Source organism: Oncorhynchus gorbuscha, linkage group LG17, assembly GCF_021184085.1.
Source record: "Oncorhynchus gorbuscha isolate QuinsamMale2020 ecotype Even-year linkage group LG17, OgorEven_v1.0, whole genome shotgun sequence".
Taxonomy (NCBI): domain Eukaryota; kingdom Metazoa; phylum Chordata; class Actinopteri; order Salmoniformes; family Salmonidae; genus Oncorhynchus; species Oncorhynchus gorbuscha.
Window position 1 is genome coordinate 43,264,369 of NC_060189.1, and position 72,089 is coordinate 43,336,457.

General features: G+C 42.3%; 2 protein-coding genes across 3 annotated transcripts; both read right to left on the reverse strand.

Moving 5' to 3' along the window:
- Positions 1 to 17,418: 17,418 nt before the first annotated feature.
- On the reverse strand, positions 17,419 to 33,320 carry LOC124002112 (MAP3K12 binding inhibitory protein 1). 2 transcript variants are annotated; one of them, XM_046309392.1, is made up of 9 exons: positions 33,165 to 33,320; positions 32,552 to 32,671; positions 26,667 to 26,888; positions 25,897 to 25,993; positions 25,324 to 25,389; positions 22,267 to 22,440; positions 22,009 to 22,103; positions 19,045 to 19,083; positions 17,419 to 18,842 (listed from the first exon to the last, which is right to left on the reverse strand). In XM_046309392.1, the coding sequence occupies exons 1-9, from the start codon at positions 33,312 to 33,314 to the stop codon at positions 18,732 to 18,734; spliced, it is 1,074 nt and encodes a 357-aa protein (XP_046165348.1). In that variant the 5' UTR covers positions 33,315 to 33,320; the 3' UTR covers positions 17,419 to 18,731. The 2 variants fall into 2 exon arrangements, with proteins under 2 accessions (XP_046165348.1, XP_046165350.1); XM_046309394.1 differs by lacking the exons at positions 17,419 to 18,842; positions 19,045 to 19,083 and adding an exon at positions 19,091 to 19,635.
- Positions 33,321 to 56,564: 23,244 nt separating this feature from the next.
- On the reverse strand, positions 56,565 to 59,295 carry nkx2.1 (NK2 homeobox 1). Its single transcript, XM_046309227.1, has 2 exons — positions 58,697 to 59,295; positions 56,565 to 57,876 (listed from the first exon to the last, which is right to left on the reverse strand). Exons 1-2 carry the CDS (start codon positions 59,061 to 59,063, stop codon positions 57,209 to 57,211), a joined length of 1,035 nt encoding a protein of 344 aa, XP_046165183.1. The 5' UTR covers positions 59,064 to 59,295; the 3' UTR covers positions 56,565 to 57,208.
- Between the last annotated feature and the right edge of the window lie 12,794 nt (positions 59,296 to 72,089).

A 72,089-nucleotide genomic window follows, 5' to 3' on the forward strand; every position in this document is an offset into this window, starting at 1 on the left:
AGGGTGGGAAAAGTATGTGAACCCTTGGATTTAATAACTAGCTGAACCTTATTTGGCAGCAATAACCTCAACCAAACATTTTCTGTGGTTGCGGATTAGACCTGCATAACGGTCAGGAGAAATTTTGGACCATTCCTCTTTACAAAACTTTTTCAGTTCAGCAATATTCTTGGGATGTCTGGTGTAAACCACTCTCTTGAGGTCATGCCTCAGCATCTCAATCGGGTTGAGGTCAAGACTCTGACTGGACCACTCCAGAAGACGTATTTTATTCTGTTAAAGTCATTCTGTTGTTGATTGACTTATTTGTTTTGGGTCGTTGTCCTGTTGCATCACCCAACTTCCGTTGAGCTTCAATTGGCAGACAGTTAGCCTTACATTCTCCAGCATAATGTCTTGATAAAGTTGGGAATTCATTTTTCCGTCGATGACAGCAAGCTGTCCGGGCCCTGAGGCAGCAAAGCAGCCCCAAACCATGATGCTCCCACCACCATACTTTACAGTTGGGACGATGTTTTGATGTTGGTGTGCTGTGCTTTTTTTTCTCCACACATAGCATTGCGTGTTCCTTCCAAACAAGTCAACTGTAGTTTCATCTGTCCACAGAATATTTTGCCAGTTCCGCTGTGGAACATCCAGATGCTCTTTTGCGAACTTCAGACGCGCAATGGCTTCTTCCATGGTGCCCTTCCATGAACAACAATTCTTAATTTTGGGTCTTCTGAGATCTCTTTTGTTTGAGGCACGGCTCACATCAGGCAATGCCTCTTGTGAATAGTAAACTCCAATTTTGTGAGTGTTTTTTTTACAGGGCAGGGCAGCTCTTACCAACTTCTCCAATCTCGTCTAATTGATTGGGCTCCAGGTTAGCTGACTCCTGACTCCAATTAGCTTGTGGAGAAGCCATTAGCCTAGGGGTTCACATACTTTTTCCAACCTACACTGTGAATGTTTAAATGATGTATTCAATATAGACAAGAAAAATACAATAATTTGCGTGTTATTAGTTTAAGCACACTGAGTTTGTGGCGAAATCTGCTCGGAGCCTTCACCGTGCGCTGCCACTTTAAGAGCGCATGAGCAGCAAGGAAGGAGGAAATAAAGAGAGCTCGTTCAGCTCTTTGGGGAGGAGCTCTTGGGTGGCGCGACAGTTTGATTGTGTGTGATGCAGAAGTTTTGTTTGTTTTCAGCGTTTGTAGTTTATAAAGTATTTAACTCAATCATCGGTGTGATCGCTTTAGATCGTGGTTGTTTTTGTTAGGGACCGCGCCCGTTATGGATTGCATGGATTAGTAGCAACATTGTTGCGAAGCTTTAACAAACAAACCAACAAACCATCGGACAGTCAGACACCGGCAGGCCTGAAGACCACAGCTAAGATTTATCTTTTTCTCTCTCTTTCTCATTCCAGTGCTTTACCCTGCAACAGACTCTATTTGTTAAATGCACTGCCCATTGAAGTTCATTAGAGCTGGACTATTATTTCCCTGCAAGAAGTATTTGGACGGACATTTTAGTAGGTTACTTGCAAGTTGTATATTATGTGAACTGTATTGAGGTGGGGTATACTAATGACATGTGGCCGAGAAGACTGTGGACATTTTTAAGGCCTTTGTTGTGTCGATGAACACCCCCCACATTCATACCCTCTGCACTCACCCACTAGAAAATAATACAGATGATTGCAAATCCTATGTTGATGACTGGGTTCGTTCTTGTATGAAGTTGCTGTTGAATTGCTCTGCCATTATTAGTATTAGTATTATTGTATGAGGTATTCTTGTTTGGGTTACCCCTGTGCTGTGATGTGGGTTTTATATGGTGTGTATTCTTTTTTCTCTCCACTGGCTATCTGGTAAACAGGCTACACTCTAGGCAGTCTCTTCTGCTGATGTGCGTGGGTCTGGTAGTGGTACTCTCTCTATTCTACTCTTTTCCTTTCGGCAGGGTTAATACCTGCCTGGCGCCCGAACAAAATCTTTCTTTACCCCTCTCTTAATAAATACCGCTACAGAATTGGCGCCCAAACAGGGACTTGAAGAGAAACACCCATGACACCATCCACACAAGGTTGAATCATGTGTGTCAATGTGGACACACCTGACGGTAATCATGTTCGGGATTCTTTCATTGTGGAAGGACTCGATGAACTAATGGAGTTGGATAGCACTGCCCCTAATCCCCAGGCTTCTGGCTCACCTATAACATCTCCACCATTACCCTCCCCTCAAACCCTTCCGGTTACCCTGTCCAGAGAGACTGGGAGAGGTGTCTCTGTGATCACTGGAACATCAATGGACACACACCAATCATAGTTTGACAATGCAGGAGAATACCATTCGCAAACTCAGTGAATGTGTGGAGGCTCATCAGACAGATGTGCAGAGGAGGTTGGATTACCTTCCCTGTCAAATGGAGAAAAACCAACAACAAATTGTTCAGAGACAGAAATATTTGCAAGATTCTCTGAAGCAGGATATTCAAGGAAAACTGCACCGGTTCAAAACACAAATGGAAACTAACCATCATCAAGTCATAATCTTTCTTGAGGAGGAACAAAAACAGAGGGCAGAGGAGTCTGCCTCTGTTGTGAAGGGAGTGTGTTCTTATCTGAAGGAAGTTCTGGAGGACATGAAGAACTCTCTCACAGGGGAACTACGATGTTTGATTGAACAGACTCAAAAGGACCCCGTTAATGAGATGGAAAAAGCACAGAAGGCCACAGACCTTCAACTGGAAGGGCTGCACCAGGAGGTAATACAGTGCTTTTCCCTTCTGGACAAATCTTCTGCACCTCCCTCAGGTTTTACCTCTGCCACTGGCTTGGCCAGTAAGGGAATAGGAACAGGTAGCACTACAAAACCCCCTCTGAAGATATTGTTAAACAACAGAACTGCCACTGTCATGCCTCCTATAGAGCGCTCCCTCCCTATAAAACTAATTTTCCCCACTTTTGGAAGTCCAGAAGATGATGTTGATCCACTGTTTTTCTTATCTAAGTGTAATGATTTTCTTTCTATCCGGCCCCTTACTGACTTGGAGGTTCTTGCCACCCTCCGCAGTGTTCTCCATGGTACAGCAAGAGACTGGTGGGAGATAGCCCGTGAACATGTGTCAACCTGGGAGGAGTTTCAAAAAATATTCCTCTTAGCCTTCCTTTCAGAGGACTATGGGGATGAACTGGCGGAACGTGTTCGTAACAGAGTCCAGGGTGAAGCAGAGCCAATACGTGACTTTGCCTTCTCCTATCGAGTTCTATGTAGGAGATGGAAGGCTGACATTACTGAGCAGGAGATGGTCAAACTCCTTCTTAAGAACATGGTTCCCCGCCTTGCTAGTCAACTTCGAGAACGTGTGCAAAATGTGGATGATCTGGTGCGTCTAGGAACTCAGTTTGAGAAGGACTGGAAGCACCACCTCCAAACTAAAAACACTGTTCCCTCATCCCAGTATACCCATAACTCTCCTGGGGCTAAACCGTCTCAGATATTTGTACCCAAGGTCCAGGACAAAAGTCCGGTTATGTGTTGGAGGTGTAAAGTCCAACATCCTCCAGATTCTTCCCCGCTCTATGTCCAGCGTCAGGATTCAGGAAAAGGTCAGAAAGGACAGACTGAAAGTCTACACAGGCGTGGTGGCTTGCATACAATTGGGTCAGCCTTAATGCCCACCATGAAGCCTTTAGACAGCACAGCTAGCGGTCTTATTCCTATTCCGCAACAACTACTGGTTCCTCTGACTGTTAGGAACTGGAGAGGGAAGGCCATAATCGACACAGGGGCATCTTACACCCTGATGCAAGAGGCCCTGTGGCAGAACATGGCATTACCTCATGAGGAGCTACGAACATGGGAGGAGGGACCATTGTCCTTGGCCAATGGAGAACCTACCACCCCCTTGGGCTGGATTAGTATAATAATAAAACTGCATGGTGAGACTTAACCTTCCTGTGGCAATACTTGCAGATTCAAGCCTTGCATTTGCTGTAGTCCTTGGCCTAGACTTCCTGTTCTTCAGTGGACTGACCATCTCTATGTCCGAACCCTCCTATCGGCTACACTCTGACTATTCCCAGCCTCATCCATTTCAACCTGGTAATGCACTGATTTCAGGTTGGAGCCTGCTACATTATACAGAGTCCGGACAAGGTCAAGTCAGAGACAGAGAAAATATAAAAAGACAAAGACAAAAACATGTTCCACCAGTGAAGTCTGAGAACCCAACTATTACCCTGATTACCGCCGTACCCCCCCTTCTATCTGAGAGCAAAAACAAACCTGATGCGGATTTCTACATCAAACAAGCAGTGGAACAGGCATATCTGTCGGATGATGAAAGGTGGCAGCTCTCCCAGATGTTGGACGTGAACAGTGAGGTCTGTACTCTTACACTTGGCCGTACAACCGTCTTCAAACACAAAATCTATACCCGGCATGAGGTCCCCATTAAGCAGCGTCCCTACAGGCTGTCCCCCGCCAAACTGGAAATTCTCAATGAACAGCTCAAAAGCATGTTGGAGAATGGAATTGTGGAACCTTCTTTTTCCGGATGGGCTTCTCCGGTTGTCCTGATTCCTAAGAAAGATGGTGGATATCGATTCTGTGTGGACTACAGGAAGCCAAATGCCATAACAGAAAGCGATGCCTACCCTCTACCAAACATAAATGACATACTGGAATCTCTGGCAGGAGCATCCATCTTTAGTAATCTGGATCTGAACAGTGGCTATTGGCAGGTGTCAATGGACCCTGCTAGTCAGGACAAGACTGCCTTTGTCACCCCTGCTGGTTTGTACTCCTTCAAAGTCATGCCTTTTGGTTTGAAGAATGCTCCAGCAACCTTCCAACGGTTGATGGAGACTGTCTTGGGAGATCTGAGGGGTAGAAATTGTCTTGTGTATCTGGATGACATCATAATCTACTCCTCCTCTGTTGCGGATCATCTGCAAGACATTCAGTCCGTCTTCGACAGACTAAAGGCTGCAGGTTTGACCTTGAACTTGAAGAAGTGTTGTTTCTGTCTGCCAGAATTCAAGTTCCTTGGTCATGTGGTTAATGCTGAAGGCATCCATGCAGATCCAGCCAAAGTTGCAGCCGTGCAGGAATTCCCCATTCCCACATCCCTCAAGGCTGTTCAGCGGTTTCTGGGTATGGCTGGATGGTACCACAGGTTTGTGCCTGATTTTTCAAAAGTAGCTGAACCTCTCAACCACCTTAAGAAGAAAGGTGTGAAATTCCAATGGACCCCTGCATGCCAAGGTGCATTTGAAGCACTCAAAAACAGTCTAATTACTCCTCCAGTGCTTGGACATCCTAACCTGAATGCTCATTTCATTGTGTACACGGATGCAAGTCAAACAGGACTTGGAGCAGTCTTGGCTCAACAAACAGGACTTGGAACAGAAGAAGTTCTTGCCTATGCAAGTCGCACCCTTAATTCAGCCGAAAGGAATTATTCAACGACTGAAAGGGAGTGCCTCGCTGTGGTCTGGGCTTTGGAGAAATGGAGCTACTACTTGGAGGCAAAGATCTTCACCGTTGTCACAGACCATGCTGCTCTGCAGTGGGTTCTGGCATCAGGCAAGACCAACAGCAGTCTTATTCGCTGGTCTATCAGACTGCAGAAGTTTGACTTCATCATTGAGTATCGCAAAGGAAAACTGAACGTTGTGCCAGATGCCCTTTCTCGGATTACAGAGACTGCCAATGTTTGTCCTCCCTTGTGCAGTACTTATACTACCGCTAAATGTCTGGATAATTCCTTTCCTCTGGATGATGAGAGTGTATGGAGAGCACAGCAGAAGGATGCTGCCATCATGGCGATCCACAAGAGTCTGTCTGAAGAAGACTCCAAGAGTCGCTTCAATGATAAGTATAGCATAATTCAGGATAAAGTGTATCAAAAAAATCCAAGAGGAGATGGAATACACAGCACCCATTATCGCGTCTTCATTCCCTCTACATTGTGTGACCAGATAATCCAAGCTTATCATGACAATCCCATGAGTGGCCATCTTGGAGTTTTTAAGTCTTATCGAAGACTACAAGAGGTGGTTTACTGGCCAGGCATGTGGGTTGATACCCGGAAGTTTGTACAGCAGTGTGAAGTCTGCCAGAAATACAAACCAGACATTGGCAGACCTGCCGGGAAAATGCAGCAGACTGTGGTGAACCATCCAAATAAAATGTTGGGAATTGACCTCATGGGACCTTTTCCTCCCAGCCGGGGACACGGAATTAATTGTTATTGGTGGTAGTGGACTACTACACACACTGGGTGGAGTTGTTTCCCCTCCGCAAAGCTACTGCATCAGCCATTGCTCTAATTTTGCGAAGGGAGGTTTTTACCAGATTTGGAATTCCAGACCAAATCCTCTCTGACCGAGGTCCGCAGTTCATATCAGGAATCTACAAAGAGCTCTGTACCTACTGGGGTGTAATTGCCAAGTTGACCACAGCCTATCATCCTCAGACCAACCTGACAGAGAGAGGGTAAACCGAACCCTGAAGGGGATGATTGCTTCATTCGTGGGGGATCAGCACACAAGGTGGGATCAGCATCTCCCTGAATTTCGCTTTGCACTGAACTCTGCCGTGCAGGAGACTTCTGGGGTCACTCCTGCCGAACTACACCTAGGAAGACCACTAAAAGGTCCGATGGACAGGGTCTTGCAAAGTTTGAATGTTTCACCTGACTGCCCAGCGTTTGATGCCGTACAACACCACCACACCTTGCTAGCCAGAGTGGAGGCCAGCAAAACCAAAGCCAAACAACGACAGCTGAGAAACTATGACAAACATAGACGAGACGTGTGTTTTCCACCCCAGTCGTGTCTGGGTACGTTCACATCATCTGTCAAAGGCGTCTAAGAAGTTCACTGCCAAGCTAGCTTCGAGATGGAAAGGTCCATACCGTGTAGTGCAGCAGTTGGGACCAGTGAACTACTTGGTCTGTTTGGAGGACACTGGGGAAGATGTCAGGACAGTGCATGTTGTTGACCTAAAGCCCTGCTACCCTATGTCTATTGATGTGACTTAGATGAAGATCGGATCTAATTTGATCCAGATGATTCCAAAGGGTTCATATAGTACAATTGTGTGTGTGTGTGTGTGTGTGTGTGTGTGTGTGTGTGTGTGTGTGTGTGTGTGTGTGTGTGTGTGTGTGTGTGTGTGTGTGTGTGTGTGTGTGTGTGTGTGTGTGTGTGTGTGTGTGTGTGTGTGTGTGTGTGTGTGTGTGTGTGTGTGTGTGTGTGTGTGTGTGTGTGTGTGTGTGTGTGTGAAATCAAATTCAAAATAAAAAATGTAATCAAAGTTTATTGGTCGGGTACACAGATGTTAACGCAGGTGCAGTGACATGCTTGTGTTTCCAGCTCCAACAGTGCAGTAATATCTAGCAATACAAAAATACACAAGTTGTCCAGAAAAATAATGAATCCAGCAGTGTTCAATGACTATGTACATAGGGCAGCAGTCTCTAAGGTGCAGGGTTGAGTACCGGGTGGTAGCCGGCTACAACAGTGTCTAAAGTTCAGGGCAGGGTACTGGGCGGAGGCTGGCTGGAGGTGACTGTTTAACAGTCTAATGGCTTGGAGATAGAAGCTGTTTCTCAATCTCTCGGTCCCAGCTTTGACGCACCTGTTCTCTAATAATAGAGAGAGAGACTGATTTCAAGGATTTGAAAGGGATGCATGCGTAGGTGAGTTTGTGTGTGGGTGTCCTGAAGTGTATATGCATGTCTGTACGAGAGGGTTTGAGACGAGGGTTTGCTAATTTGCTATGTGAAACCCCACATGAGCCTCTGCTCTTGCTCTCTTTCAACAAAGTCATATTTTCACTTATTTCAATGCCTTCTCTCTACTGTACTTTATTCTAGAGGGGGAAAGAATGATTTCTGTGACATTTTAATCTCAAATTCTAATCTATCAGAACAATTGTCACTATAAATAACCCAGTTTTGTGTAAAGTGGCCTCTATCTCACCACTCTGTGTAAAAAGCCTTCCATTTGTTATTCACAGTGCAGTGCAGTGCAGTGTGTGTGTGTGTGTGTGTGTGTGTGTGTGTGTTGCTAGTGATAGCGTGGCTCCGGCATGGTTATATACTGTGTGTCAGCGAGTTCACAGTGGTAGTGGCTTGGCTGGGAGATTAACATCTATGTCAGAGATAGCTAGCATGTGCATTTGTTGTGGGGGAGAAAGTGTGCGTGGGGGTAGATGGGGAGAAAAGTAAGAGAGGAGAGTGGAGTTCTCTTCAGGACTGTACTGCCTGCCTGTCTGTTTGTAATCACGGGCCTCCATCTACATGGCGCAAGAGGCAGTGTCAGCTGGGCACCCTATATCCTATATAGTGCACTACTTTTGATCAGGGCCCACAGGGCTCTAATCAAAAGTAGTGGGATACATAGAGAATAGGGGGGGGGGGGGGGTGTGACTCTCCTCAATGCTCAAAGGGTGACCTGTAAACGGTGGCAGTTATTTCCATAAGAGTGTCTATCCCAGATTGCTGACCTAATGGTAGTATTTGTGCCAATGTGTTTTGTATGTCTGTATGCTAAGATTACAGTGGGAGGCATTGTGGTTTTCTGAATGATTTATGAATGATTTCTTTGGGTTGTCAGATAAGTATTAGTTACACCAGAAAGGCTAATTGTGTTATCCATCTTGTGTGTAATGGTTAGTGCCACGGTGGGGAAGCCACATCTTCTCATTCCATAAACAAGGAGACCGTATATTAACTGGAAATTCTTTATAGAAATAAACTGTGTCCACAATATTTTCCAAAATGTGTAGATATTGTGATTTCTCGTCTATTTGTTAAACTGTGAAACCAATAAATAAAATCACTTTGTGTGTGAACAGGTGCATAGCACTAGTGTAGTACATATGGCTGCTGGTTTGTGTTCTGGGGTATGGTATGGTCTGTGTGAACAGGTGCATAGTACTAGTGTAGTACATATGGCTGCTGGTGTGTGTTCTGGGGTATGGTCTGTGTGTGTGTGAACAGGTGCATAGCACTAGTGTAGTACATATGGCTGCTGGTGTGTGTTCTGGGGTATGGTATGGTCTGTGTGTGTGTGAACAGGTGCATAGCACTAGTGTAGTATTATGGCTGCTGGTTTGTGTTCTGGGGTATGGTCTGTGTGTGTGAACAGGTGCATAGCACTAGTGTAGTACATATGGCTGCTGGTTTGTGTTCTGGGGTATGGTCTGTGTGTGTGTGTGAACAGGTGCATAGCACTAGTGTAGTATTATGGCTGCTGGTGTGTGTTCTGGGGTATGGTATGGTATGGTGTGTGTGAACAGGTGCATAGCACTAGTGTAGTACATATGGCTGCTGGTTTGTGTTCTGGGGTATGGTATGGTCTGTGTGTGTGAACAGGTGCATAGCACTAGTGTAGTACATATGGCTGCTGGTTTGTGTTCTGGGGTATGGTATGGTCTGTGTGTGTGTGAACAGGTGCATAGCACTAGTGTAGTACATATGGCTGCTGGTTTGTGTTCTGGGGTATGGTATGGTCTGTGTGTGTGTGAACAGGTGCATAGCACTAGTGTAGTACATATGGCTGCTGGTTTGTGTTCTGGGGTATGGTATGGTCTGTGTGTGTGTGAACAGGTGTATAGCACTAGTGTAGTACATATGGCTGCTGGTGTGTGTTCTGGGGTATGGTATGGTCTGTGTGTGTGTGTGTGAACAGGTACATAGCACTAGTGTAGTACATATGGCTGCTGGTGTGTGTTCTGGGGTATGGTCTGTGTGTGTGAACAGGTGCATAGCACTAGTGTAGTACATATGGCTGCTGGTGTGTGTTCTGGGGTATGGTCTGTGTGTGTGTGAACAGGTGCATAGCACTAGTGTAGTACATATGGCTGCTGGTGTGTGTTCTGGGGTATGGTATGGTCTGTGTGTGTGTGAACAGCTGCATAGCACTAGTGTAGTACATATGGCTGCTGGTTTGTGTTCTGGGGTATGGTCTGTGTGTGTGTGAACAGGTGCATAGCACTAGTGTAGTACATATGGCTGCTGGTTTGTGTTCTGGGGTATGGTCTGTGTGTGTGTGAACAGGTGCATAGCACTAGTGTAGTATTATGGCTGCTGGTGTGTGTGTGTGTGTGTGTGTGTGTGTGTGTGTGTGTGTGTGTGTGTGTGTGTGTGTGTGTGTGTGTGTGTGTGTGTGTGTGTGTGTGTGTGTTTGAACATTGTGTAGGTAGTGGCCCGTCAGTATACATCCCTCTCTAAGGGCCCAGCTGTCAGCCCAGCTCAGCCATACCGCCATAGCAGCAGTCTCGGAGAGTGAGACCTCATTGTGGTGTGATTTCCTCCTTCTCCTAGCAGATGGAGTGTTTTTGTCGCAGTGAGGCGAGGCGAGGCGAAGAGAGCGAGGCCACTGTGATTGCCTCTTGGACAGCGGTGTCAGCCGAGGATAATGCCGCTGCCGCCCTCCCAGGAACAGAACAGGATCAACACAATCCAATTTCTTTTTCTTCAACCAAAATGGAATAATTTTACAGAGAAAACCCTGGTTGTCTGGGCTGGAGGTCGGTATCATACCACAGAGAGAGAGAGAGGGAGAGAGAAAATGAAATATATATATATATATATATATACCAGAGTTAAAAAACAACCATTATGACAAAAATTGGGGAAAAGATATGGGTCATCAGCTTCACCCCGACGCCCAACAAAATACCACCAACTACCACTTATCACAAACAGAAGGAATCTTTAAGCATCAATCATTTGACTCCTCGGCTGGCTGTGGCCTGGCATCTATAGCCTCAGGAAAATAAACCATAGTCAAGAAACAACCATTATGGCAAGACTTGGGAGAGCCAATTGCCGTTCAAATTCACCCTTATGCCCCGCCAAACTAGCAACCACCAGAAACAATACTGGTGTAATCTAAACAGAAATGTTTGGCTACAGAGATGTGTTCAACTTCAGCACCCCAACCGAGATGTGTTCAACTTCAGAACCCCACCAAACTACCACAAACACACAGGAGGACTTCAAATATATGTTGCTGCCACAGGCTCTGAGGGTTCAATGGAATGGGGATAAAGGCTAGCAATCTCCCAAAACAGACAGTCAGTGCACTTCAAAACAACAGATGAAAGATGAGGCTGAAAGATTAGAGATTGAGAGTGTGGGGGGGGGATTTATAGGGACTCCATAAGAACAGCCAGTGGTGGGAGTAGTGTAGCTAGTAGTGGTAACCTGATCTGTAGAATCACAATGACCCTTCAGCAAAGTGTACTGCCTGCCCACCTGAGTGAGGGCGACTATCCGGCTGGCTGTCCTTACCTTTCCAAAGGGTTGAGAGCATCTTGTAGGAAAAAGGGGGGCTAAGAATGATTGGAGAGCTGTGACATCTTGTGACTCCATATTCTTGCATCACGGCCAGGTAGGGGACTCTCCTGGCTGTGACCTGCTTTTCCACTCTCTTCCCCTCTCTTACCACAGATATGTGCTGTACCATGAGCAATTCAGTCAATGTCCAGCACGTGCAGATGTTATGGAAAGTGTGACTTCAAGTATTACAGTGTGAAGAATGAATTGTACATGTAGATGACCACCACGGCCCAGGGCCTATGTATAGTGCAGTATATAGTAGAATGAACAGAGACAGGTGACAGAGAGGATTACGGAGGGGAGTGAATGAGGTGAGGGGAATGGTTGCTGTCAAACGGGGGGTTGGGAGGTTGGGTGATGGAGGTTGGGAGGGGGGTTAAAAACACTCCAGGCCACTCTGGAACATCTACAACGAGATAGAAAGTATGTAGAAATTATAATGGGCCTATACGTTTTCAAATAACTGCCCTTTTTCTTGACCTGCAAATTGCTTTTAATTAACAAATTGACCTGGAAAAAATCTGGACGGCCCTCCGCTGAATTTTGAATTCCCAACGTGGCCCTGGAGCCAAAATGACTGCCCACCCCTGCACTAGGCTGTGTCTGGTACAATGAATTGGGAAGGGGGTTGGTCGGGGCTAAGTCTCTCATCAGCATCCAGCTCAGGTGCTGGGCCCATGCACTAACTATGCCCTGACTTGATTGTAATTGCCTGAATTCGGTTCCTGCTGATCCATCCTGGCAATATCACAGGCACATGTTGACTGGGGGCTGCAGCAGCAGGCAGAGAGGACCACAAGGAGCAGCTGGATGGCTGGCTGGCTGGCTGGCTCTCTCTCCACCCCCACCCCCCCCCCACCACCCCAGTGGGTCAGGTCAGAGGTGTAAGCTCCTCTCAGTATGTGTGATTCAAAACAAAAGATGTACAACAAACTGTACACACATTCACATACAAAGTGATGATGCTGTGTGTATATGTATTTGGTACAGCATCTATAGCAGCATCAGATGTATTTAATACAGATCATCTGAATGGCAAGCATTGCCATGCTATCTGTTTAGAAGTTTAGTTTGTTCAATTCAATCTTCAATGCTCTCGAAGACTATTGGATTGTGAGGCAGTTGAGAGCCATGAACACATTCACAGCAGCAATAAACGGCACGGGAGGTGCTGTCCTTGCTCTGGCAATGGCTTTGACCCATTTTCATTCCCAATGTCCATAAAGAGAAATTCCTATTAAACTCTCTAGGCAGCCTTAACGCTGTGCAATGAACTGTTGGAGCATCAATTATGGTTAACACGTTTTGGAAACTGAAATATAATAATAAAGTAATCATTTTTGCACACTGCAGGCATATAAACCTTTCTACACTTAAAATAAAGATAACTTGTTTTATCACTGAGTGGTTTGAACAATGGTTATTTGGTCATCTTTTGTCTTTATGTGTCATTTGTGAGTGAGTGACAGCTGTGAATGAATACCCCCCCCCCCTCCGATCCACAAAAAGCCCCCACCCCCCAGGACGATGAATCCACACAGTGATGACAGATTGGACATGACATTGGATTTGGTTCTGTAGGTCTCTTTCCCCTTACAGGCATGTAGGTCTCTTTCCCCTTACAGGCATGTAGGTCTCTTTCCCCTTACAGGCATGTAGGTTTCTTTCCCCTTACAGGCATGTAGGTCTCTTTCCCCTTACAGGCATGTAGGTCTCTTTCCCCTTACAGGCATGTAGGTCTCTTTCCCCTTACAGGCATGTAGGTCTCTTTCCCCTTACAGGCATGTAGGTCTCTTTCCCCTTACAGGCATGTAGGTCTCTTTCCCCTTACAGGCATGTAGGTCTCTTTCCACTTACAGGCATGTAGGTCTCTTTCCCCTTACAGGCATGTAGGTCTCTTTCCCCTTACAGGCATGTAGGTCTCTTTCCACTTACAGGCATGTAGGTCTCTTTCCCCTTACAGGCATGTAGGTCTCTTTCCCCTTACAGGCATGTAGGTCTCTTTCCCCTTACAGGCATGTAGGTCTCTTTCCCCTTACAGGCATGGCTGTGGAACGTGGTTCCTTTGAGCCGGGTCCTGATCAACAGGGTTCACTTTTAGAAGTCCCTCGTGCTGCACTCCACACCCTGTGATAATAGTTCCTAGCACGTAATGAAGACCCGGCTGGTAACCAACAGGTGGTCCTTTTAAAGACCCAGATCCTGCAGCACTCAGGACCCCAGGAAAAAAAAAAACCTGCCATGGCAAAATGTGTCAGAATCTAATGTTCTGCAGAATGAAAAGGCTGTTTTCTCCCCTTTGTCCCCGGGCCAGAGATTCAGCCTTGTTCCTCATTGTTCAGGACACAAACGAGCAACAGTCTTTTTTTGACGCGGAGCCGCGGGCTGAATGACGACTGGAGCTGACTAGTCACATGAAAAACCTTTCTCTATGGAGGGTCCGAGCCCATTAAGAGTTGGGGAGTTATGAATGGCTATGAATAACTCCTCCCTGGCCTTGATATCATGTAGGGAGACCTTGACACAAGACAAGCATAAACCTCCCAGGCTTTTAACAAGGTTCCCAGATAGACAATCACAGAACTAGAAATAGTCCGAGAGAGGGAGAGGGAGAGATTGACAGGCAAACGGAGACAGGGAGGGAGCATTGAGTCGGTGTGGAAGTGGCTCTGTAGTCTTCTAGAAGGCCATACTGTGCTCACCCACCCATGGACTAATAGGCTATTTACTGACACTAACCTTGTTGACTTTATTCCTTATTGAACCAAACATGGTGGTACAATTCAAATCCATGTATGTAATTCCGCTGTGGCTCTTGCTCCTAATTGCAGCTCATTGAGTGGCAAAGTAAAATAACGTGTTTGAGCTGTGCATTGTTGTTGAAGGTCACGTCATCACCTGGCGAGAAACCAGGGGGGCGTGAGGGAAGGGAACGAGATCAGTTCAAATATTCTGGAGCCGGACTGGAGCATGGCGGCCGCTAAGATGTTGTGTTGTGTTCATTGTATTCCTTCAAGTAAAGATAACGGGATATTTAGCAATGTAGCAGTGTAGCCCGCCATCACCTCCCCCTTGGTCTGTATGCTCAGTTCAATACCTTCATCATGGGTGGATCCATCCCAGCTCGACAGACAGGCGATGTCCCAAATGGCACCCTATTCCCTGTATAGCGCACTACTTTTGACCAGAGTCCTACGGCCCATATAGGGAATAGGGTGCCATTTGAGACACGAGCCATGCCTTCTGATAATCCCTTTGTCCACGTCCAAAATCCATTTGTTACACTCAGACCAATCATTTGTCATTAACCCTTATAAGGGTTCCGTATCTAAGACAAAGGAACCACAGGGGAACAATGCAGAGACCCCCTGTTCACATTGTGACCGCAATACAGCGACCGCCTGTTCACATTGTCAGTGCTCAAGTGCCTGCCTTAGTGCCGTGTGGGCCTTGTGCCCAGAAAGTTCAGATGAATGAGAAATAAAAGACTGGGGGAGAGACCAGAACAAGTGAGGAACACCTGAAAAGGACTGAGAGGAAAAGGCCCCCCCCCCCCATTTCCACAGTAAGAATATTATGTGACTGAACAAGGCAGAAACAAAAGGACATTTTCCTTTTGTGCTCAGAGACCTCTCCGTCAATCAATGTCGAGACGCCACCGGAGAATTCATAGAACGTTGATGTGCCATTTTACTGCGAGGAAATGTCATAAGATTGAGAAAAGAATGATTACTCTACAATTAGATGATTTAAAGTCTCCAAGAAATGTGGAATGAAATGTGAAAGTTTTTTGATACCCAATCAATTGAAAACCATAGATCCATTTTGTAGATGAAATGACATTCAATAGCAATACTATAAGGTGTTTAAAACGTCTAGTCGTGTGGCTGTGAGCATTAATCTAGCTTTCACACATCAATTTATGCCTACACAGATACACAGAGCAATTTCCTTAACTGCTGTGTGTGTGTGTGTGTGTGTGTGTGTGTGGACTCAGAGCTCGATGCATTGTACGGTGCAGACAGAGATCTAGTAATCAGGTAATTTGTTGTAATGATAGAAATCATGGTGATCATCAACCTCACAGCAAAGCAGACAGCTGAATCATGTGCACTCTGACACACCCCAATTACACACTCACTGAGAAACTCAATACACTTGTACACATACACTCAGGGCCAGTTCCAGGCATAAGTGACATATTCGGTAGCTCAGGGCCCCCGACCACTAGGGGGCCCCCGACCCAGTTCAGTTTAGGATTTCAGTCGGGGTCTCAACTATTGAGAGTAAGAATAGTACAACACAGCAGGTGCAATTTCAAAATGTGATTGTGCATCATCAGAATTGCAGTATATTGCTTAGGGTCCCCAGAAGGCTAGACCCGGCCCTGCATACACATGCATGCAGACACACAACTGAATAGATGTGTACACACACATATGCACAACTTAATACAGTTGTTCACACATACATACATACACTCAGCAACTGCATTGATTTTCAGCAAACTTAACATGTGTAAATATTTGTATGAAGACTCAACAACTGAGACATAAACTGAACAAGTTCCACAGAACAAATTCTCCTCCTCACGGACTGCACCAGATTTGCCAGTTCATGTTGTGAGATGTTACCCCACTCCTCCACCAAGGCACCTGCAAGTTCCCGGACATTTTCCGGGGGGAATGGCCTGAGCACTCACCCTTCGATCCAACAGGTCCCAGACGTGCTCAATGGGATTGAGATCCGGGCTCTTCGCTGGCCATGACAGAACACTGACATTCCTGTCTTGCAGGAAATCACGCACAGAACGAGCAGTATGGCTGGTGGCATTATCATGCTGGAGGGTCATGTCAGGATGAGCCTGCAGGAAGGGTAACACATGAGGGAGGAGGATGTCTTCCCTGCATAATGCACAGCGTTGAGATTGCCTGCAATGACAACAAGCTCAGTCCGATGATGTTGTGACACACCCCGCCCCAGACCATGACAGACCCTCCACCTCCAAATTGATCCCGCTCCAGAGTACAGGCCTCGGTGTAGCGCTCATTCCTTCGACGATAAACGCAAATCCAACCATCACCCCTGGTAAGACAAAACTGAAACTCGTCAGTGAAGAGCACTTTTTGTCAGTCCTGTCTGGTCCAGCGACGGTGGAATTGTGCCCATAGACGACGTTGTTGCCGATGATGTCTGGTGAGGACCTGCCATACAAAACAGGCCTACAAGCTCTCAGTTCAGCCTCTCTCAGCCTATTGCAGACAGCCTGAGCACTGATGGAGGGATTGTGCGTTCCTGGTGTAACTCGGGCAGTTGTTGCCATCCTGTACCTGTCCCGCAGGTGTGATGTTCGGATGTACCGATCCTGTGCAGGTGTTGTTACACGTGGTCTGCTACTGCGAGGACGATCAGCTGTCTGTCCTGTCTCCCTGTCTTAGGCGTCTCACAGTACAGACATTGCAATTCATTGCCCTGGCCGCATCTGCAGTCCTCATGCCTCCTTGCAGCATGCCTAAGGCATGTTCACGCAGATGAGCAGGGACCCTGGGCACCTTTGTTTTGGTGTTTTCAGAGTCAATAGAAAGGCCTCTTTAGTGTCCTAATTTTTCATAACTGTAACCTTAATTGCCTACCGTCTGTAAGCAGTTAGTCTTAACGACCGTTCCACAGGTGCATGTTCATTAATTGTTTATGGTTCACCCTTTTACAATGAAGATCTGTGAAGTGATTTGGATTTTTACAAATTATCTTTGAAAAAGACAGGGTCCTGAAAAGCACTACTCAATTCCTAACTACAAACTACTGTACTTTAAATGTTCTGTTGAAAAGTTCACTGAACAGAGCATGCAGGCTTTAGTGGCCCCCTGCCAAGTCATTTCATGGATTTGCTGATTTCCCACTGTCACCCTTTAATATGAATTACCTCACGTAGTTAAATTTAAACCTCTTCAGTTGTGTACAATTTAGAAAAGGAATTAATTGCGATCTGATTAGCTGTGTGCATGACTAACACTGTTCATGTACAATGTGAGTGTGTGATTAGAACCCTGAGTCAAAGTCTACTTCAACAGGTTCGCCAAATGAAAGAGAATTTATTTACAAAAACATCAACGTTAAAACTTAGCAACACAACAGCAAAAAGGAGGAAGAATCAACGCTGAATCAAGTTAGATCAATGTCTGAAGCAATGTCTGCAACATCACAATGAGCATAGTATTCTCCATAACAGAAAAATCACATAATAGCAGCTTGTAACGTTTCAAAAAAACAACAACGCCGCTCTCTCTCATGTGGCCAAAACACAACAGCATGCGCCACTGGGCAAAATACACAGGTAGGCTATGCTAGTTTGTTTACTCCATCTGCTCTAAAATGAATTCACTGTACATCATTCAAAACAACACTAGACTACTTTGAAAAAAACACACTGTATAACTCAAGATCTAAATGCATATCCCCATTTTTGTCTTACAGTAATGTTATACTACGCTATTATATAAAACTCTATGTCGAATATTATCATTATGCGATCTTGCCGACACGGTTTCAGCTTTGATCCAACTTTATTAAACGAGCACCATTCACCCGAGTAGCCTGTTCTCTGTGCGTAAAGTAGAGAATATATACATGCGCAGAAGCTTCAGGAAGCTCCGGATCTTTGAGTGGGGCAGACTATAGATCCCGAAAAACACTGGAGCCGCAGAGCCACATCATGCTATGATGGGATAAAGGTCAGCCATCTTGGTCAGGGAGTTGGTCAACCACGGTTAGTCAGTACTGTGATTCATAAAATATTAATTCAAATAATTTATTTGCGATGTTGGTCAGCTAGCTAGCCAGACAGTTAAGGGGAATGATTTCATTCATTTTCTAATTAATTAAAAACGGCCAATATCCCAACATTCCATTAGACAATGCAGTCAATCCACAGCCACACACTGGTTGAAATCAGCTGATGATAGGACTTAGACAAGTTGTAAATGCAACAAGTACTGACATTGTATCATATAATAGCACTCGCAGCTTTCCAAGAAAACATCAATTTAGACATTCATGGTATCCTTCAATTGGTATAAAACTGTATTTATACAGTATGACAATATTTTCAGTTGATAATTGTATTAAACAATTTCTGATATCACATGGATTAGTTTTATTTTCCCTGAATAAGTAAAAATCCGTATTGCGCCTCTACTGCCACTCATTCCGATTAGACTGGTTTTGGATTTCTCCCTGACCAATATGGCTGTATGTTACACACAGCGTTCAGCCGGGTGTAAGGGTGGATATCTACACCTCGAGGTTAAAGTCTCTCATCTCTTCCTCTAGTCTGTTGCCCATAATGGTGGGTACGTGTCAAGGTCATAGGTCAAAAAGGTTGGGGGTCAGAGTGGACACTCTGTGTCGTACTCTACCGGCCCAAATTCCCCCATCCTCTTCAGCAAGGCTGCTTTGACAGCACTGATCTTCACATCCAGCTCCGACAGACTGCAGACCTGCCAACACGGGAGATAGGAACAATCACAGTCAACAAAAGCAAGTACAAAGTAGAAGCACATACGCACGCATTAAAATCAGTGTCACCTTAAACTGCTGCTTGTCCACGGACCGGAGGTTGAGAAACACGGCTTTGAACTTGAATGTAATGAAAGGAGGAAAGGTATGAGACAAGTGATAAGGTATGAGAACACATCTCACCTGAGACATTGATGTCTTTGGTCGCTTGTGTAGGTAACTCTGGAAGAACACGGGAGGTGAGAGGTTAGAATGTTTAGGTAACTCGGAGGGAGCGGAGACAAAAAGAGGTTCAGTAACTTTGAGAGAACTCGAAGAGTTCGAGGTTAGCCACTGGCAACATTCCTGCCGTGCACAGGGTCAGACAGACTGAACAAATAGTTCCCATCCATTCAAGATGCACTATGCAGAAATCTCTACGCCATTTCCTGGTTGCTAAAAATTCTAAAAATCGTTCGCATAATTTCAGTTTGTGTGACAAAACAAGCAAGTAGAGAATCATTGTACCATCTAAACAGTTTCCATAACCAAAAATATTATATTTTCAACTGTTTGAAGTTAGTGTACAAAAATGGAAAGCATAGAAATAATAGACTTGCTTTTAATGTGACTGACAGATCTAGAACTCCCATTACTATGTGAATTTGGTCAGGTCGTCCAAAAACGTACATATTGTAGCTTTAAAATTAGCCCCGAGAGCTACTTGTTCTTTTTACGTCAATACACCTACCTCAGAAAATAACTTCTATTTCTGGAAATGGCACCATCTAATAGCTTTCAGAATAAAAAAAATTACTCAAAATCAACCAGCTGTGTCTTCATTTTCTTCATTTTCTGGTGACAAAAATACATTCTGCAAGAAGGCTAATAGTGCAAGTATATTACTCATATGAAGAATCTCCATGAAAAATTCAGTTCTTTAGTCATTTCAGAACTAGCAGACTAAAAAGGGCCAGGAATGAGAGTACAAAAACATGGCCTTCCCACCCTCAACCCAACCATGAAAGTATTTTAATGCACTGCAGCAGTCTGCTATGTAACATACAGTACTGTAAATCTAAAGACTTGGGCAATGACTTAGCTAAACCACTGATAGAAAGCCACTGCATTCCAATTTAAGCGTTTATTAGTGACCAAATCTGGAATTTTCAACCCCTATATGAGTACGAGCAGGGCCTAAAATTAACTTCCTGGTCCACCAACCACAGTGCCAGGTAAAAAAAAAAAAAATCTACCAGCCACTCAGACTTTTTTTTTAACCAGAGAACATTTTTCCACCCCTCGTAAAATTACACCAACAAAACACAAAAAGAGGAGAGCATGCTGCAATGCTTTGTAATGTTTCTAAAACAATACAAATGTATTACTAGTAAGAAATAATGTGGTATATTGTTTAATTTAATATATTTTGTGGCCAGAGTCTTTTACCAAAATATCACAGATGAGACAACAATGTTCACCTGCCCCTTTAAGAGTGGGAGGTTACCGTGGTAACGCTGCTCCAGTCTGCCTTTGAGATTGAGTCTGATTAGTAGTAGCAGTTGAAACTCAAACTGAAAAACAACCTAGCTTGTGAACAAAACAATGTAAATAGACAAGAAACACAATGACAAAGTCTCACTTAAGTAGACTTTCATTTCAAGTAAATCATCTTTCACTCAGCTCTTCATGTGCGCAAAGCCCCAATCTAGGAAGTGTTGCAGCGCGAGATGGTATAGGCTATATAAAATCCGTAGTTCTTTGACTTTGCGATTAATTTACCAGCTATGAAACAAAGCAACAAAGTCAGTTTGTCAAATTTCTGTCCTGCTAGAGCTGCCCCGGTTAACTGTAAGTGCTGTTATTGTAAGGTGGAAACGTCTCGGAACAACAACGGCTCAGCGGCGAAGTGGTAGGCCACACAAGCTCACAGAACCGGACCGCCGAGTGCTGAAGCACATAGCATGTTGAAATTGTGCTATAACAATAACTGTTAGTCAGGAGCTTCATGAAATGGGTTTCCATGGCTGAGCAGCCACACACAAGCCTTAGATCATCATGTTTAATGCCAAGCATTGGCTGGAGTGGTATAAAGTTTGCTGATATAGGACTCTGGAGCAGTGGAAACACGTTCGCTGGAGTGATGAATTACACGTCACCATCTGGCAGTCCAATGGACAAATCTGGTTTGGCGGATGTCAGGAAAAACGCTACCTGCCCCAATGCATAGTACCATCGAAACACCTTAGGGATGAATTGGAACGCCGATTGCGATCCTGGCGAAATCGCCCAACATCAGTGCCGACCTCACTAATGCTCTTGTGGCTGAATGGAAGCAAGTCCCAACATCTAGTGGAAAGCCTTCCCAGAAGAGTGGAGACCGTTTCAGCAGCAAATGTTCAACGGGCAGGTGTCCACATACATTTGTAGTGTACTTTGAAAACAGCTACTGCAGCATTTGTTACTATAAAATGTGATCATAGTTGACCATTTCAATTCACAAATGCGAGCAAAATGTGTGCACTGTGGAGCCCCGACCGACCACCCACCAACTTGGCTGGTGAAATAGACATCTTATACCCACCAATGGAAAAATCTACCCACATTTGGCAGGTGTTAATGTTAGGCCCTGGGTACGAGTGTTAAAGACGAGATTATAGACTCACTCGGCCACTACTGAGGAAACATCTCCCCTCCTCCACCCTCAGAAACCTGCTCAGTGTATACTTCCAAACTATTTGCAGAAATTGCTTAAACAGTGGCACTTGGAATAAAAAAAGATCAGCTCAGTTTATTCAAAAAGACTCTCTCAACCCCCCAGTTCTCTGTGCACACACACACACACACACACCCTAAAGGACATGGAGAGCAGCACGCTCTTAGAACCGTCAAGCCAAGAGAAGGGAGAGATAAGAGTCATGCAGAAACTCGAGCGCTCTTACTCAGCTAACTTTGATAGGCTAAATTCTGACATGGATGATATATTCTGAACTGAAGAGGAAGAAATACCCCACTTCTCATAATCACGGCATAAGGACTCTTTATGAATACTAACATGGAGAAATACTAACGCGCAAGTAGACGCACGCATGTCCGCACGCATGTCCGCACGCACACACAAAAAAAATAAGTGGATGTGTTAAAATCTTTCTACCACACTAAACTCACAGACTGGAAGTACTCCGGGGAAAGTCCCTCCAACTCCAGGATCCGATCTTCAAGCTTCTTCAGCCTCTGGTACACACTTAAAGGCACTGGACCCTCTGGAAAAGAAAGGTTTGTGTGGCTGATAGGAATATTAGAGTATAAGACCAGAATTCCTAAAAGTCAAGTGTCGGAAATGGAAAGGAATACAATTGTTTGGGTAAAGAGAGACATGCAACGACCACAATATGGCCGATGCCACATCTTGTTTAACCTCTTCACCTGTTGGGAGCTTTAGGTGTGTCTCGATGTTGTGCAGGCGTTCCTCTATGGCTGGATTCCCACAGTCTCTAGACACCATGGCCCTCTGCTGCTCCTCAGCCTCCCCCAAGGCACCTCCTCCTAACCCTCCCCCTCTACGAGTCTGAGGCCCGTAGGTGTTCACCACACGAGTCACTGCACAGACAAGGCATACAGACAATAGAAACCCATTAAATGTCACAAGCAAAGTAACATACCAGGGTTGTTTCATCGGAATGAGTCCCTTTCACATCCCTTTGATATTTTAAGTAGAAATTGTGCACCTATATTGGATTTTAAAAGCCTGTTATTTTAAAATGTAGTGGCCTTTAATATAGAGCACATGGAAAATTCAATATATATGAAAAGACTAGCTAATGTGCCCAAAATGTGGCAGTTTTCACAAAGCCCTAGTTCTTTTGTTGCTGTGACAAAGTAATTTCTGAAGATTTTGTTTTATTTTAAATGTGATTAGTGATGCAGGTTTAAAGGTTTAAAAAAGATAAACCTTTTAATATGGTGAAAGTATTCGTTGTTAAAGGGCGACCGCACTTCCTGATTTGGCCTCGTCTTTCATCATTGCTCATTAAGAAATGCTAGCGCCTGTGAATAAAGGCAAACGAGAGCGGTCTTGGGGGTGTGGTTTGATGTGCGTGTTTCTTGGGTTTGTCTTTGTCATTCAGTCACAAAAAAGGACAGTAGCTAACCAGTTCGCGTTTAATTTTCTTTACTGAAAGCAAGCTGGTAACATGCATCAAACATGTTGTCAGCTTTGCTTAGTTATGAGCTAGCTAGCCTAGTACAGGGGTAGGCAACCCTGGCCCAGGACCACATGTTTTTGATTTAATCGACCTGGAAGACCAGGTGTGTTGAAAGAATCATCTAGAATGTCATTGTATGCTGTAGGGTTAAATATTCCCTTCACTGGAATTAAGGGATCCTAGCCTGAACCATGAAAAACAGCCACAGACCATTATTCCTCCTCCAACAAACTTTACAGTTGGCACTACGCATTGGGACTGGTAGCGTTCTCCTGGCATCTGCCAAACCCAGAGTCGTCCGTCGGACTGCCAGATGGTGAAGCGTGATTCATCACTCCAGAGAACGAGTCCACTGCTCCAGAGTCCAATGGCGGCAAGCTTTATATCACTCCAGCAGAGACTTGGCATTGCGGCTGCTCGGCCATGGAAACCATTTCATGAAGCTCCCAACAAACAGTTATTGTGCTGACGTTGCTTCCAGAGGCAGTTTGGAACGCTGTAGTGAGTCTTGTAACAGAGGACAGACAATTTTAACATGCAATGCTGTGTGCTTGATTTTATACACCTGTCAGCAACAGGAGTGGCTGTAGATTGTCCAGTCGTGTGGTCCAGTGCTGCTAAGAAAGACCTAGTTAAGCTGCAGCTGGCCCAGAACAGAACAGAGCACATTTCTCAAATAAATAGCAAACCTTGTTTCAAGGTAAAGCAACACCTCACCTCTCCCCTAGATAGTGTGTTTGTATTGATATGTAGGCTACATGTGCCTTTTTTTAATGAATGTAGTTCTGTCTGAGCGGTTCTTGTCCAATGATGTTCTGCATTATGTCATTCTGTATGATGTTTCATGTTTTGTGTGGACCCCAGGAAGAGTAGCTGCTGTGTTTGCAACAGCTAAATGGGGACCCTAAAAAAATACCAAAATACCCAAATCCACTAACTAGAAGGGGTGTCCACATACTTCTGCATATATAGTGTATATATGAAGTGGGTAAAAAAAACAGTATGTAAACATAATTAAAGTGACCCGTGGTCCATGTTCAGGTTGAGGGTCATGGCTCCTAACAAACCCCCCTGGCCAGAAGATACTATCGTCAATAGGCGCTAAAGGTAGTTAGCGTCTATGAATGGGGTAGGTCATGTACTACCCACGTCTTGTCTAGGGAAGAGGTTCCAGTGGGCGAGTTTGTTTTGCCTCGGTTAGGCGGGGTCTGCTCACTACCTTAAGAGGACCAATGGAATGGTCCTCTCAAGGCAGTGTTTCCCAACCCTGGTCCTCCAGTACCCCCAACAGTACACCGTTTCGTTGTAGCCCTGGACTAACACACCTCATTCAACTCATTGAGGGCTTGATGATTAGTTGACAAGTTGGATCAGGTGTGCTTGTCCTCCAGGGTTACAAAGAAAATGTGAACTTTGGGGGTACTCGGGGGACCAGGGTTGAGAAAAACTGTGCTAAGGAGAGGTCTCCTACGTCTGCCGAGGGGCACTGGGCCATGCAAAGCGAACTCACCTAGTCTTTTCCCAGAAAACAGTGCCATTACGCGTTAATAGGCTAAATGGGGCATGAATTGTTGACATAACTGTAATCCAAACCATCGAGTCATAACGCAGTCACTTACCAAACTCCATTTTGGACGAGACTGACTTTAGAAACCAAAATGATCCTATTTACACTTTGTAGTCAATTCTAATACTAGAATGAATGTTTCTGACTCATATCAATGTCTCATAGGCCCTTTAAAACCAGAGAAGATGGTTCCAAGGGGCAGTTGGTCATTAAATAGTTTTTTCTAAAGAAACATTGAACATCTAATTGTCAAATCAGAGTGTAAAAGCAAGTGAGCTGGGTCTACTCTTTCTGGCCATTGTCTGGTGTATCGTGGTGGAAAACAGTGGGTCAAACATAACATACCCTTCGATAGACAGGCTAGACATTTTTTTACAATGTACATTTCTTTGTGAAACTTGCATTCAATTGCTCCTCCCTGTAGCAAACAACAAGCTTCCATTCCCCCCGTCACAAGGGGATTAATGACTGGCAATGCTGGTACTTTGTTTGGCACTTAATAGGAAATTACTACAGTCATTTATTTAACTTGATGGTAATACATTTTTTTAAAATTAATAATGTTAAATTTAGGTAACTCATTTATTATTATTATTTTAATCAAGTTACACTACGCAAAAGGGACTCATTTCTTTGAACGACCCACCAATAAACATAAAAAATAAGAAATAACATAAAACTATGTTTAAACTTAAAGCAGAATGCTCTTACCTTTAACATGACTTTTGAAGCCTGGGTAGGGTGTGAATACTGCATCTGTTCTGGCACAGCTGTCTTCTACATCATAGCAAAAGAGAACCGTTTATATTAATCAGCACAAAATATATATTTTACCTTTGAAATATAAATTTTGTGGATAATTAACTGATGCATCCGTTTAAAATTAAATGGACTGTCCTTGTGACACGTTCACTTCGGTTACCCTAATTTCTGTTACCAATATTTCTGTTCCGGTCATTATTGTTAATTGTCATTTGTATTACTGTCATTTCACACCATCTATTTCTGAAGAAAAACAACAACTTGTACCTTCTGTTCAAAGAATCTGGACAAAGCTGGATTTATTTTGAGGCCAGCTGAGGAGGGTGTTAGCTACTTCAGGCCCACTATTATAACAGTTCAGTCTGACCTCTTGCCTCTCTGGCTGTGGAAATCAGCCCTCTCCAAACATTGGCAATCTGTGCACGGTCCCCCCACCCCCCAGCTCTCTCACACACACACACACACACACACACACACACACACACACACACACACACACACACACCTCACTCAGATTCTTACCCTGATTGCAGTCGATCACGTTGCAGAACTCCCTCACGTTGTTTTCATTGATCTCCAGCTGCTTTCGCTCTATAAATGCAGATATCCTCCTATCAATCTATAGTAGTAGAGGAGACAGTTGGAGATGTGACAGGCTGGATTAAAGAGCGATTGATATCAAACGACAGTCGAGTTTTGTTTATATCATGGTAATAAAGGCAGGGGCAAGCAAAGCGATATGAGACTAGCGTTCACATCCAAACAGCACGTGAAATGTACTCAGATTCACAATACCCCATCACAATTGCTTTGCCATTTCTAAAAATGACGAAGTACTACAAAATACTGTTTATTTGGCTACCAAAATAAATACACAATGAAATACAACAGGCCTCGGCATCCTCTTGTCCTTCATCCACATGCAATCTCTCTAGAGTAATGAGCATCCACTTCATAATATATCAAGGGCCTGGCCCTCTCGCAAAGCCCTCCTGCTACTGCCACCACACCAGTCAGCGACCACACACACTCCCACGTTCCCTGACTGCAGCGCTCTGAAGGAGCCCTTATTCTGTGCTAAACTGGCTTATCGTCAGGTCCTGATCAAGCGTTTGATTCACTACTATGTTATTGCAAAGTGTGCAGCACACTCGGAGGCACTTACTTATGAGTATTCATTGGCTTTAGCAGAGAGTAGGAAACCGTATTGAAAACACTGCCGTATAAACCGCAGCATCAGTACAGCTGAGCGGAGTTGACCAATGACCAAACAGAAGCTGCAGTCAACTCACCTCGGATTTGTTGGCTCTGATCTGAATGCTGAGGTCATCAACCTGCAACTTGCCCTCCTCCTCTACCGCTGGCCGGGTTGGCTGAGCTGCAGGTAGAATGGGTGGCGAGTCTATGGTCATCTCATCAGAAGAGAGTGTGCTAGTGGTTTCATCCTTGTTGCTCTTTGAAGACGAGGACTGGTCTTCTGCCTCCACCAGGACCCTCAGGTTGTCTGAAACTGACTGTTGAGGAGGATTAAAGGCAGGTTATGGGGAGAGACGGTGAAGTGCCCGTCAACATACACTTTCTACATCCATTAACTAATACGACAAAGAATTTTAAAAACTCACAAAAAAAACATGAAAATGCAACCATTTATTTTTTATTTAACTCTAGAGCAGTGGTTCCCAAACTTTTTATAGTCCCATAACCCTTCAAACATTCAACCTCCAGCTGCGTACCCCCTCTAGCGACAGGGTCAGCGCACTCGCAAATGTTTTTTTTTTACCATCCTGCCACACACACACTATACAATATAGTTATTAAACATAAGAATGAGTGTGAGTTTTTGTCACAACACAGCTCGTGGGAAGTGACAAAGAGCTCTTATAGGACCAGGGCACAAATAATAATATATAAATAATTTAGCTCTTTATTTAGTCATCTTACATATAAAACCTTATTTGGTCATTGAAAATTGTGAATAACTCACCACAGGTTAATGAGAAGGGTGTGCTCGAAAGGATGCACGTAACTCCGCAATGTTGGGTTGTATTGGAGAGAGTCGCAGTCTTAAATCATGCCTCACACACAGTCTGTGCCTGTATTTGAGTTTCGTGCTAGGGAGGGCCTAGAATCCACTCTCACATAGGTACGTGGTTGCAAAGAGCATCAGTGACTTAACAACAGTGCAATTTGCCAAGGCAGGATACTCTGAGCGCAGCCCAATCTAGAAAATCTGGCAGTGGCTTCTGATTAAATTCAATTTTCACAGAACTGCTTGCTGCAATTTCGACGAGGCTCTCTTGTTCAGACATGGCTAAATGGACTGGAGTCAGGGCATGAAAGGGATAACGAATCCAGTTGTTTACGTCGTCCGTTTCGGGAAAGTACCTGCGTAATTGCGCACCCAGCTCACTCAGGTGCTTTGATATATCACATTTGACATTGTCTGTAAGTTTGAGTTAATTTGCACACACACACAAAAAAAAAATCATACAATGGAAAGACCTGTGTGTTGTCTTTGTTAATGCAGACAGAGGAGAACGCCAACTTCTTAATCATAGCCTCAATTTTGTCCAGCACATTGAATATAGTTGCGGAGAGTCCCTGTGATCCTAGATTCAGATCATTCAGGTGAGAAAAAACATCACCCAGATAGGCCAGTCGCGTGAGAAACTTGTCATCAGGCAAGTGGTCAGACAAGTGAAAATGATGGTCAGTAAAGCAAACTTAAAGCTAGTCTCTCAATTGCAAAAAACGTGTCAATACTTTGCCCCTTGATAACCAGCGTTTTTCTGTATGTTGTAAAAGCGTTACATGGTCGCTGCCCATATCATTGCATAGTGCAGAAAATACACGACAGTTAAGGGGCCTTGCTTTAACAAAGTTAACCATTTTCACTGTAGTGTCACAAACATCTTTCAAGCTGTCAGGCATTCCTTTGGCAGCAAGAGCCTCTCGGTGGATGCTGCAGTGTACCCAAGTAGCATCGGGAGAAACTGCTTGCACGTGGGTTATCACTCTACTATGTCTCCCTCTCATAGCTTTTGGGCCATTAGTAAAGATACAAACAAATCTTGATGACCAAAGTCCATTTGATGTCACGAAGCTGTCCAGAACTTAAAATATCCTCTCCTGTTGTCCTCGTTTCCAGTGGTTTGCAGAAGAGGATGCCTTCATTAATTGACCCCCATAAACTTAAACAACATATACCAGGAGCTGTGCCAGGCCTTTTGACAGGTCTGTTGACACATCCAGCTGGAACGCATAGAATTCAATGGCTTGTATGCGAAGCAGTAACTGTTTCGAAACATCTCCTGCCATGTCACTGATGCGTCGTGAAACAGTGTTGTTTGATTAAGATATTGTCTGTATAGTTTTTTCGGCCTTTCCCCACAACATTGTCCCAGCCATATCCATGGCAGCAGGAAGAATTAAGTCCTACACAATAGTTTGTGGTTTGCCTGTCCTAGACACTCGGTAGCTCACCATATAAGACTATTCTAGACCCTTCTTATTAATGGTATCTGTTGCATTTATACATGTCTTACTACTCAAAAGTCATCTTAATTCTCGCTCAAAAATCTCCCGTGGCTTATTTTTCATACTGGCATGTTTTGTTTCTAAATGTCTACGCAAGAGTGAAGGTTTCATCGGGTTGTGAGATAGTACTTTTGGAACACATAACACACTGTGGATGAGGAAAGGCCCTACTCCCAATATAAGTGAACCCAAAATCAATGTAGTTCTCATCATATTTGCACCTCTTCGATGGTCCAACGTCCCTGTCTGTTGTTCGGAGCTTTCCCAGGTGAGGGGGCAGTAGCTCTTTGGCTGCATCAGATTCACTACTATCAGTGTCCATGCTAGCTGGGCTAACAACACATGTAGAATTACTGATGCTAGCATTGGATGTGCTCATGGAAGCAGAAAAACTTGTCATCGACAGGTGCAGGTGTAGTACTGCTGGTATTAGCAGTACTACCAGTAGAGCTGGTATGTGTCTATGGACGTGTGCCATACTTTAAAAAAAAACATTTATCCATTTTTTAGCAAACAGAATCAGCAGCAGCTACATTTGGCTACATGGGACGGTTAGTGGAATTCCCACGAGAGAGTAATGGTTAATATAATCGGATGTTAATTATTTGACTAGGCTACCTGTATTTAACATTATGTTGTTATTTTGCTGAACACTAGATGGTTTAATTTTATTTTTGGCAGTGAAGCAAGGCTACTCAGCAGAGAAAAAAACATCTCCCAAATGCATAGGCCCGTTGGAAAATATAAATGGACTATTTGAAAATGTGAAACACTTATTTTTTTATAAAAATATTTTACTTTTTTAAATGTATTTTTAAATGTGAATCACATTTGATTTGGCATACCCCAGTTTGGGAATAGTTGCTCTAGAGCACATATGTCAGAGTCAAGGCCCGCGGGCCACATCCGGCCCGCGAGAAGGTTTTTTACGGCCCCTGGGATGATCTTGATTTATTATTAGAACCGGCCCGCAGACCGCAGCAAGCCGGCAGCCCGCAGATCTTTTACACGCACCAATACTACATTTCCCACAATGCAACGGTGACGCACCGAGCAGTAGGCTGCTTCATTTCAATATTTATTGGCACAGCAGTTGTCAGCATCACAGTAAAATTAACTTTCAGATACCCATCAAAAATGGCAAAACGGAAGGTGGACACTGAGAACCGGGGGTTTCAAACAAGGTGGGAGTCGGAGTATTTGTTCACGGAGGTAGCTGGAAAACCTGTGTGTCTTCTGTGTGGAGAAAGTGTGGCGGTACTGAAAGAGTATAATCTGAGACGACATTATGAAACGAAACACGCGGACAAAAACAAGAATATGGACATGGAACAAAGGCTACAAAAGGCAGAGGAATTAAAACGAGGCCTCAAATCTCGACAGGCTCTGTTCAAAAAAGCCAAATCACAAGGCCAGGCTGCTGTCAAGGCCAGTTTTATTTTGGCAGAAGAGATCGCTAAATCAGCCCGGCCATTTACGGAGGGGGATTTCATCAAAAACTGCATGATTAAAGTTTGTGACGAAGTTTGCCCAGAAAAAAGGCAACTCTTTTTAAATGTGAGTCTGAGCAGAAACACCATTGCCGAGAGAGTAGACCAGTTGTCCATCAATCTAAAAGAGCAGCTTGTGAAAAAGGGAAAAGATTTCATTGCATATTCCTTGGCTGTGGATGAGAGCACCGACATTTCTGACATTGCCCAGTTGTCAATTTTCATCCGCGGAGTGGACTCCAGCCTAAGCGTGACAGAGGAGTTTTTGGCTTTACGTCCTATGCATGGCACAACTACGGGGCATGATTTGTATGAAGAGGTGTCAAGATGTGTAAATGAGATGGAGCTGCCTTGGGAAAAACTCGTGGGTTTGATGTGTGGACACAGGAGCGGACTGGTGGAAAAGATACGGGAAAAGATGCAAGAGGAAAACGCGACAGGTGAGCTGACAGCTTATCATTGTATCATACACCAGGAAGCGTTGTGCGGTAAAGCCTTGAAAATGGAGCATGTAATGAGCATCATCACGCGCACAGTTAACTTTATCAGAGCCAAAGGTTTGAATCACCGCCAGTTCAAGGCATTTCTGACGGAGTTAGAAACGGAGCATGGTGATTTGCCTTATCACACAGAGGTGCGATGGCTAAGCCAGGGAAAGGTGCTTCAAAGATGTTTCGAGCTTCGTGAGGAGATTTGTCTGTTCTTGGACAGCAAAGGGAAAGACACAACACAACTCCGAGACGAAATGTTTCTGTGTGAAATGGCTTTTCTGTGTGACATTACGAGTCATCTGAATGCAATGAACTTGCAGCTGCAGGGTCGGGATCGTGTCATCTCTGATATGTACAGTACAGTGAAGGCATTTAAAACCAAACTGACTCTGTGGGAGACGCAGATGCGGAAAGAAAATTTGAGCCACTTTCCCAGCTGCCAGACCATGAAAGAGAAGCTCTCTACCAGTGCGTTCCCGAGCGCACAGTTGGCTGATAAAATAGGTATGCTTGCCGCTGACTTTCGACGCCGATTTGCTGACTTTGAAGCACAAAAAAGCAGGTTGGAACTGCTCGGTAACCCATTTGCTGTTGACGTGGAAAGCTCACCACCAAACCTCCAAATGGAGTTGATTGAACTCCAATGCAATGATGCACTGAGGGCAAAATATGCGGCAGTGGGTGCTGCGGAGTTCGCCCGTTTCCTCCCCGACACAATGCCCCAGCTGCGCATCCAGGCTGCTCAAACGTTGTCTATGTTTGGCAGCACATACCTGTGTGAACAACTGTTTTCTTTGATGAACTTGAACAAAACATCACACAGAAGTCGACTTACTGCTGAACACCTCCACTCAATTCTGAGGATTTCCTCAGCTCAGAGCCTTACCCCGAACATTGATGAACTTGTGGAAAAGATGGGACACCACCAAGTATCACCCTCAACCTCAAACAAGTGAACATTACTGTGCAATCACATATTTAGAGTTTTTACTCAGTTCAAGTTTAAAAGTTAAAGTTTAATATTTGTTTTCACTGCATGTTACTTCTCCTTAAACAAAGTGTTGTTTTTGATTAATAGATTTTTGCACTTTATTTTATTGTATTTCAATCCAATTATATTTTAAAAATATTTCAGTTGAGTGGATGATAGAAAATTGCTATTATTGTTTTTTTCTTTGAAGTAAATTTAGCCCACTTTTGCTAAAATAGAAAATATAGGCTACTGATGGTGCCTTGAATACCGGTTTCTTTCATTTAATGTTCATGTTATGGGGATTTTTATATAAAGGAAATTTGTCTTTTGTGTCTGTTGAAAATTAAAGATTACTGACAGAGCCATAAGAAAATATTGCTTTATTTATCTGATCATATTGGAATATATTTGTTAGGTTTTCAGTAGGTTCAATTAGGTTCACTAGACTATATGCGTCATTTAAAAAATTTTCAATGAACATTCGAACAGTCCGGCCCTCGGCTTGTAGCTAAATTTTTTATTTGGCCCTCCGTCCATTTGACTTTGACACCCCTGCTCTAGAGTAAAGAACCAAATGAACAATGTAATAAATACTGAAAGTAGTGTTGCATATCCATCCTTAATTTTCGACATGAGACCACTGTGCACCTGTCAGCACATCGTTGTGAGACTGTAGTGTAGTCTACCTGTAGTTTGGAGATGTGTTGCTGAAGACAGGTGAACACATGACGAGTAGGTTGAAGAGATGACACATCCACTGCTTCTAAGCTGGCGCTGATTTTCAGTGCAGCTTCACCCAATTTCAGCTTGAAATGAAAAATAGTTACAAAATAAATCATTGAAACTTGGTCAGAACCTGGACTAAGAGTAGTTAAGCCTCCATTTGAGCTATGCTAAGTGTACAAACTATATTATTTCCAGGGCTATAAGAACCGGGGTAAAGAAAACAATAATACAAACAAGGGCTATTATTTGTTACTTTGCTCCACGCGGCAGTTGTCAGGAAGATCTTTTTGATTGCTACTTTGTCGCATTCAGCCTGCTAGATAAAGGAGGAAGGAGCCGATCTGTAATCAGTGCAACAGCAAGCTAGTAGTAGTAGCCTACTGTTGTGCTGCAACACAAACTATTCTTGCAACATTGTACCATTTAGCGTGCGATTGCATGCGACAAAGGATATTTGACCAATTCCTATTTGATAAGAACAGACATGCAGCATGCACATCTCGTGGACATCTCTCGCAGTGATCGAAGCAATTATAGCTGAATTAGATCGTGCAAAAGCATTAGTATACCAACCTCACTCCCGAAGTCTGTGAGCAGATTCAAAAGAATTAACATACTGTCTCTGTAGCTTGATATTTCCTTGCAAGAAGACGTTATGGCAACATTTCCCCTTTGTTTATCGCACACACCGTTTTCGTCATTCAACTTCATTCTGTCCGCCATTGCATTTCCGCGTCTCAAGCACAGTGCTCAGTGATTGGTTAAGAAACGGTCCCGCCAATACCGGAAGTGTTATTACGTTGCCCCTGCAAAGCAATAAATGGATGGTGCATAAAACCATCAACAAGTTGGCCATAGTATAAACAAAATGAGAAAAAAAATCAATGTTATGCGCATTATCGCTCCAAGATGGTATAGCAGTTCATACGTCTTTTGTCCTCGTCTTGTCCCGTATATATATATATTTACAACTTTCTTCGCATACCTTTTTACTATATAATTGACTGTATGTTTGTTTTACTCCATGTGTAACTCTGTGTTGTTGTATGTGTCAAACTGCTTTGCTTTATCTTGGCCAGGTCGCAATTGTAAATGAGAACTTGTTCTCAACTTGCCTACCTGGTTAAATAAAGGTGAAAATATATATAAATATAAATAATAATATATGCCATTTAGCAGACGCTTTTATCCAAAGCGACTTACAGTCATGTGTGCATACATTCTACGTATGGGTGGTCCCGGGAATCGAACCCACTACCCTGGCGTTACAAGCGCCATGCTCTACCAACTGAGCTACAGAAGGACCACTATATATATATATATATAAACTCCATATATACCTCCACTATCTTTGTAGCGAAAATATAACTATTGAATAGAATCAGCCTTTCAGAATATCAGAAGGTAGGCCTACTCAAGGTGAAAAGTCAGATACCGCTAACAAAGTGAACCAATGACCTGGTTCGTCAAACACTCCAGAACCAGTAGGAGCACTTCAGAACAATGATTTAACTTGCATCATATATGAATCGGTACTCAAAACTAAAGTCCTAAATATTTGACTAAAACATTAACATTGAACTTTTATGTCCCACAATCAAATGGGGCCTGTATTAGTAGCAAGGACCTGGCAATCAAATAATAGCCTCATCATTTCACATTGCATTGGTTTATGCAGCTTTTTTTTGTGTTTTAACAATAGTTTTTTTTTAAATTGAATCACAAAATATTTGATGTACACAGTTTTGCCATTACAATTTCCCAAACGGGTTAATTTTGTGTATTAATCTCCAATCTGAAAATAGTATATTATGGAGACACACTGCAGTACTTTCTTTATTGAAATGAGTTGAATTTGTGAATTGCATTATTCCCAGGAATTTACAAATAGTATTTTTTTTTACCTTCGCCACAATCCTGTCTCGAGGTCTACGGACAATTCCTTCAACCTCATGGCTTGGTTTTTGCTCTGACATGCACTGTCAACTGTGGGACCTTATACAGACATGTGTGTGTCTTTCCAACTCATGTCCAATCAATTGGATTTACCACAGGTGGACTCCAATCAAGTTGTAGAAACATCTCAAGGATGATCAATGGAAACAGGATGCACCTGAGCTCAATAGGTTTTTAAAAATGTAATCACAAAACATTTGATGTACACAGTTTTGCTTTGACAATTTCAAAAACGGGTTCATTTGGTTTATTCATCTCCAATATTAAGATATTATATATATATATATATATATATATATATATATATATATATATATATATATATATATATATATATATATATATATATATTTTTTTTTTATATATATTTTTTTTATTGAAATGGGTTGTAATGGTGAATTGAATTATTCCCAGGCAATTACAAATGCCACCCTATTCCCTATTTAGTGCACTACATTTGACCAGAGATGTATGGGCCCTGCTTAAATGTAGTGCACTCTATAGGGAATAGGGTGCCATTTGGGACATAGTTGGTATGATAAAATACCAATTAAACACTGAAGTGTTACCTGAGTGAATGGTCCATCAGTTTGACAGAAAGTGAATGATTTGGTACGCACCCTGTTACCAACAACTACATTATTCTCAGTTTTTTCAATTTAGACACAAGGGGAAAGACTGGTCACTCAATTATAAAAACACTGTCTATCAAACTGTGCTGGAGGTGTGTGTGTGTGTGTCAGACAAGGGATGGGAACCTGCCTGGCCTGGCCTACAATGGTGAATTTCTCTGTTAAGTGACTGTGGGAAAATCTCCTTCCTCTATTCAGGTCGACATTTTCCCCTCTTTTCATATAATGAGGGGGGAGACCGATGAAGAGAGGCAACAACAGAAAAAGAACAATTAACAGCAATAAGAAAGCATGAGAACTCAGAGCTGAACCTCATAATGTCCTGGTGGATGGGTTAATCATTTTAGGAAGGGGTTTAGAGACAAGCCTTTCACTTGAATTCATGTCTAGGTTGTTTTTTTCTCTCTCCTTGCAGCAGGAAGGGAACTGTAACACTTGACATCTTTTGACATGCTGAGTCGTGGTTACTTGACATCTTTTGACATGCTGTGGTTGTATGTTCCCACACTAAGAGGAGCTGGATAATTAAAAGCTGCTCATTTCATTTGTCTGACTGACTATGTATGATTGAATGACAATTAACTTTTACAGAAAGTTACTTACAATATATTTAACCAAATATATACAGCACCAGTCAAAAGTTTGGACACACCTACTCAGTCAAGGGTTTTTCTTTATTTTTACAATTTTCTACATTGTAGAATAATAGTGAAGACATCAAAACTACGAAATAACACATATGGAATCATGTAGTAACCACAAAAGTGTTAAACAAATCAAAATAGATTTTAGATTTTAGAGTCTTCCAAGTAGTCACCCTTTGCCTTGATGACAGCTTGGCACTCTCTTGACATTCTCTCAACCAGCTTCACCTGGAATGCTTTTCCAACGGTCTTGAAGGAGTTCCCACATATGCTGAGCACTTGTTGGCTGTCTTTCCTTCACTCTGCGGTCCAACTCATCCCAAACCATCTCAATTGGGTTGAGGTCGGGTGATTGTGAAGGCCAGGTCACCTGATGCAGCACTCCATCACTCTCCTTCTTGGTCAAATAGCCCTTACACAACCTGGAGGATTTGGGTCATTGTCCTATTGAAAAACAAATGACAGTCCCATTAAGCGCAAACCAGACGGGATGGCGTATCGCCGCAGAATGCTGTGGTAGCCATGCTGGTTAAGTGTGCCTTGAATTCTAAATAAATTACAGACAGTGTCACCAGCAAAGCAGCCCCACAACATCACACCTCCTCCATGTTTCACGGTGGGAACCACACATGCGGAGATCATCCATTCACATACTCTGTGTCTCACAAAGACAGCAGTTGGGCCCAAAAATCTCAAATTTGAACTCACTAGACCAAAGGGCAGATTTCCACCATTCTAATGTTTATTGCTCGTGTTTCTTGGTCCAAGCACTTCTCTTCTTATTATTATTATTTGTGTCCATTAGTAGTGGTTTCTTTGCAGCAATTTGACCATGAAGGCCTGATTCAGACAGTCTCCTCTGAACAGTTGATGTTGAGATGTGTCTGTTACTTGAACTCTGTGAAGCATTCATTTGGGCTACAATTTCTGAGGCTGGTCACTCTAATTAAGTTATCCCCTGCAGCAGAGGTATCTCTGGGTCTTCCTTTTCTGTGGCCGTCCTCATGAGAGCCAGTTTCTCACAGCACTTGATGATTTTTGTGACTGCCCTTTTGAAGAAACTTTCAAAGTTCTTGAAATGTTCCTGATTGTCTGACCTTCATGTCTTGAAGTAATGATGGACTGTCATTTCTATTATTTGAGTCATTCTTGCCATAATATGAACTCTGTCTTTTACCAAATAGGGCTATCTTCTGTATACCAACCCTAGCTCGTCACAACACAACTGATTGACTCAAACGCATTAAGAAGGGAAGAAATTCCACAAATTCACCTTTAACAAGGCACCCCTGTTAATCGAAATGCATTCCAGGTAACTACCTCATGAAGCTGGTTGAGGGAATACCAAGAGTGTGCAAAGCTGTCATCAAGGCAAAGGGTGGCTACTTGGAAGAATCTCAAATATAAAATATATTTTTGTTTTGTTCGACACTTTTTTGGTTTATTCCATATGTGTCATTTAATAGTGTTGATGTCTTCACTATTATTCTACAATGTAGAAAATAGTAAAAAAAATAAAGAAAAACCCTTGAATAAGTAGGTGAGTCCAAACGTTTGACTGGTACTGTATGATTCTAAATATGATTCTAAATACGTTGCAATTGTGCTGTGAAACAAAATAAATAACCATTGAAATAATACAAAACAATATTTGCACAAACTGGTGCTAAAGGTGCTAAACAAATACAAGTTTATTGTAATCATTATAAACTGGATAACTTCATATTTGATCTCTACGATAAATGGTTTTAGCTTTATTCAGGACAGGAATTGGTGCATTCACAGGTCTAAGGAGTTTGTGTTGGAGTAGGGAGGATAGAAGACGGAGGAGGCTGGCATGAAGTGGTGGAGGTGGTGGGGAGATGGGGATCTGAAGAGGGATTGAGGCTGCCTCTTGCTGCTCTACCATCAGCCACCTGCAGTATAGTAAAAAAGCAGCTTATTTAGCCCGTCTGTCTAGTCTTCACTAGCAGATGATGTTGACAGAGTAGGAGACGGATAAAGGAAGAGACAGAACATGAGGGAGGGAGAGAGAGAGAGAGAGATGGAGAGAGTGACAGGAAAGGAGAGAGTGGTGTTGCCTTCTGAAATGTTATATTTTTTTTGTATGCGGAATTGATAGGCGTTGATATCTTTCCTGCTTCAGTTTGGGAGCAATATTCCGAATACACACACCTATACTCGAGATGCCAGGGATATTTCCCAGTCTCAGCTACACTCCTCAGCACAAAGAGAATGTTGTCCATTATAGTTTCTCTGATTAATTCATTTGTTTTATGTTTTCTTTTCCAGTCTTTCAGACAAAAGTGACAAAACTAAAGGAAAAATCTGTGCTAGTTGTACTTCACCTTTTCAAAACAACATAAAGTAATGTAATGTGTCTGGGCTAACGTAGAACTATAATTGAACAGTTTAAATAAAGGAAAAAGAAACACAGTAAAATGTTTAACTGTAAGTAGTTCTAGAATAATTCCAGGCCGTGTATTTCTTACCTACCACATATGTTGATCATCAGCGAGGTTTCTAAACCTGCACTTGACTAATCAATGAGGGTGAACAAGAGCTTAATGCAAACTGCTGTAAATATCACAGAGTGATCCTGTAATGCAAACTGTAAAGCAGACAATTGACAGTAGAATAGCCTAGATACCTCTTTGTCTCGTGGAAAATTAAATGCATATATTTATGTATATATATATATATATATTTTTTTTTTTTAATCTTTCAATCATTTTATTTTTGCCTTAAAAAAAGACAACACAAATAAAATATACAAAAAATATATAAACAACCAGACAGGTGAAACAAATGCAACTTTAAATAGCTGTTAGCTTTTACATCATTTCAACTAAATTAAGCAATTACAACGGGATCGAAAATGACATCCTTAACATGCATTAATAACATAAAATAGTGAAATGAAAAAATTACTTAAAAGTTCCACTTTACGCTGTTGAGAGCATTAATGAGAATACTCGTTAGGCTTTTAAAGCAGTCAGTTATAGTGCTGTTCTGTTCTTGCCCACCACTGACTGTGTCACCAATCAGCAGAAGTACTGTAGAGGATTAGCTACTAGCATCAGAGCCCAGGCGGTTCCATGTTCAATTGGACCTCTTAATATAATAAAGATCCGGCTTCACATTCAAGAGCCTGACTGACGCTCAGACTTACCTCTTTCACCTTTTTGTTCAGTAAAGTTTCTCATTACCACATACGGTATTTACTTAATCAAATATCTTTGGCCGAGAAGAGTTCCAATCAATTCCATTTCAATCCAGTTCATTTTGGAAGCAAACTGGAAGTCCAATGAGAAACATTTGAATTGAAATTTGAATGTGTACTTTAGTGTAAAATTGGAATTGGAGTTGAATTTTACATCCTGACTGAATTGACAAATCAAATTGACCGCAGCCTTGTGATGGAGATAGGTAAACACAAGTCCCTATGCCTACTGCCTAAACAAAGGGAGAAGAGTCAGAAGAGGGAAAGAGAAGATAGGGGAAGAGAGAAAGAAGCCAACCTCTCTCTCCCATCTCAGCTGTGACAGTAACCCGGGTCGTGTGGGGGGGGGGGGGGGGGGGGGGGTCTAAACAGGGAACAGAAGTGAAGTGCAGTAAATCGGAGGAGCGCGCCAATCACTCTGCAGCATTACTTCCACCGAGAGGGAGAAGGAACATGTTGATAGTTGTCTTGTCATTATATCCTCACAACTATGAGCACTCCAGTCTGGAAGACTGTTTATCTGCATGTTGTAGATGGATACATCATATGGATATTTGTAGCATGACTAATTGGTGAAGAAATTGACCAATGTCAAAGACATATTTTTATTTGTATTTCTTGCGGTAGCAATATTACCCATCATTTTTGTTGTTGTTGCCATTTTAGGTATCAAAGGTGATTTTGTGGGGCAAATAAATGTAGGGCAATACTCAACGTTTTGAGGAATGTGCAGTCAAACTGCCTCGTTTCTCACTCTCACTTAGTCGGTGGCCCTGCAGCGCTTCTTGCCAGCATCCCCCTCCCCCCTTACATCCCCCCCCCTCTTCCCTCCCTCTCTCTCCCCTGCCCCCACATTGGGACGATGCACCTGTCACCTGGGAGCCCCTGCTCTGCTCTTCCTCTGCTGCCTAGACTCCACTACACTCAGGAGCCATTTACATAACCTCATTTAGCAGTTCACAAATCAGTGCCATTAGGAGCAGCTAACAGGAACCAAAGGTTCTAATTTAGCCTGCGTCTCACAGTGGGGAAATTGGGCCGCTCAGGCCTACAAATAAAGCACCAGGGTCTTGGCTTTGATTGTTGATTGTGATGGTAAATGTACCGATGATTAGAACAGATTTTCCCTTTTATTGATTTTCTGCCAAATCGCAGCGTGCGATTGGTCCTGGTCCTGTGGTGGAGTGGGGGGGGAAGAGCTGGGGTGGGAGGCGAATAGGGTGGGGAGCGACTTGGGTGGGGTGGGGGGCAAGGGTAAGGAGAGCTGGTAAGGGGGGGGGTATGTTCAGTAGGCTTTAGTATTTGAAAACATGTATCAATGTCTCCTAAGGTATGAACTTCTATAAAGGTATGAAAAAAGACAAACTCAATGATTCTTTGCCTGGTGCTTTACTTCCAAGAGTACAAAAGCAATCAATACATTTGGATGTTGTGATGCTTTTACATCTACCGACTATTTACCAAGCTTGAGTATATGATCAATGCTTTTTTATATTTTTTATTTTACATCCATGTCAATGCATAACATAATAAAAACACCAAGATTTGTCCATTCAAAACCTTCCAAAAAAGAATCACAACATTAACAGGCTGTGCTGAAAAGCGCCAAAAGTTAACAAAACACGCCATTTTTCAAAATATTTCAATATAGTCATTATTCCTTCACCCTGTACACATTCTCCACAAAATGACCATGCAACCATGCGTATTCATCACGTGAAGCATTTACTGCAGCTTTAACTGCATTTATTGGCATTCTAGTGGCAATGTGACCGTGATAAACAAATCCAGAGAGCCAATGAATCGCACAAGTCAAGAGCTGTAAAATTATTTTCAATCGGCATTCAATTTGGCAAAGATGGGGCTCATAGAAAAGGGGGTTGAATTATTAAAATTTCCACTTGTTCACTGGTAAACCTGGAGGTGCCGGTCTACAGTGGTGGTTCGCTTTAGGGGCCATTTTGAAGGGCCATTCTCAATTAGTCAACAAATCAGAGCTCTTCTCAGGAGCCTGGTTGTCACATATGTTTGCACTTCAAGCTGGAATATAGGGGGCGAGGCACAGGCTCTGCATGCGAGACATGTTTCTTCTGTTGCATACAGATGTTGTCTATTGCCAATCTGCCACTGGTGCCAAATGTGACCACATAACAGCAAACCCATAGCTGGGATTATGTAAGAAAAAACTAAACCAGAAATGAACATGCCAGGTGTATCAACTGCATACAGACAGGGTAGGTTCAGGGTCACTCGCACAATATGAAGTTGAAGAGTGTGTGTGTCTGTGAGGTATGATTCACCAAAGTGCCCCTGCCATGTCCAGCCCAATCCAGTTGCTCCAAATATCATTTGAGCTGTTTCACTTGAGGCTAATTTATGACAAGTGCACAGAGCGGGTTTGTGGGGGCGGGGATTTAGTAGAATGGTGCTTGAGAATGCTATAGCAACCGCATAGTCTAGAGGAGGTAGGCCTCTGGCAGAAGCCGAGTAACGTTGTAGTAGCTGCAGTGAGTCAAGGTAACAGTGATCACACACTTAACGATCATGCAAATAAAAGACGTGGTATACAGTGCATTTTGAAAAGTTTTCAGACCCCTTGACTTTTCACACATTTTGTTACCTTACAGCCTTATTCGAAAATGGATTAAATACATTTTTTTACCCTCATCGGTCAACACCCAATACCCCCTAATGACAAAGCAAAAACAGTTTTTTTTTTAAATGAATCATTTGTGATCCATTTTAGAACAGGGCTGTAAACGTAACAAAATGTGGGAAAAGCCAAGGGGTCTGAATACTTTCCAAATGCACTGTAAGTGTCACAAATTCAGTTCTGTCTGATCAAAATAAGAGCTCTAGACACCTGTTTTTTTCAATGGTATGGTATAGGCCTATGTTTTAAACTTTGTGATGTTGTAAGCTTTAGAATCTACACATTTATAAAGAAATCGCCCCCCAAAAAATCCTTCTGAAGTGTTTCAGTGATTTCATTGTGCAACTGTGCATTATGTTAACCTAATTTAGTGACTTCTAGGGATTGTTAACTCCATTGCATAGCCAGATGGCTGTCCTGTCTCATCACATTCATTAGGTTTTGTTAAAATGGTGCCTGGGACTAAACAACTGTTGTGGCTGTATAGGGTAACCTATATAGGCTAGGATGACAAATGACATTTAAGGAAGTAATTGCTACAGATAGACTGAATGGTTTCAAGGCAAACACAGACTGAGGATCCCGTATGGAAAAAACATATGATTTCACAGATGGAACATTTTCACATCATGCACATGTCCTATATTACGGGAAATCATGTGAAACCATTTTGTTTCGGAACATTTCACATGATATTTCACATGTGGATTTTCAGATGTGATCACATAACCTTTCACATGAGGATTCAAATTTTCATGTGACAATTTGATTTCACAAGTGATGACCAGAAAACAAAAATGAGTGGGTTAGGTGTTTCCGGAACATCACTAAAATAGTAATTGTTTTCAACTGACACACATGCATGTTTATTTATACAGTCATTATTATTAAACATTTCCTCACCTGGGATTTGAACTCACAACCTCTTGTTTCGCAGCAGTCCAAACTTCCTGCTATGCCACCATGTCTGTCATTTACTGACTTCACCTGTGTTCCGACAATTTGGACTTCAAAGTAAAGTTCAGCTGTGTATAATACACTCAATAAAAACCATTATATTTATTAGTGATTGAGGAGTAAATGAAAACAGAATAATCTGCCTCACCAACATTAGACAACTATACAGAAAACTCTCAAATTGCTGAAATAAGTCAATTAAATCAATGATGAGAGAATATTGAGAAAAACGGATAACTGCAATGGCAGTGCAGATTGTACTCTATTTCAAAGTACAGAGATGTATTATAGTTAATTAAATGTGTAGGGGGACTTCTGATAACAATGCAGAAGTTATGGCACAGCAGAAAGCTCAGTGTACCCCCAAATCCAGAGGTTGTGAGTTCAAACCCCAGGTGGGATAATATTGAAAAGTAAGTATTAAGTGATCATGTCAAATGTAATCATATGGTCGTTGATGAACTATTTTAGCAGAACTGACTTTAAAACCCACATACCATTTCATTACTTCCCTTACAACAAAAAAAAACATGTGAAATGTCTGTTTAAAAAAGTTCACTGTAAACAAAAGAGACATGTGAGGTCAGTTGTTCACATGTGAAAGCGTATGTTCACATGTATTCAATTTAGAGTTCACCTTTTCACACGTGAGGAGAATAATATGTTTCCTCTCACATGTGAATTTTTTCAAATGTAAAAACCTCTCTCTCTCTCTGATGTGCAATTGCAGTTTTACATGTGAAAAACTTTCAAATGTTACCAAGGCTCGTTTCATGGTTGAAATGTTGCATCCCCATGGTTGTCACATTTATTTCACATTAGATCAAGTTTTCACATGTGCAAGTTTCATGTTATCAATTTTCATTTACATGTTATCACATTAACCTGAAAAAAAAAGAAACCTGCACGCCGCTCTTGATAGTATCACTGCTCTTTAATAAGCATTACGTATCACATTACGTTGTCGCATTAACTTCAAATAAGATCAAATGTGATCACATGTGAAACTTATGATCACGTGTGAAATGAATTAGTTTGTTTCATAGGGGATTCTAATTGACTTGCGTTTTCCCTTTTTTGCGTTCAGAGTCCATCCATCGGTTGAACATTAAACCAGCATTGTCCGACAGCTTCGACTGATTAGGCAGTGTGAGTATTCCTCTGCATGTTTCCCCTCATTAACAGAAACCGTGTCCTGATTATTCCCGGCCCAGGGTTTAAAGTTGCCTAATGTCTGATTCGTTCCTGTGTCACGCCGCAGCCGGAGGGCAGTGAGGATAATGAATGGGTGGGTGGGCCGTGATGGGTCCGTGTTGGATGATGTGGGGTATGTAGGAAGATCAGTGAGCGATGTTAGACTATCAGAACCCTGGGACACAGGATGTGGCCTGTTGGGTCACCGTCCCACAAATAAGTTGACCCAAAAAGGATTCCAAAAATGAGCTATTTAATGTTTTCTAACATAATTGTCACTGATGTTTAATAATTGTATTAGCCCATACTAAAACCAATAGTGTCACATGCCCCACTAGGGTAAATTGATGGAAGTATAATTAAGCAATAAGACCTGAGGGAGTGTGGTATATAGCCTATATACCATGGCTAAGGGCTGTTCTTACTCACGACGCAAAGCGGAGTAACTGGACACAGCTCTTAGCGGTGGTATATTGGCCATATATCACAAACCCCCGAGTTGCCTTATTGCTACTACAAACTGGTTACCAACGTAATTAGAGTAGTAAAAATAAATGTTTTGTCATACCCATGATATACGGTCTGATATACCACGGCTGTCAGCCAATTAGCATTCAGGGATCGAAGCACCCAAGTAAAATGTATACAGTGATTTGAAAGAATAGACTAGCCTAATTAAAGGGGAGGAAACGTAACTTTGACTAAAGGTATATGGCCATGGGGTGTGAATTAAATGTATTGAACTTGTTAACTGATAATAACCTACTCAGCTCTTCCAAACACAGAGATCCAACTGTGTCTCCATGGGCCTGTACCACCAGCGAGTTCCGTTCCTTCAGATTTAGCTTATTAATATCCAGCTAGCACATAACGTTTTTAGAACCATATGTTTGTTAGAGCTTGGCTGTCCTATGGTTAATTTGCATATAGCCTTCCCACAACTTTCTAGGAATGGTGCATATTAGGAAGTTGCCCGGTTTTGGAGAATTCCTATGCACATTTAAAGGAACTTGACAAAAAAAAAATATATATTTTTAAGGAACAATTTTTTTGGTATTTCATTATTTTAACAGAACCTTCCTAAAAGTTCAAACATGGTTACATTTATTTTCAATTTTGGTAATGTTCTATGAATGTTCTCCAACTGGTTTGACATTGGGAATGTTCGCAAATAGTTCAGATAATGTTAACAAAATGTTCCTCTGTGGGAATTTCAGTACTTCAGCATAACATTTCGTACAGATTGCCTCGTGGTTCTATTTCAAGTCATGTTCTCAAACTGTTCTGAGAACTTTAAGAAAACGTTTTATAAAAACCACAAGAAAACTTTCATTTATAATGTTATTAAACATATACATTCCATTCTCAGCTTCAACAAAACTCTATTCTCTACCTTGTTACGTGTGGTCAGATGTTTGGCCACACCCACTAATTGGCCACACCTGATCTTTAATGTGTGCTTGTTTCCTTTGCAATGGGATCTGTTTGAATATAATAAAATTAACTCCTTTGTTTGCGTAAATAAAACAGCATGCGAGCTCCATCCTGGTGGCGTAGTGGCCTAATTCCATTGATAGAAAACAGAAGATTACAGGGTCAAACAAATCTCACTGATGCCGTTTCACAATAAAAGAAATACATGTGTTTGCATGATTAATGCATAAGGAAATTAATTTATACCTGTGCTTGGAATTCAAAAACGTTAACCTACAATAAACTAGCAGTTGTATTAAAAGTCTTATTGAAACATTTACTGGAAGTTTTAAGGAAGTTATTAAAAAACCTGTAAATAACATATCATTTCCATTCTTTGAACATTAATAAAAACCTCCAAGGAAAGCGTTCAAGGAACCAGAGTGAAACGTTCTCAGAACCTCCTTGCAACTTAAAAATAAACATTCTCAGAACAGGCACATTTTTCACTTCTGATCTCAGAACAAAAAACGTCCAGTTTTACCGTTCAGGCAATATATGGCTTCGTTCCCACAATCAATGTGAAACCAAAAACATATGTTCCCACAACTTCCAAGGAACCAAATGTGCCAGCTGGGTATTGACCTATGAAACAAATCCTACAGTGTTCATTGCATTCAACTGATGGGCGGGAAATACAATACAAAGGAGAACTACCACGTTGCATGGACCGAATTGCATGTTAGCTAATTGTTCATTTAAGCGGCTCGCAGAGGCTAATTATGTCGAAACAGTCAAGGCCATTTGCATGATGGACTATCGCCACCTGCCTCGACACGAGTCGGCCCGCTGCCAGGGCAAACTATGTAATTACCGAACAGCAGTGGGGCAATTTTTGACTGCCGTGCCTTTTGTGTCGCATGAATCTGTCTTAATTGCATATTTCATTAGAGGTTCTAGAACAAAACTAATGTCGAACGCCTTCCAACGTCTCAACAGGTTCTAATGCTATAGCCGATCCAACTTCACACCTCACCCCCCGATATTTTTCATTCGGCTGCAGTTCTTTTTTTTTCTTTTGGTTTGAGTTAAATAGACGTGCTTTGCCTTTCGCAGCCCCGACCCGTATAGACCTGTTGGTTAAACATATACTTAGGAGGATTATTTTTAGTCTGAACTCATCATGCTGCCATGGCATGGTAATTCCGAGGTTATTTTGGAATAAAGCGTATTGATTGGATTGCTTGTTATTTTGTCTTGTTCCTGTTGGGGTAGTTATTTTAGAAACGTTTTAACTCGTTTTGTTCACGCCCTCCGCAGGGCAATGGGTTGGCTATAGGCACTTCTCACCGTATATAGGGCCTACAGAAGACTGCATTTTGGGTATGTGATATTGGGTTCCCATAATGCCTCCCTACGAAATTAAATGACAAGGAAATTTGTAAAATAGCGAATAGGGTTAAAATATGACATTAGTGTTGGACATTACTACAATGGTAAATATCACCAAATGTTACATATTACAATGAGACCATGTTGATGATAAAACACAATAACGCAGTTTGCTCAATGACTTCTTGATCTCCCATAATGATTTTCTGTGGGAATTCCAATATTTTCATATCCACGTTAGTCCTGATGAAGATTAACGGATGTTTTTGTTGTTGCTGTTCCAGGTCAATCGGAGCAACTGTCAAAACAACGTTTCTCTAACTTCAGTCAATTGTGTAAATGAGGCGCAAAATTGCCCAGCCGCATCTTTCCCGTAATTGGTGTGGTTGGTTCATTATTGCTATATTAAAGCCTAATAACGCCTGTTTTCTCTATTTGACTGTGGCAGGGGAGGGAGAGCCTCCATTTCATCTCCTCTAAATACATTTATCCAGATCAGTAAACTCGTTGTGAGAGCAGACTGAAGCTCAGTAGGTGTCTTGCAATGTCCTCGAATTAAGTTACATTATGCTAAACCTTTTTGCCGTTTGAAATATAGAAACAGCTGCTTTTAGTGGGGGATGGTGGGATTCGACAGTGAGACAGGGAAAAGAGACGATTACACGCCACTTAGTAAAGACCTCGTGTTAACACGTTTAGTAATGGCTCAGTAGCTACTAAAGGACTCCCGCTGGTACAGTAGCCTACAAGGCCATGCATGGCAAAGCCCCTGTCGGAGCGGGCTGATGCACCTCTTATTAATAAAAGCCTTCCCATACCTATAGCAGACAGTTTGTACCCCACAATTAAACAAGAGCAATAACAGTGACGCGCATACTTCCACCACCCCCACCCGAATATATACAACTTGAATGTGATTGAATACTCATCAGACCCCATCATGTGAGATTCTCCAGAAGGAGGAAGTGTGATGGGAGAGGGGCCCAGTCCCACATGGCATGTGGCTTCTCATCTGTCTCAGAGCAGATTTGAGGTTAGCTCAGTCGGGCTGCCGGGCCACAGAGAAATGTGGCTAATTAACGTCTGTATCAATGAAAGCCTGTGATTGAGATGCTACACATGTCCACAGCCTCACTGACAGCCGTGCCTGCCTGACCTGGGTCTTGTTAAGTGCAGTAGTGCCTTTTTGTAAAGCGGCACTAAAGGATGTTTTGCAACCAACGAAAAATAAGTCCTATTTTGCGAGAGCACTATTGGTGATCCATGTCAACTGAAGTAGTACGAGTACAACATCTTAAAAGTTCATCAAAGAAAAATGAAAATGTTTGTTTTATAGTATAATACAATTTATATAAAGGCTCATGTAAGTCTATTCGACTGATTAATTTGGAATAACATTTTCAGGAAACCGGGTGCTCATTTCCAACAATGACCCATAAAATCCGAAAAATAACCATTCCGTGTACATTTTAATGGCCATTTGAAAATAAAACCCAACTCGTCAGTGGAATGATGCATTTTCTCACCCATACAACAACAAAAAATGGAGACATGACCATTTCTACAATTCATGTCTCCTCTCCCTCCGCTCCTCGCCCATTCAGAATGCTGACTGATTGCAGCTAGACTAGACTATAGCCATTAAAATAATAATGTTCATAGAAGAAACAAAACCAAATGAAAAACGAAGGTATAAAAATGTGTCTTTTTTGTTCCTTTATGAGGGAAAAGACTATTCAGCCGGGCTCTGAATGCGCTCCCTGCATTTCACTGCTGCAACAATTATGCTGAAAAGGTCAAGTATTATACAGCATCTTGTACTCCGCTTTGCATGACAAGACTACGTCCCAAATGGGAACCTATTCCCTATATATCCCACTAAAAGTGCACTATAATAGGGAAAGGGATGCTATTTGGGATAGAGCCCAAGTATTTCACTTCGCAAAAGAACCTCGGGTGCCCTGTTCGCACAATGGCTTCAAGATCCAGATAAATGTAGGACAATTAAAGATTTCTTGTTACCAGTTTGACAATAAGATTTACTAAAGAGGAGATGATTGCAGTTACAGTGTAATTGTCCAATTTGTCATGCACAGCCCAGTACGGAATGCTTGCTTAGTGTGATGTTGTTAAAATAACTCTTAGCAAGGAGGCAAAATTAAGTCGTTTTTACTAAAGTTCTTCCTTATTCAGAGTTACATTAACTGTATTGTGTCAAACTGTCTAGAAATCAGAATAGCCAACAAGCGGTATTCACATTTGTGTACCAGATAGGCGTTTACCTATAAAAGTGTTCACAAACCATTTTGCAGATCGGTTCGAATTCGAACTGGTAAACATTGCATTGACCTCAAACACAGATTTCTCAGAACTACATGAATCCTTTCCGGAGCAGTCCAACGATTCTCTGCGCCATGCAGCCACCATGCAGACGCCTATGCTATATATAGCCTACATAGGGTTTAAGTAGATTAAATAAAGATGCACCCTCGACCAGTAACTATTCATGCTTTACTAGAGCAGATTGTGTTGATTCAAACATGAGTGACAGTCATTTTGAATTCTGACGCCGTGCGGTTTGGTAAACGCTCATCGCCTTGTGGATTGCAGAACCTTGGACAGCGCCAAATTGAGGCGTAGCTATTCCACCCCATAGCCTGCTCCTAACGTCAAAGCTGTAGGCCTGTCTGTAATAAGAAAACCAAAAATTGGGATTTTGAAAATAATCTTCAGGGATGTTGAATTTGACGTGAAATTGTTATTTGTACACATGGCTAACGAAGAGTTTCTTTAGGCTACATGAGTAAAAGGCTAACTAAAATAACGAAATGTCTCGTTTTCGAAAACGAGTAAGCTTATCTTTTATGTTAGTTGTTTTCAATATCAGCATCATTAGGAAGGCAGCTAGCAAGACTCGTAATTGATATCACAAAGTTTCCGGTCAAATCTATCTAAAACAATCAAGGCAGACATCGTCCACGAAGTCGTCCGGCCAGTAGGGACAGCTGTCTGCACTCATCAAGGCCCAAATTAACCCACTTGTTATTGACATCCTCCGGATTCATCTATGAATCAGTAACATGTGGAATTGTTTTAAAATGATCATACAAAGGATCATTTAGCTTTTTAATATTGAATTTGAGGACCCCTGTAGGTAGGCAATCAAATATACAGTAACAGTCGAAAGTTTGGAGACACCTACAGGGGTTTTCTTTATTTGTACTATTTTCTACATTGTAGAATAACAGTGAAGACATCAAAACTATAAAATAACACATATGGAATCACGTACAGTGTTAAACAAATCACAATATATGTTATATTTGAGATTCTTCAATGTAGCCACCCTTTGCCTTGATTACAGCTTTGCTCACACTTGGCATTCTCCTCATGAGGTAGTCACCTGGAATGCATTTCAATTAACAGGTGTGCCTTGTTAAAAGTTAATTTGTGGAATTTCTTTCCTTCTTATTTCGTTCGAGCCAATCAGTTGTGTTGTGACAAGGTAGGGGAGGTGTACAGAAGATAGCCCTATTTGGTAAAATACAAAGTCCATATTATGGCAAGAACAGCTCAAATAAACTAAGAGAAACAACAGTCCATCATTACTTCAAGACATGAAAGTCAGTAAATACGGAACATTTCAAGAACTTAGAAAGTTTCTTCAAGTGCAGTCGCAAAAACCATCAAGCCCTATGATGAAACTGGCTCTCATGAGGACAGCCACAGGGAAGGAAGACCCAGAGTTACCTCTGCTGCAGAGGATACGTTTATTAGAGTTACCAGCCTCAGAAATTGCAGCCCAAATAATTGCTTCACAGAGTTCAAGTAACAGACACATCTCAACATCAATTGTTCAGAGTTGACTGTGTGAATCAGACCTTCATGGTCGAATTGCTGCAAAGAAACCATTACTAAAGGACACCAATAAGAAGAAGAGACTTGCTTGGGCCAAGAAACACGAGCAATGGACATTAGACTGGTGGAAATCTGCCCTTTGATCTGATGAGTCCAAATGTGCGCGATTTTTGGTTCCAACCGCCGTGTCTTTGTGAGACGCAGAGTAGTTGAACGGATGATCTCCACATGTGTTCCCACCGTGAAGCATGGAGGAGGAGGTGTGATGGTGTGGGGGTGCTTTACTGGTGACACTGTCCGTGATTTATTTATAATTCAAGACACACTTAACCAGCATGGCTACGACAGCATTCTGCAGTGATATCCAGTTTGGTTTGCACTTAGTGGGACTATCATTTGTTTTTCAATAGGACAATGACACAAAACAAACCTCCAGGCTGTGTAAGGGCTATTTGACCAAGAAGAAGCGTTGTGGAGTGCTGCATCAGATGACAAGGCCTCCACAATCACCAGACCTCAACCCAATTGAGATGGTTTGGGATGAGTTGGACCGCAGAGTGAAGGAAAAGCAGCCAACAAGTGCTCAGCATATGTGGGAAGACCTTCAAGACTGTTGTAAAATCATTCCAGGCGAAGCTGGTTAAGAGAATGCCAAGAGTGTGCAATGCTGTCATCAAGGCAAAGGGTGGCTACATGGAAGAATCTAAAATCTAAAATATATTTGGATTTGTTTAACACTTCTTTGGTTAGAAAATTATTCCATATGTGTTATTTCATAGTTTTGATATCGTCACTATTATTCTACAATGTAGAAAATTGTAAAAAAATAAAAATAAAATAAAACCATGAATGAGTAGGTGTGCCCAAACTTTCGACTTGACCTGTATTTATAAAACATTATTTGATAAAACATTGAATTTGGCCTTACTGATGTCATGATATTACCCCTTAGAAACGCATTGAATAACTGATTCATACAGTACACAGAAAAACAGATAGTCCAAAGATAATTCAAAAGGAAGTATGTTCTGAAGTGGTTGTCCTATATCTATGAGATACAAGAAAGCGCAGGGATTTTTTTTATGTTGAAATTATCTGTATAGCTTTGACATGGAAATGCCCCATTCACCTCCATTCATTTTTCAGCCCCGTACCTGGTTACCTGCAGAGGAGTCCCATGACGCGCGTGGGGGTCGTAGAGTAAAACGGAGAACACCATTATTTGTAGGGCAAACCATTCAAATGCTACAGACGTTTTCGTGAGAAGACCGATTATCCGGATGTCTCCCGTTCTGACAAACAGTGGATATATCTCTGCCACCTTCCACCGCAGATCAATCTTCATTTTTATGGGATTGTTGTATTATGCTAATTAGAATCTAGGGGATATTATTAAAATATATCTGAAGTCAAAGGTGCAAAAACATCGAGGCCAAATGGGAAACACTTTCCAGAACATTTTGGTTTGTTTTGCATGCCAGTTTGTTTAAAGATCTGTTTACTTATTCCAAATATTTCCCTGATTGGAGATGCATGTGCATATGAATGCCATATGGTCAAAGGTTGTAACACTTGACTTAATTATCAATTGAGGAGCAAAACTTTGATGCGTTTAAGACAATTATGGTTTTCCACTTGATTAACATTGGATTCATGTATCACAGGCCTACAACTTAACCTGAAGTTAACCATTCTACCTATTGTTCCTCAACTAAAATATCCTCAACTAAGGTGGTCTAATGGCTATAGTGCACTGATAGTCTCGAAATAATGAGGGTATACCACACAGGTTCTATAGGCTGCCCTAAATATATTTTTGCATTTTAAATGACAGTAAATAAGGGAAACAAACGCGCAACTGAAATATGATTGCCTTGAGATTAGGAACTAATTGCTTTTGGGTTGGTGGAGACCTGGGGAGTATAAAGCAAGGAGGACTTGCCGGAGTTGTACAATGTGTCTGTCTAAAGACCAGTCTTAAAGAGAGCAATGAGAGCACACACGCTTCCAACAAGTCATTCTGAACAGCTACAAGCCCAACAGAAAGACCACACACCGCGCCACAGACATGGTAATAATGTAAGCTTGAGCCTCTCAGATCTCATGCTGAACAAAACCACACCAACAAAATACTTTAATCGAACGCTTTTCTGTTCTATCTGATGCTGCAAAGGGTTCGTTTGAAAATGCCCCGAATTCTCACTGAATTAAAGTTTTAGGGAAATGGTAGGACTTTAGGACTATAGTACCAGATCCCAATAAAAAAATAGATATTGAGTTAGCAGACAGAGGACTGAATCTCTTTGGAAGTTGAGGAAGCAATGGACATTTTGGGATGTCTCTCTTATAATAGAGCTATAGTCATAATTCCATGTAAGTGTGTGTGAAATATTCAGACTAATTTCCAATCCACGCGTGGCGTTAATGGGGTCAAATCATGTGCTCCGGTGTATATCAAATGTCCTAATAATGTATTGAAATGGACAAACAACTGGAATGTGTTTACTCAACACAATTAAAACCAATAAAGTATTGATACAATGTTAATTAACTTATATCATACTGGTAGAAGATTGGTCGATTAAACAAGCAAACCACATCAGTTTGCAGACAGCGGAGATCTCCTTTTACGCATGTCGCCATAGAACTAATATAGGACAGATGATGGGTTGAAAATACGTCTTATACGGTTGACATTTTCCTGGCAGGCATATATAGACTGCCACACAGACGGGATGTGATGCTTAGGCAAAAGGGAAGAACAATGTTGAGGGTGAGAGGTTGCCGTATATAATATCAAACATCAAATTGAGCTAGCACAGAGCAAATAGGCTCTATGCCCAGAATGCTAGAGGCTTGTACAATATAGTTTATATAGAAAATAATCGACGAAAAGCCCAATTGGTTGAATCATCCACTTTAAGTGAAAAGTAGAGCGCCAATACAATCAGTGCCTCATTCAAATCCTTGCACTGCTGCGCTTTGAAGCAGGGTTGCGACAGGTGCTCTGTTAATTCCGTTGATTATTCCTGACATTCGATTAGTAGCCTATATTTCAATTAAATATTAGTCTATTCGTAAAGTCCTAAAATCTCTTCAACAATGCTTATTCCAAATCATATTTAGCGAGATAAAGTGAACCGTGTAAGTCCACTGGGCACACACTGGTTGAATCAACGTTGTTTCCATGAAATGACGTGGAACCAACGTGGAATAGACGTTGAATTGACGTATGTGCCAGTGGGATGAGACGTCTGTAACCGAGCCGAGAGATGTACCAGCGACTTGTTTTACAGCCAGGGAAACCTCACTGCACCTGTGCCATAATGCTGTAGCCGATTCAAAGGAAAACTGGCTACGCTAGGCTATTCACCTTGTGTCGAAGAAAGCTCTTGCTCAAAAACCCCATTGCAACCAAAGGCGTGCTTCCAATAATGGCTTGTCATAGCCCAACGCTGCAATGTAGCCAGGACCGGGCAAGCGCATGCACAACCACCTGTGTCATTAGTCTTATCAAAATCAATAAGCTATATTGAAACTAGGTTAATAATCCCTTTAGGTCAAATGCACAGTATTGAAAAGAGCATTGCACTAAATGTGAAGTGTTTACCATTGGTTGGCATGAGTCTGAAATGCTGATGATGTAGGATGTTTGCTTGTTTGAAGTGCAACTCTTGTGAGAGCTCATTAAAACATAATAATCGAGTATACAACTATACTTTTCTCCACTTGACAGAAGTGTTTGATGAGAGTATTATATTGTTTTTCATATGTTTGTACAATCTGCTGCTTGAATCAGCCGTTTGATAATTGCCAAAAGATGATCTCATGTCTGTCAAGTGTCTCAAGTTTACGTATAAATATTCTAAAGAGCATAACGCAAGTATCCTGTCATAATGCATGGAAATAAAGAGAATATAGTGTAACCGTGGGAGTCGTATAGCATACTGAATTATTTATTTAGGGGCCCAGTGCGGATAAGACTAAAGTATTTTGAGAAAGCACTTTGGGTCGTTGTTCAATCGCTTAGCATTTGCGGGGGGAGCACGTATTGGCTATATCAAACAAGTCATGACATAATAGACTTATCATAAAGACTACAAAATACTTGCAATTCCCATAATAATCACAATAATAAATCATATTAATATGAATAGTATTAATAATCTATACCAATATAATATCATAATATAATAATATCAGTTGCAGGAAGTATGTTACGTCAAGTTAATTAACAGCTAAATTACAAGAGAACACACAGCTAGTCCTTCCACACTATGGACCTATGGGCCTGTCTCAAACAATTCATTTGAAATGTACCATTTATATTCTGGAGTATGTTAAAACCTTTTCGATTAAGAACCGCAAAATCTCTGCCCCACGGCATGCAAATTATATGACGCGCTAGAGTCAAATGCATGAACATACTCAGTCAAAATAATATCCGATTTGATCGGTCTAGATTTAAGTCTCAAACCCCGTGCAAGGCTGACAATTTCATATGGTTTAGACTCGGGTCACTCTTCTGCGACATGTTTACATTGAAGTTTGCAACAAACCAAAACAAATATCATAAAAGAGACTATTAAAGAACCCACTGGGCACAGACATCTTGTTTTGATTTACATTTGGTTGAGTGAATTCAACGTGAAATCAACAACAAATGAACCATGTCATTGGATTTTGGTTAAAAGTTGGGTGAAAAAAATCCCTTAAATTGGTGACTTTTTGCAAATCCACGTTTTCCACGTTGTTTCAAGTCATCACATTTAAAAAAATGTTTTTTTGTTGAAATGTTGTTGACTCAACCAGTTTTTGCACAGTGGGAAATAGTGACCAGGACCTACGTGCTATAGATTTAGAACAATTCAATAAAATAGGTAGGCTATAAGAAAGTTTTTGTTGCAAATCCTATAGGTTAAAGGCGATTTATTAACAGGCCTACCGCGTAAAGAGTGGCTATGCGGCACGCTATTTTCCTTTCAATCCGAGTTGACTGATTGATTATTGATAACCGTAAGCCTACCTCTGATAAGAAGCGAAGAGATTTGTCTTGCGAAGTTATTTGAGAAGAATACAGTTGTTTGGGCAGGGATTTGAACGATAAGACTTCCTTTCAGCCAACGCGTGTTTGATCCCCACTGTTAAAAAGAACGCCTCGGGGCCTCACCTAACTGACTCACCCAAACCAGAAACACACAGGCCCGCAGCCGAGAATACAAGAAAGTTAGAACCAAAGGGCCGCCGACAGCACACAATGGCCTGGCCTGGGTTTACTCAGCGTTATCCAAGTGAGATACTGTGTACACAATTATCCATTAGCTTAATATACGATTTGTGAAGAGCCGCGTTTTGTAGGAACGGTCACAGAGATCCATTAATCTTATTACCCACAGTCGTTGATTGTAGCTATAATAAACGTGACGAAAAAAACGTGGAATTGGGGCCGAGCTCTTACATGCAAAAGTTAGCATTAGGCTAATAGCAATGTAGGCTAGTCTACCAAGCAAGCATATTGTAACAGCAATTTGGATTACACCCAGTCAAGGAACAGGTTTTCATTAGTCATGCATTGCTTATAAGCCAATGTTGTGTACGGTTAACATAGGCTATTCTAATAAAACAGCTAAATAATGTCGGTATAAATTGAGGCCTACTGAATCGACAAGGTAAAGTTAGTTATAGACACTGTTTTGGGGCAGCAGGCAGCCTATTGTTTAGAGCGTTGGGCCAGTAACCGAAAGGTTGCTGGATCGAATCCCCGAGCTGACAAGGTAAAAATCAGTCGTTGTGCCACTGAACAATGCAGTTAACTCACTGTTCCTCGGTAGGCCGTCATTGTAAATAAGAATTTGTTTTTAACCGACTTGCCTAGTTAAATAAATGTTACATAAAAAAACATAATAATAATAATAGTAATAATAATAATAAGTTGAAAATTATGTTGTTAATAGGCCTATATCATTTTCTGAAAACAAATTTTCAAGGTTTCTCGTAGGCCTATATATTCTTCTCTGAAACAGTATACAAATCAATTTCAATAAATGGATGTGAATTATTTTATTTCCATAATTTATTAATAGGATTGTTTGGCTGTATTTAAGTAAAATATCTATATAAGTTACAAGTAAATAAAACGTACAAATACCGATAGAACTAAAAGAACCAACAACAAACCATAAAAAAAAAACTTTGTACAACAGTTTGCTAAAAACTAGGCTATATGTTCAATTCAAAACTTTGACAGAAATATACAAGCTACGTTTTACATTAAATCTATTATAAACCAGAGCCTTCTGTGACAAAATTTGAAAAGCACCCACATATTTTCTATTGAGACCTTTAGGCCAATGACCTACACACAGGAGAAGGCCTACCTCTTGACGTAAGCATTTTATACCTTCTCAGTATAATTTACATAAATAAAAAATCCACCTTCAAGGCGAGTCTTGAAATCGCATGTACTCGACACTTCGTCTTTCAAGTTTCTTTCTTCCCCTCCTACTGTCCGCATCCAACATGGCTTTCCGAAAGAGTAAATAACATTTTAGAAGAGCGTGAACCAAATGCGCCAAGTGGCGTTGTTGAAAATGTATACAAAGTAACCGAGTTTGTTAGTTTGTCTGTTGAGGGACTTTTCTGCGAAAGCTTTGACAACAGTGTTGTTTGTTTGTGATCATAGTTTTGTCTTGCTGTCACCATGTCCGGCCGTATAAGAGAGCAGAACACTGCAGGGCTGTCCCGTACTCGGCGCTGGATGAGTTCAGGTGAGAGAGACTAGCTACCTGGGTCTGGAGAGACGGCGGGCTGGTCGAATGATGCGCTAGGTCTGGAGAGTGATCTGCGCTAACCACCTGCTGGCCCTGGTGCTGGCCTAGGCCTGAACCATTACTGGACATGATCATAACATTGGCCCCTTGCTGGTGGTGTGTCTGGACAGTAGTGGTTGGAGTGTGGGCACTGCCTTGGCATGGCTTGCCGTCTTTCACCAACACCGGCACGGCCACCCGCCGAGGGGACTGCTGCTGACAGGAATTATTATCCTGTTGCATCTGCTGCTGCGACACTTTGTCCTTAGCTTGCCTCTTCATTTTATACCGGTGGTTCTGGAACCAGATTTTGACCTGGGTGGGGGTGAGGTGGATCATGCTCGCCAGGTGCTCTCTCTCGGGCGCGGAGAGATACTTCTGTTGTTTGAATCGCCGCTCGAGCTCGTAGACCTGAGCCTGAGAGAACAGCACGCGTCTCTTCCTTCTCGGGGTGCTTGACAGCGGGCCCATGCCTTTGCCCACATCCGCGAGGGAGCCGAGGCTGCCCATGCTGCCCATGTTCATGCCCGAGGAAGAGCCCATGAAGCGGGAGACTGAAAGCAGAAATAGGCCAGTGAGATGATGATGATGATTATGATAACAATAATAATAAAATATAATATTGTTATAACGCTTCAATACCTTTAACCATAAAATAATACTCAATGTGAATGAATTGAATTTAAAACGTGTCGGAATATGACCCTTCCTTAAAAACTGAGGCTAACATGATCACGTCACTCACAGGTCTGTCTCCTAATGGACACATGACCTAACCATAATTTAGTAGCCTATTTTAACGGAATTATATGGTTTATATATTTAGTGCAATCAGATGAATAATAGGCTAATAACGCATTTGATACACCCCCACGTGACAGGTGCATTAACCTCTGTGGGCTACTCACAATAGAGTAGAAACCAGCAACAGGTGTCTGTAATATATCTTTACAAACCGAAGTGGCAATACTCTTAAATCAAATAGACTATTAGAAGCATCAATCTTGACCGCGGGAGCCTAAATGTATCATAAACGGACATTTTCAGGTGGTGTCAGCTTTCTATGAAACGTGTTCCTATATCCATGGTAAACATGATATTGGTAGACTGGCAAAACAAAAGGCACAGAGTGGGTCACTAAATTGGGCGATTAACAATGAATATACCTAACACTCCCTCGTAGTGAAACAATAACCTATCAGTATCGATGCAAAAATTGGAAGCAACAACAAAGAGTTTCAGTCATTTCTAGCACTAATTTCAGTGCAGACTAGAGCATATGGCTCTAGTGTAGACTAGCGTACGTGATGATGCGTAATAAAAAAGCTATACCCTCAGCTGTTCGGCTTCATGCAGACTAAAAGGTATACTTACTTGTGGAGAATCGCGGGTCTGTGTTGGCTCCGTACCAGCCGGTGGCAGTGGCGCTGCCTCTCATACCGTCCTGGTAGGGAGGCAGCTCGCTCATGTTGCCTAGGTTGCCGTTACAGTAGCCCCCCATCGCGGTGTGTGACAGCTGGGACACACCTGCCGCGGTCATGTGGTACGCTGCGGACACAGTCCCGTTATGGCCCATGTGGTGCTGCTGCATCGCCGCCTGAGACACCTGCGGTTGCCGGTAAGACGCGAGAGGTACCCCTAAGTTGTTATTCTCCATACTTACTTTCTTGTAGCTCTCCTCAAGAGGACTCAAGATATCGGAAACAGAAAAAGGAGTCGTATGCTTAGGGCTCATCGACATTGTTCTGGGGCAGGTGGAGAGGGGAGAAATTAGAAGGCTAGGCAATCTCTCCTTCTGTTTTTTGGGGGGGGACCAAAGCCCCTCTCTCTCTCTCTCTCTCTCTCTCTTTGGTTCCTGTTGACTCAACGTCGATCCTTGCTAGATGAACACGTAGGTAGGAGAGTCGACTGAATTCCGCCTTAATTGCATTGAGTAGGAGCTGAGCTAAGCTGGGCTGAGCTTGGTGCTGCTGGCTTCCGTTTGTTTTAGCAGGGTGCCAGGTTTAAGTCTAGCATCAGAGGCGGGGCATCACCAACTAGGGCAACAATACAAAAGCAGCTCTATCCTCCTCTCCTTTCAAACCTCGTTGCAGCCAAAGGCATAATTTGACTTACATGTTGGCCAAGCTACAGAATGCGCTCTGCAGCTTCCCTCCCACAAATCCATAAACCAAAGTGCATGCACATTGGCTACCTGTGTATTATAGGCTATTGATAGTAGGTAGGCTACTTTATTAGCAGTAGGTAGGTGGGTTTGTTGTGTTGCGGTTGACAAACACGCAGCAGTATAATGATGGCAGTGGGTACATGCACGACAAATGCACTTTATTAACTGTAGTGATGTTTACGAAGACCTCTTGATGAAAAGGGGCCTAGACGGACTTGAGAGTCTCATAGCTGGGGAACCCACCCCGACCACTTCCCAAATGGCACACTATTCCATGTTTAGTGTACTTTTTAAAACCACGTTTCGCTGCTGATGGTCAATAGTGCACGATAGGGAATATAGGGTGCCATTTAGGACACAAGCTCTGTACTCTGAGAAAAGCTCGAGTTGAACTAGTGACCTTTAATGGGCGTGAGAGGCATCTGGTTGATTGCAGACGTGTTTGCATTATGCTCGCATCTTACTCAAACATGCAAAAGTGCACTTGCTCTCTGCTACAAGGGAGGAAAATTGACGGATAAGTAAACAAATACACATCCGCGTGTTAAGTGGCAGCGCGTGAATGATTAACCCCTTTTCTATTTGTTATCATTAGTTGAGCGCGAGGAGAGAGAGCAGCGTGTCACCCCAAAATCCGGATGCTCCACTCGTCTCGTCGTCTCAGATCAGACAGCCATGCAGCCAGTCAAACGAAAATGCGTTTCAGGAGAGGCTCTCTTGTAAAGTTAACGGCGCTCAAGTATCTGTACTCTCCTTCTGCAGCAGTAGATAGGCAGGGAGAACCACAACACACGCCAGGTTGTCGTCCTCAGTGAGCCGCCTCTCGCCCTGATGCCCAAGGAGCCATAATGGTCTAACTCAATCAGATGTCACTGTTCATGGATGCTTAAAAGTCAAATGTGCTTAGTTTCCCCTTCACCTTTCCAACGAAAAAAATGATACTACAGGGAAAGGCCGCAGTCCTGGCATGACCATAGAATTCGATTTTTCCTAAACTATTTTCATGTCAAAGGAAGGAATATTTGGTGTAGTTACGCGCGCTATAATCAAAGGACAGTGTTTTGTTCACTTTATTCAAGGAGCATGACAAAAATGTTACATACAAATAAATAGAAGAAAGTAGGCTAATTGTAGCCTATAACTTTCCATTATTGAGGACGTTGTACATTGATGTGGGTGGAATACAACAACAACAACAACAACAATAATAATAATAACATGGTTAATCAATCTGTCTGCATGACTTGACTGTTGATTATTGTTTTGTTATTTTACAACAACAACAAAAATGTAAACAATTGTTGTTGTTATTGTACGTAGCCTAAAGCCTCTGATTTTTAAACATTTGGCTACGATTACCTAAATGATGCCCCTTGCGTGAATTTCTTATCTCTCATTTGCGTTGTCATAAACATTGTCTTTATACGTGCTTTGTTTCATATGTATTATTTATGCAAGGAAAAACTAAAACTGAAGTATAACATCTAAACGTATACAGGAAGGAGGTAGATCCACTTTCATGCCTTGACACCCCACGAAATAAAAACTCACCCAATATGAATCATATTTCATAATAATAACTGTTATAAGTGTTGATTATTATGATTGTGATGATTGTTATGAAATTAAACTATGTGAACAACCATAGTCCTGTTAATAGAAACAGCAATCAACAACAACAACAATAATAACACTACACATACGGTTATCACTATTACTAGCCTACTAATGATAACGTCATTATTACTGTAACAGTGTTCTCGTTGACATCATCATCTCCAATAGGCTTTTCTAAATACATTGGTATGACAGTCAGAGGGCATATCCTCGTATCGCCTCAGCTTAAGCCTGCATGCGGTTGTGGAAATGAATTGGCTAGGATATAGTGTAATGCATTACACTAGGATATAGTGTAATGACCTAAGATATGTTGGATGGATTTATACATTTCGGAATGCAAAGGAAGAAATCTGATTTGGCTATTTACTTGATTTTAAAAAAAAATGTAAATTCCAAGATATTCAGGAAATTATAGATGGAAATAGTTTGGTAATGTGCAGTCCTACTTTCAATGTTTTATCCGTACCGCAGTGCACGCTGGAGATAATTTATATAGGTTTATAAACAAGAAGAAAACATTCAATTGATGTGATGTCGAATAAAACACATCGAGGAATTTAGGAAAGCAGAACAAACAGTCCCGGTGTTGATAAGCCTTTCTCGTTTGGATGTCGAGGCCCTGGACATACATTGGGCCGAAGAAAGACAGCAAGACAGCGTCTTCTGGTGGCTATGATGTGAAATACATATTGAATAGATGTCTAAGTATCGGTGGTTTTCATCGTGCCAACGTTAGACAGTTTAGTCTCGTTAATCACACGTTTGACAAACCTGCGGTGGTCACATCTATTTCAAACAACCCAGAGTGATACGACGCATGGTGTCACTTCTGATAGCATTAAACCATTACACATACTGTCAAATTGCAATAATATTATATCACAATAACACGTGTGCCCGATAGAGGAAACAAGGGTGAATATTTTGATTATCCCCCTTTGTTTGCTGACTCCAAGCTCTGAGCATAATCCTGCGTAATACCGTTTTTACGCGTTAATCGCTCATTGATATTTATCCGTAAAAAACGGTTCAGGATTTTACCCAAAGTGAACCACAGCAACACAAAACAGTTTCCACGAAAATTGGTTCCATAACCAATCTACATTATTATTCATCCCAATGTCAACCTCTTCCCAATGGCATTATAAATCACAACATGCAAACATTTGCATACATTGCCATAGCTCACGTCTTCGCCATTATTAATGTATTGAGGTCAAGGAGAAGTGCATTTTAAAAGGAACAATATAATCTCATATCCCTAGATGCTCTCAATAAATAATTTCTCGACGACAGGTGAGCGCACCTTACAGTGAAAATTCAGCTGTTCCACATAGGAGGCCTACATGCAATTACGGGCAATTAGCATCATAACACGTTTCCTCTGGGATATATGCCTTCCTTAATTGCTGAATTTCAAAAGGATTTCTCAATTATCTAAATCAGGACCTCTTTTCTGTTCTGGAACACGGCTATTATGGTCAATTAACATTCATTAGTCAAAATGCTCGCACTAATTTCTCTGGAATAATGAGGAGACTTTGAAGTGGCGCGTGGAGGGGGGCACCGAACCTTTGTTCCTGGTTCATATTGTTGTTTGGGCACTGATCGTTCATGCGGCGTCATACTACTACTGAAAAATAATATCAAGAAAGGACTTAGACCTTTTCTCATTTGGGCACAATTCCGTACTCCATCCACTCTCCTCCATGACCCTGAAACGAGGTCGAGGAGATGTCAATTCGTTAGTAGGCGAATGGAATAGAGAATCTCAATGGCCTTTTATCAATTAGATTTGCTCACATCCTGCGTCCTCTCTCCTGCGTCCTCTCTCACGTCCTTATGAAAAGGGTCCAAGTTAATAGAGGAGAGTTGGCGAGGAGAGTGAACATGGATGGAAATGCGCTTGCTTGAAATGAGACGGCCCTTCTCCACTCGTGCGTCATTATAGGCAAACTACGTTTACAGGGGTGGATCCCAAAATAAATGTGTAAAGTGCAACAGAAATGACCATAGAGGGGATATGACCCCCTCCCCACACAGTTTTATCATTGAACTGTGATACAATAAGGGCCATCGGTGTGCTTTAGGACCATCCACATCAATTCCACATTACATACACCACCAGTAGTAGCCTACATTTACTGTTAATTCCCATCATTTCTAATGTTTGTGTGGTTATAGTAATTTCTGTTAATGCAGTCAATATATTAGTATTACAGTCTTACCGTTGCCATTGTCGGAGTGGACAAGTTGTTTGCAGAGCGCACAACCTTTGCTACACTTGTGAGAAAAAGTTTTTGTTCATTTCATTCCATTTGGTCCAATTTATTACTCGTCTTTTGTTTGCAGTGCCTCTGTCAATTTTGAGTAAGGATGCACACCTGACTACACATAGAAGTAGGGGAAAAAAATATTGAACAAAAATCTGATTTTTTTGGTCACATGCACGTGTTTAGCAGATATTATTGCTGACGTAGCGAAATGCTTGTAAAAAAAAGAGTTATTCCTGGCTCTATGTAATAACACAAACATAATTCTGGTCTTATAATGTAAGAAATAACACACAAAAAATAAAAATACTGCAAAGTTGCCTAAGGGCTAGAAGCAAGGCTGCCCTATCTATCAGCGCCATTTTGGTTGGACTAGTCTACCTGGCCTGCACGCAATTTTAGGCCTGTAAATGTGCCCACTTGGGGATGTCTGATAGTATTTCTGATTGTCTTAACTCACCACCACTAATGAGCTATGTAGCTTCTCAAAGTATTTTTTCTTTACCTCAGACAGAAAGTAAACACAGTCTGTTTTTAGAATAAATTGAAAATAACAATAGTTCCTCAACGTATTTGAACAATATTTCCAGCTCTCTCCCTTTCAATAACAACTTGGCATGAAAGGGAAAAATGTATTGCTCTGATCCAGTGGAAACATCATAAAATAACCATATTACTTCTCATCCCTTGCACGAATAGCCTACAGCTATGTCTGTCCCAAGCTCACTGGTGTGGGAAACTGAGGGCCCTGAAAATGTTATACAATGTTCAAGTTTGCTAAAGCGAGTTCCGGGGGTGACCCAGTTGATAGTTGATACAATGTTTCAAGATCATTGCAGAAGTCATGCATAGCCAATGGGATTTATAGGATATTTGTTTTTATCAGGATATTTCAAATCAAATCAAATCAAATGTTATTGGTCACATACACGTGATTAGCAGATGTTATTGCGGGTGTAGCAAAATGCTTGTGCTTCTAGCTCCGACAGTGCTCTAATATCTAGCAAGTAATGTCTAACATATTACACAACATATACCTAATACACACAAATCTATGTAGGAATGACTTAAAACTATATACATATGGACGAGTGATGTCCGAGCAGAACGGACTAAGCTACAATACAATAGTATAGAATACAGTATATACATATGAGATGAGTAATGCCAGATATGTAAACATTAAGTGACTAAGATACAGTAGAATAGTATAGAATACAGTATATACAGTGGGGCAAAAAAGTATTTAGTCAGCCACCAATTGTGAAAGCTCTCCCACTTAAAAAGATGAGAGAGGCTTGTCATTTTCATCATAGGTACACTTCAACTATGACAGACAAAATGAGAAAAAAAATCCAGAAAGTCACATTGTAGGATTTTTAATGAATTTATTTGCAAATTATGGTGGAAAATAAGTATTTGGTCAAAAACAAAAGTTTATCTCGATACTTTGTTATATACCCTTTGTTGGCAATGACAGAGGTCAAACGTTTTCTGTAAGTTTTCTCAAGGTTTTCACACACTGTTGCTGGTATTTTGGCCCATTCCTCCATGCAGATCTCCTCTAGAGCAGTGCTGTTTTGGGGCTGTTGCTGGGCAACACAGATTTTCAACTCCCTCCAATGATTGTCTATGGGGTTGATATCTGGAGACTGGCTAGGCCACTCCAGGACCTTGAAATGCTTCTTACAAAGCCACTCCTTCGTTTCCCAGGCGGTGTGTTTGGGATCATTGTCATGCTGAAAGACCCAGCCACGTTTCATCTTCAATGCCTTTGCTGATGGAAGGAGGTTTTCACTCAAAATCTCACGATACATGGCCCCATTCATTCTTTCCTTTACACGGATCAGTCGTCCTGGTCCCTTTGCAGAAAAACAGCCCCAAAGCATGATGTTTCCACCCCCATGCTCCACAGTAGGTATGGTGTTCTTTGGATGCAACTCAGCATTCTTTGTCCTCCAAACACGACAGTTGGTTTCATCTGACCATATGCCATTCTCCCAATCTTCTTCTGGATCATCCAAATGCTCTCTAGCAAACTTCAGACGGGCCTGGACATGTACTGGCTTAAGCAGGGGGACACGTCTGGCACGGCAGGATTTGAGTCCCTGGCAGCGTAGTGTGTTACTGATGGTAGGCTTTGTTACTTTGGTCCCAGCTCTCTGCAGGTCATTCACTAGGTCCCCCCGTGTGGTTCTGGGATTTTTGCTCACCGTTCTTGTGATCATTTTGACCCCACGGGGTGAGATCTTGCGTGGAGCCCCAGATCGAGGGAGATTATCAGTGGTCTTGTATGTCTTCCATTTCCTAATAATTGCTCCCACAGTTGATTTCTTCCCACCAATCTGCTTACCTATTGCAGATTCAGTCTTCCCAGCCTGGTGCAGGTCTACAATTTTATTTCTGGTGTCCTTTGACAGCTCTTTGGTCTTGGCCATAGTGGAGTTTGGAGTGTGACTGTTTGAGGTCGTGGACAGGTGTCTTTTATACTATTTCTATTCTATGCCTATAGGCAGCAGCCGCTAATGTGCTAGTGATGGCTGTTTAACAGTTTGATGGCCTTGAGATAGAAGCTATTTTTCAGTCTCTCGGTCCCAGCTTTGATGCACCTGTAGTGACTTCGCCTTCTGGATGATAGTGGGGTGAACAGGCAGTGGCTCGGGTGATTGATGTCCTTGATTATCTTTTTGGCCTTCCTGTGACATCGGGTGCTGTAGGTGTCCCAGAGGGCGGGTAGTTTGCCCCCGGTAATGCGTTGGGCAGACCGCACCACCCTCTGGAGAGCCTTGCGGTTGCGGGCAGTGCAGTTGCCATACCAGGCGGTTATACAGCCCAACAGGATGCTTCAATTGTGCATCTGTAAAAGTTTGTCAGGGTTTTAGGTGACAAGCCAAATTCCTTTGGCCTCCTGAGGTTGAAGAGGCTCTGTTGTGCCTTCTTCACCACACTGTCTGTGTGGGTGGTCCATTTCAGTTTGTCAGTGATGTGTATGCCAAGGAACTTGAAGCTTTCCACCTTCTCCACTGCGATCCCGTCAATGTAGATAGGGGCGTGCACCCTCTGCTGTTTCCTGACATCCACAATCATCTCCTTAGTTTTGTTGATGTTGAGTGAGAGGTTGTTTTCCAGGCACCACACTCCCAGAGCCCTCACCTCCTCCCTGTAGGATGTCTTGTCATCATTGTTAATCAAGCCTACTACTGTTGTGTCGTCTACAAACTTGATGATTGCGTTGGAGGCGTGCTTGGCCATGCAGTCATGGGTGAACAGGGAGTACAGGAGGGGGCTGAGCATGCACACTTGTGGGTCCCCAGTGTTGAGGATCAGCGGAGTGTAGGGGATGTTTCCTACCTTCACCACCTGAGGGCGGCCCGTCAGGAAGTCTAGGACCCAGTTCCACAGGGCTGGGTTCAGACCCAGGGACTCGAGGCAGGGAGATCTTCATGATAAGCTTGAAGGGTACTATGTTGTTGAATGCTGAGCTATAGTCAATAAACAGCATTCTTACATAAGTATTCCTCTGTCAAGATGGGATAGGGCAGCACAGAGTGATGGCGATGGCATGGTCTGTGGATCTATTGGGATGGTAAGCAAATTTAAGTGGGTCTAGGGTGGATGTTAAGGTTGAGGTGGTATGATCCTTGACTAGTCTCTCAAAGCACTTCATGATGACAGAGGTGAGTGCTACGTTGTGCTAGTCATTAAGTTCAGTTACCTTTGCCTTCTTGGGTACAGGAACAATGGTGGCCATCTTGAAGCATGTGGGGACAGCAGACTAGGATAGGGAGAGATTGAATATACCCGTAAACTCATCAGCCAGCTGGTGTGGGTATGCTCTGAGGAGGCGGCTAAGGATGCCGTCTGGGCCGGCAGCCTTGCGAGGATTAACACATTTAAATGTTTTACTCACGTCGGCCATCGAGAAGGAGAGCCCACAGTCCTTGGTAGCGGGTCACGTCGGTGGCACTGTGTTATCCTCAAAGCATGCAAAGAAAGTGTTTAACCTGTCCAGAAACAAAACGTTGGCCTCGGCTTTTGGAGTCTGTGATTGTCTGTAGTCCCTGCCACATAAGTCTTGTGTCTGAGCTGTTGAATTGCGACTACACTGTTTATATTCTGCCATATTACCAGTCACCTTGCCATGGTTAAATTCGGTGGTTCGCACTTTCAGTTTCGCACGAATACTACCGTCTATCCACGGTTTCTGGTTAGGGTAGGTTTTAATATAGGTACTACATCTCCTATACACTTCCTTATAAAATCAGTCACCGTATCCACGTATGTGTCTATATTATTTTCGCAAGCTACCCGGAACATATCCCAGTCCACGTAATCAAAACAATCCTGAAGCATGGATTCCAATTGGTCAGACCAGCGTTGAATAGTACAAAGCACGGACACTTCCTGATTGAGTTTCGGCTTATAGGACGGGAGGAGCAAGATGGATTCGTGGTCAGATTCGCCGAAAGTAGGGCGAAGGAGGGCCTTGTAAGCATTCTGGAGGTTTGAATAGCAATGGTTCGAGAGTCTTAGCAGTGCGAGTAGATATGTTGATAGAACTTCAGTAGCCTAGTTCTCAGATTTGTTTTGTTAAAATCCCCAGCTACAATAAATGCAGCCTCAGGATATGTGTTTCTTTGAGGATGGTGAATGTTTTGGCTTGAGGTGGAATGTAAACGGCCGTGGCGATGACGGAGGAGAATTCTCTTGGGATAATATTTTAATTGTGAGGTATTCTAGGTTGGGCGAACAAAAGGACTTGAGTTCCTGTATGTTCCTAGAATTACACCATGAGTTGTTAATCATGAAACACACCCCTCAACCCTTCTGCTTCCCGGGGGGAGATATTTATTCCTGTCTGCGCAATGTATTTTCTACCTGCAACCAAAAAGTTGCAAGATCAAATCCCAGAGTTGACAAGGTAAAAATCTGTCATTCTGGTCCCTGAACAAGGCAGTTTACCCACTCTTAACTGACTTGCCTAGTTAAATAAAGTTTTTTTCAATGATTTTGAGATACAAATACTCCATTGTAGAATAATAGTGAAGACATCAAAACTATGAAATAGAATCATGTAGTAACCCAAAAAGTGTTAAACAAATCAAAATATATTTTATATTTGAGATTCTTCAAATAGCCACCCTTTGCCTGGATGACAGCTTTGCACACTCTTGGCATTGTCTCAAACAGCTTCACCTGGAATATTTTTCAAACAGTCTTGAAGGAGTTCCCACATATGCTGAGCACTTTTTGGCTGCTTTTCCTTCACTCTGCAGTCCAACTCATGCCAAGCCATCTCAATTGGGTTGAGGTCAGGGGATTGCGGAGGCCAGGTCATCTGATGCAGAACTCCATCACACCTATTCTTGGTAAAATAGCCCTTACACAGCCTGGAGGTGTGTTGGGTCATTTCCCTGTTGATAAAACAAAGCCCAAACCAGATGGGATGGCATATCGTTGCAGAATGCTGTGGTAGCCATGCTGGTTAAGTGTGCCTTGAATTCTAAATAAATCACAGACAGTGTTACCAGCAAAGCACCCCCACACCATCATACCTCCATGCTTTATGGTGGGAAATACACATGTGGAGATCATCCGTTCACCCACACCACTTCTCACAAACCAAAAATGGAACCAAAAATCCAATCCAATCCAATTTGGACTCCAGAACAAAGGACAAATTTACACCGGTCTAATGTCCGGTGGAATATGTTTTTTGTTTGTTTGTTTAATTGCGTTGTTTGTAACTAATTCCTTTACGTATTATGTACATAATGTTGCCGCTACCATCTCTTATGACTGAAAATAACTCCTGGACATCAGGACTGCGATTACTCACCACGGACTGTTCCGGAAGAGTGTGTGATCACTCTCTCCGCAGCCGATGTGAGTAAGACCTTTAAACAGGTCAACAGATGGATTACCAGGATGTGTACTGCGAGCTTGCACTGACCAACTGGCAAGTGTCTTCACTGACATTTTCAACCTCTCCTTGTCCGAGTCTGTAATACCAACATGTTTTAATCAGACCACCATAGTGCCTGTGCCAAAGAACACTAAGGTAACCTGCCTAAATGACTACCGACCGTAGCCATGAAGTGCTTTGAAGGCTGGTCATGCCTCACATCAACGCCATTATCCCAGAAACACTAGACCCACTCCAATTTGCATACCACCCCAACAGATCCACAGATGATGCAATCTCTATTGCACTCCACACTGCCCTTTCCCACCTGGACAAAAGGAACAGCTATGAGAGAATGCTATTCATTGACTACAGCTTAGCATTCAACACCATAGTTCCGTCAAAGCTCATCACTGGGACTAAACACCTCCCTCTGCAACTGGATCCTGGACTTCTTGACGAGCCATCCCCAGGTGGTAAGGGTAGGTAACAACACATCCGCCACGCTGATCCTCAACACAGGGGCCCCTCAGGGGTGCGTGCTTAGTCCCCTCCTGTACTCCTTGTTCACTCATAACTACACGGTCAGGCATGACTCAAACACCATCATTAAGTTTGCCGATGACACAACAGTGGTAGGCCTGATCACCAACAATGACGAGACAGACTATAGGGAGGATGTCAGAGACCTGGCCATGTGGTTCCAGGACAACAACCTCTCCCTCAATGTGATCAAGACAAAGGAGATGATTGTGGACTACAGGAAAAAGAGGACCGAGCACGCCCCCATTCTCATTGATGGGGCTGCAGTGGAGCAGGTTGAGAGCTTCAAGTTCCTTGGTGTCCACATCACCAACAAACTAACATGGTCCAAGCACACCAAGACAGTCGTAAAGACGGCACGACAAAACCTATTCCCATTCAGGAGACTGAAAAGATTTAGCATGGGTCCTCAGATCCCAAAAAGGTTCTACAGCTGCACCAGCGAGAGAATCCTGACTGGTTGCATCACTACCTGGTATGGCAACTGCTCAACCTCAAGGCCCTACAGAGGGTAGTGTGACAGCCCAGCACATCACTGAGGCAAAGCTTCCTGCCATCCAGGAACTCTATACCAGGCGGTATCAGAGGAAGGCCCTAAAATTGTGAAAGACTCCAGGCACCCTAGTCATAGACTATTCTCCCTGCTACCGCACGGCAAGCGGTACCGGAGCACCAAGTCTAGGTCCAAGAGGCTTCTAAGCAGCTTCTACCCCCAAGCCATAAGACTCCTGAACACCTAATCAAATGGCTACCCAGACAAATTGCATTGCCCCCCACCCCCCACACCGCTGCTACTGTCTGCTGTTGTTAACTCTATCTTCATGTACATATTACCTCAACTAACCGGTGCCCCCGCACATTGATTCTGTACCGGTACGCCCCTGTATATAGTATCGCTATTGTTATTTTACTGCTGCTCTTTAATTACTTGTTACTTTTATTTCTTATTCTTATCCATTTTTTAAAACTGCATTGTTGGTTAGGGGCTCGTAAGTAAGCATTTCACTGAAAGATTTATTCGACTGTTGTATTCGGCGCATGTGACGAACAAAAATTTGATTTGATGCTCCAGATACTCAACTAGTCTAAAGGCCAGTTTTATTGCTTCTTTAATCAGGACAACAGTGTTCAGCTGTACTAACATAATTGCAAAATGGTTTTCTAATGATCAATGAGCCTTTTAAAATGATAAACTTGGATTTTCTAACACAACGTGCCATTGGAACACTGGAGTTGCTGATAATGGGCCTCTGTACGGCTATGTAGATATTCCATTTAAAAAAATCACATTAACAATGTCTACACAGTATTTCTGATCAATTTGATGTTATTTATTGGACAAAAATGTGCTTTTGTTTAAAAAACAAGGACATTTCTGAGTGACCCCAAACTTTTGAACGGTAGTGTTATATATATATATTATATTATATATGGAAAAATACACGTTTCAAAATTTCGACCACAAATTTCAACTACTCTTTGTGGACAAAGATGTATATTTTTGGGCGGTTCAGCCCTAATAGAAAGGCAGAAAATTATCTTTAGATGCCCAAAACAATTCTGAGGGAAGATTCTGGGTTATGTTCACCCCACTTCCAAAACCAAAGTTGCTTCCCTGCCACCTAGAGTGTGTTGTTTGCAGTTATGACATTTTTTCTCAGGAGTATAATTCATTATCTGATCCCTCCCGGTGACCTGGATGGAATTATGTGATCCTTCCTTAAATCATAGAACAGGGCTGCCCAACCCTCTTCCTGCAGATCTACTGTCCTGTGGGTTTTCAGTCCCAACCCTAATTTAACACACCTAATCCTACTAATTAGCTGCTCAACAAGATTTTAATTAGCTGAATCAGAACCGCCAAATTAGGGTTGGACTGAAAACCCACAGGATAGTAGCTCTCCAGGAAGAGGGTTGGGCAGCCCTGCCATAGGAAGTCCCAACCAGATGACTACTTCAAAATGGTGAAAGTCCTTAATGGCACTGCCGATGCTAAAACAGGATTTTGGCCCTAGAGTCTATCTTTATGCCCTATTTTTTTTAAATCAGTTTTTATCTCAATATAATAGAATATTATAGAATTTAATAGAAATTCTATTATAGAATATTATAGAATATAATAGAATTTCTGGATAACAATTTACCCTTAACTAAGCTCTGACCCCCTTGGTTAGTGTTGTAACCTTGGACAACAGTTTCCCGGGAAGCACAATTCCCCCCCGTCTAATCCCCTCACAATGATCTCAAACTGGGTTTTTA

Coding starts and splice junctions, on each gene's coding strand:
- nkx2.1 (XM_046309227.1), bottom strand. CDS start 59,063: ATGTCGATGAGCCCTAAGCATACGACTCCTTTTTCTGTTTCCGATATC. Junction 57,877..58,696: donor AGACCCGCGATTCTCCACAA/GTAAGTATACCT, acceptor TTCTGCTTTCAG/TCTCCCGCTTCATGGGCTCT.
- LOC124002112 (XM_046309392.1), bottom strand. CDS start 33,314: ATGGCGGACAGAATGAAGTTGAATGACGAAAACGGTGTGTGCGATAAA. Junction 22,104..22,266: donor ACACCTAAAGCTCCCAACAG/GTGAAGAGGTTA, acceptor TTTCTTTTCCAG/AGGGTCCAGTGCCTTTAAGT. Junction 19,084..22,008: donor CCCCGGAGTACTTCCAGTCT/GTGAGTTTAGTG, acceptor GTGTTCTTCCAG/AGTTACCTACACAAGCGACC.